General features: G+C 39.5%; 1 protein-coding gene across 2 annotated transcripts; it reads left to right on the top strand.

Annotated features, from left to right (window-relative positions):
* Nucleotides 1–14,059: 14,059 nt before the first annotated feature.
* Nucleotides 14,060–65,795, top strand: LGSN (lengsin, lens protein with glutamine synthetase domain). 2 transcript variants are annotated; one of them, XM_054493268.1, is made up of 5 exons: nt 14,060–14,129; nt 47,457–47,589; nt 56,776–56,942; nt 60,529–60,727; nt 61,149–65,795. In XM_054493268.1, exons 1-5 carry the CDS (start codon nt 14,100–14,102, stop codon nt 61,244–61,246), a joined length of 627 nt encoding a protein of 208 aa, XP_054349243.1. In that variant the 5' UTR covers nt 14,060–14,099; the 3' UTR covers nt 61,247–65,795. The 2 variants fall into 2 exon arrangements, with proteins under 2 accessions (XP_054349243.1, XP_054349242.1); XM_054493267.1 differs by having other exon boundaries at nt 60,529–65,795.
* The last annotated feature ends 6,294 nt before the right edge of the window (nt 65,796–72,089 follow it).

Raw genomic sequence — 72,089 nt, 5'->3', positions numbered from 1 at the left:
AGAATGCATCAGTAAGGATCACTAAATCCGACCTTCCTTGGTCCTCCATGTGGTCTGGGAGGAAAACTAGTGTTTCTTCTGCTGCGTCGGTGAGCGCAACTATTCCAATCAGCAGGGTCCAGGGACTGTTGTGTGTTCTTGGGCAGGGGTTGTTTCTGCTGCTGCATCGGTGACCGCAACTATTCTGATCAGCAGGGTCCAGGGACCGTTGTGGGTTCTTGGGCAGGGGGAGAAACAAAATAAGCCAAAACTGTGGGTGGTTTTGTCTTTCAGATGGGAAACACTCAGGCATCAACAGGCTCACCCTTGAAATGCATCCCAAGCCATTGGGACCAATTTGACCCACAAACCCTGAAAAAGAGGTGGCTCATTTTTTTCTGCACTATGGCTTGGCCCCAATATTCTCTCTCTGATGGGGAAAAATGGCCATCTGAGGGAAGTACAAATTACAATACTATCCTCCAGCTTGATCTTTTCTGTAAGAAGGAAGGCAAATGAAGTGAAATACCTTATGTCCAAGCTTTCTTTTCATTGAGGGAGAATACACAACTATGCAAAGCTTGCAATTTATATCCCAGAGGAGGACCTCTCAGCTTACCCCCATATCCTATCCTCCCTATAGCTCCCCTTCCTATTAATGATAATCCTCCTCTAATATCCCCTGCCCAGAAGGAAATAAGCAAAGAAATCTCCAAAGGACCACAAAACACCCCCCCCGCCCCGGGCTATTGGTTATGTCCCCTTCAAGCTGTGGGGGGTGGGGAATTTGGCCCAACCCAGGTGCCTGTCCCCTTCTCCCTCTCTGATTTAAAACAGATCAAGGCAGACCTGGGGAAGTTTTCAGATGATCCTGATAGGTACATAGATGTCCTACAGGGTCTAGGGCAAACCTTTGACCTCACTTGGAGAGATGTCATGCTATTGTTAGATCAAACCCTGGCCTTTAATGAAAAGAATGCAGCTTTAGCTGCAGCCTGAGAGATTGGAGATACCTGGTATCTTAGTCAAGTAAATGATAGAATGACAGCCGAAGAAAGGGACAAATTCCCTACTGGTCAGCAAGCCATCCCCAGTATGGATCCCCACTGGGACCTTGACTCAGATCATGGGGACTGCAGTCGTAAACATCTATTGACCTGTGTTCCAGAAGGACTAAGGAGAATTAGAAAAAAGCCCATGAATTATTCAATGATGTACACCATAACTCAGGGAAAGGAAGAAAATCCTTCTGCCTTCCTTGAGCGGCTACGAGAGGCCTTAAGAAAATATACTCCCCTGTCACCTGAATCACTCAAGGGTCAATTGATTCTAAAAGATAAGTTTATTACCCAGTCAGCCACAGATATCAGGAGAAAGCTCCAAAAGCAAGCCCTGAGCCCTGAACAAAATCTAGAGGCATTATTAAACCTGGCAACCTCAGTGTTCTATAATAGGGACCAAGAGGAACAGGCCCAAAAGGAAAAATGAGATCAGAGAAAGGCCACAGCCTTGGTCATGGCCCTCAGACAAACAAACCTTGGTGGTTCAGAGAGGACAGAAAATGGAGCAGGCTAATCACCTGGTAAGGCTTGTTATCAGTGTGGTTTACTAGGACACTTTAATAAAGATTGTCCAATGAGAAACAAGCTGCCCCCTCGTCCATGTCCACTATGCCGAGGCAATCACTGGAAGGTGCACAGCCCCAGAGGATGAAGATTCTCTGGGTCAGAAGCCCCAACCAGATGATCCAACAACAGGACTGAGGGTGCCCGGGGCAAGCACCAGCTCATATCATCATCCTCACTGAGCCCCGGGTATGTTTAACTATTGAGGGCCAGGAAATTGACCTCCTCCTGGACACTGGTGCGGCCTTCTCAGTGTTAATCGCTTGTCCTGGATGACTGTCCTCAAGGTCCATTACCATCTGAAGAATCCTGGGACAGCCTGTAACCAGGTATTTCTCCCACCTTCTCAGTTGTAATTGGGAGACTTTGCTCTTTTCACATGCCTTTCTTGTTATGCCTGAAAGTCCCACACCCTTATTAGGGAGGGATATATTAGCCAAGGCTGGAGTTATTATCTGCGTGAATATGCGGAACAAGTTACCCACTTGTTGTCCCCTACTTGAGGGGGAAATCAACCCTGAAGTCTGGGCATTGGAAGGACAATTTGGAAGGGAAAAAAATGCCCACCCAGTCCAAATCAGGTTAAAAGATCCCACCACTTTTCTTTATCAAAGGCAATATCCCTTAAGGCCTGAGGCTCATAAGGGATTACAGAATATTGTTAAAGATTTGAAAGCTCAAGGCTTAGTAAGGAAATGCAGCAGTCCCTGCAACACCCCAATTCTGGGAGTACAAAAACCGAACAGTCAGTGGAGACTACTGCATGATCTTAGACTCATTAATGAGGCAGTAATTCTACTATATCCAGTTGTACCCAACCCCTATATCCTGCTCTCTCAAATACCAGAGGAAGCAGAATGGCTCATGGTTCTGGACCTCAAGGATGCCTTCTGTATTCCCCTGCAATCTGACTCCCAGGATCCCACAGACCACACGTCCCAACTTATGTGGACGGTCTTGCCCCAAGGGTTTAGGGATAGCCCTCATCTGTTTGGTCAGGCACTGGCCCAAGATCTAAGCCACTTCTCAAGTCCAGGCACTCTGGTCCTTCAATATGTGGATGATTTACTTCTGGCTACCAGTTCAGAAGCCTCATGCCAGCAGGCTATTCTAGATCTGTTGAACTTTCTAGCTAATCAAGGGTACAAGGTGTCTAGGTTGAAGGCCCATCTTTGCCTACAGCAGGTTAAATATCTAGGCCTAATCTTAGCCAGAGGGACCAGGGCCCTCAGCAAGGAATGAATACAGCCTATACTGCTTATCCTCACCCTAAGACATTAAAACAGTTGAGGGGTTTCCTTGGAATTACCGGCTTTTGACGACCATGGATCCCCGGATACAGTGAGATAGACAGGCCCCTCTATACTCCAATCAAGGAAACCCAGAGGGCAAATACTCATCTAGTAGAATGGGAATCAGAGGCAGAAACAGCCTTCAAAACCTTCAAGCAGGCCCTAGTAGAAGCTCCAGCTTTAAGACTTCCCACAGGACAGAACTTCTCTTTATATGTCACAGAGAGAGCTGGGATAGCTCTTGGAGTCCTTACTCAGACTCCTGGGACAACCCCACAACCAGTGGCATACCTAAGTAAGGAAATTGATGTAGTAGCAAAAGGCTGGTCTCACTGTTTAAGGGTAGTTGCAGCAGTGGCCGTCTTAGTGTCAGAGGCTATCAAAATAATACAAGGAAAGGATCTCACTGTCTGGACTACTCATGATGTAAATGGCATACTAGGTGCCAAAGGAAGTTTATGGCTATCAGACAACTGCCTACTTAGATACTAGGTGCTACTCCTTGAGGGACCAGTGCTTCAAAATGCATGTGCATGGCCCTCAACCCTGCCACTTTTCTCCCAGAGGATAGGGAACCAATCGAGCATGACTGCCAACAAATTTTAGTCCAGACTTATGCAGCTCAAGATGATCTCTTAGAAGTCCCCTTAACTAATCCTGACCTTAACCTATATACTGATGGAAGTTTATTTGTGGAGAATGGGATATGAAGGGCAGGTTATGCCATAGTTAGTGATGTAACCATACTTGAAAGCAAGCCTCTCCCCCAGGGACCAGTGCCCAGTTAGCAGAACTAGTGGCACTTACCCGAGCCTTAGAACTGGGAAAGGGAAAAAGAATAAAGGTGTATACAGATAGCAAGTATGCTTGCCTAATCCTACATGCCCATGCAGCAATATGGAAAGAATGGGAGTTCCTAACCTCTGGGAACCCCCACTGGATGCCACAGGGAAGTTATGGAGTTATTGCACATGGTGAAGGAACCCAAAGAGGTGGGAGTCTTACACTACCAAAGCCATCAAAATGGGAATGAGAGGGGAGAACAGCAGCATAAGCAGCTGGCAGAGGTAGGGAAAGACCAGCAAGAAGGAAAGAGAAAAAGAGAAAGTCAAAGAAAGAGACAGAGAGAGGAAAAGACAAAGGAGAAGTTGAAGAGAAAGAAAGAGAGATGGAAGTAGTAAAGAAAAAACAGTGTACCCTATTCCTTTAAAAGCCAGGGTAAATATCTATCTACTGAGCCAAGGTGTATTCTACTTATATGGATCTTCAACCCATATCTGCCTCTCAGACAATTTGCAAGAAATAACGAAATCTATCCTTACTATACAATCCCAAATAGACTCTTTGGCAGCAGTGACTCTCCAAAACCTCAGAGGCCTAGACCTCCTCACTGCTGAGAAAGGAGGACTCTGCATCTTCTTAGGGGAAGAGTGTTGTTTCTACACTAACCAGGTGGGGATAGCATGAGATGCTGCCCAGTGTTTATAGGAAAAGGCTTCTGAAATCAGACAATGCTTTTCAAATTCTTATACCAACCTCTGGAGTTGGGCAACATGGCTTCTCCCCTTTCTAGGTCCCATGGCAGCCATCTTGCTGTTACTTGCCTTTGGGGCCTGTATTTTTAACCTTCTTGTCAAATTTGTTTCCTCTAGAATCGAGGCCATCAAGCTACAGATGGTTTTACAAATGGAACCCCAAATGATTTCAACTAACAACTTCTACTGAGGACCCCTGGACTGACCCACTGGCACTTCCCCTGGCCTAGAGAGTTCCCCTCTGAAGGAAACTACAACTGCAGGGCCCCTTCTTCACCCCTATCCAGCAGGAAGTAGCTAGAGCAGTCATCAGCTGAATTCCCAACAGCAGTTGGGGTGTCCTGTTTAGAGCGGGGATTGAGAGGTGACAGCGTGCTGGCAGTCCTCACAGCCCTTGCTCACTCTCGGTGCCTCCTCTGCCTGGGCTCCCACTTTGGTGGCACTTGAGGAGCCCTTCAGCCCACTGCTGCACTGTGGGAGCCCCTTTCTGGGCTGGCCAAGGCCAGAGCTGGCTCCCTCAGCTTGCAGGGAGGTGTAGAGGGAGAGGCGTGAGTGGGAACCGGGGCTGCGCGCAGCACTTGTGGGCCAGCTGGAGTTCTGGGTGGGTGTAGGCTTGGTGGGCCCTGCACTCAGAGCAGCTGGCCGGTCCTGCTGGCCCTGGGCAATGAGGGGCTTAGCACCCAGGCCAGAGGGTGCAGAGGGTGTACTGGGTCCCCCAGCAGTGCCAGCCCACCGGCGCTGCACTCAATTTCTCGCTGGGCCTTAGCTGCCTTCCTGTGGGGAAGGGCTCAGGACCTGCAGCCTGCCATGTCTGAGCCTCCCACCCCCTCTGAGGGCTCCTGTGTGGCGCAAGACTCCTCAATGAGCACCACCCCCTGCTCCACGGTGCCCAGTCCCATCAACCACCCAAGGGCTGAGGAGTGCGGGTGCATGGTGTGGGACTGGCAGGCAGCTCCATCTGCAGCCCTGGTGTGGGATCCACTGGGTGAAGCCAGCTGGGCTCCTGAGTCTGGTGGGGACATGGAGAACCTTTATGTCTAGCTCAGGGATTGTAAATACACCAATCGGCACTCTGTATCTAGCTCAAGGTTTGTAAACACACCAATCGGCACCCTGTGTCTAGCTCAGGGTTTGTGAATGCATCAATCGACACTCTGTATCTAGATACTCTGGTGGGGCCTTCAAGAACCTTTGTGTCAACACTCTGTATCTAGCTAATCTGGTGGGGACGTGGAGAACATTTGTGTCTAGCTCAGGGATTGTAAATGCACCTATCAGCGCCCTGTCAAAACAGACCACTCGGCTCTACCAATCAGCAGGTTGTGGGTGGGGCCAGATAAGAGAATAAAAGCAGGCTGCCCAAGCCAGCAGGGGCAACCTACTCAGGTCCTTCCACACTGTGGAAGCTTTGTTCTTTTGCTCTTTGCAATAAATCTTGCTACTGCTCACTCTTTGGGTCCACACTGCTTTTATGAGCTATAACACTCACTGCAAAGGTCTGCAGCTTCACTCCTGAAGCCAGTGAGACCAGGAACCCACCAGAAGGAAGAAACTCTGAACACATCTGAACATCAGAAGGAACAAACTCCAGACGCACCACCTTAAGAGCTGTAACACTCACCGTGAGGGTCCGCGGCTTCATTCTTGAAGTCAGTGGGACCAAGAACTCACCAATTCTGGACACATTATTACTGATTCTACCTTGCTACTCATTATTGGTTTGTTCAGGTTTTCTATTTATTCCTTATTCAATCTTGGTAGGTTCTATGTTTCTAGGAATTTCTCCTTTTCCTCTAGATTTTCCAGTTTGTTAGTGTACAATTGTTTATAACAGTCTCTGATGATCTTTTGTATTTCTGTGATATCAGTTATAATGTCTTCTTTTCCATTTCTAATTTTGCTTATTTGGATCTTCTCTCTTCCTGGTTAGTCAAGCTAGGGATTTATTAATGTTGTTTATCTTTTCAAAGAACCAATGTGTTTGGTTGAAACTTTGTATTATTTTATTAGTTTCTATCTCATTGAGTTCTGCTCTGATATTTATTATTTCTTTCCTTGCACTAGTTTTGGGTTTGGTTTGTTCTTCTTGTTTGTTTGTTTTGTGTTTTTAAATCAAGTTCCTTAAGGTGCATCATTAGATTATATATTTGAAAATTTTCTCCTTTTTTTTTTTTTTGAGACAAAGTTTCGCTCAGTCGTCTAGGCTGGAGTGCAGTGGTGTGATCTCAGCTCACTGCAACCTCTGCCTCCCGGGTTCAAGAGATCCTCCTGCCTGAGCCCCCTGAATAGCTGGAACTACAGGTGCACAACCACGCCCGGCTAATTTTTGTGTTTTTAGTAGTGATGGGGTTTCACCATGTTGGCCAAGATAGTCTTGATCTCCTGAATTCATGATGTGACTGCCTCAGCCTCCCAGAGTGCTGGGATTACAGGCATGAGCCACCGTGTCCAGCCTCCTTTTTTTTTTTTTTTTTTTAATGTAGGTGTTTATTGCTATCAACTTCCCTCTTAACAGAGCTTTTGCTGTACCCCACACATTTTGGTATGTAGTTTTTCTATTTTCATTTGTTTCAAAAAAAATTTTTTTTTATTTTCTTAATTTCTTCATTGACCCAGTGACCATTCAGGAGCATGTTGTTTAATTTGCATGTATTTGTAGAGTTGCCAAAATTCCTCTTGATATTGATTTTTAGTTTTATTTAATTGGAGTCTGAGAAAACACTTGATATAATTTTAATTTTTAAAAGTTTGTTTAGACTTGTTTTGTGTCCTAATATATAGTCTGTCCTGGAGAATATTACATGTGCTCATGAAAACAATGTGTATTCTGCAGTTGTTTTATAAAATTCATTTAATATCTTACAGAATCACAGAACAGAGTTAAGAGAAACCTGAGATCATCTTGCTCTAAATCACATTTTGCACAAAAGGAAATTGTTATCAAGAAAACTATGTGATAAGTCTTTAAAAAACAGTGTTTCCTATAGAACTCAGGTCTTTAATCTGCTGGTTGTTTCACTACAGCAGCAGTTCTGAAAGTATGGTTCAGGGACCCCTCGGGATTCCAAGAACCTTTGAGGAGACTGTGAGGTCAAAATTATTTTCACAATAATGGTAAGACCCTATTTGCCTTTTCACTCTTATTCTAGCATTAGTGTATAGTGAAGTTTTCCAAAGGTTGCATGACATGGGCTGTATCAAAAGAATGAATGCAAGCTGGGAGAGGTGGCTCATGCCTGTCATCCAGCACTTTGGGGGGCTAAGGCAGGTGGATCACCTGAGGTCAGGAGTTCCAGACCAGCCCGGCAAAACCCTGTCTCTACTAAACCCTGTTTCTACTAAACATGGTGAAACCCTGTCTCTACTAAAAATACTAAAAATTATCTGGGTTTGGTGGTGGGTGCCTGTAATCCCAGCTATCTGGGAGGCTGAGGCAGTAGAATTGCTTGAACCCAGAAGGCGGAGGTTGCAGTGAGCCCAGATCGCACCACTGCACTCCAGTCTGGGCAACAGAGCAGACTGTGTTTCAAAAAAAAAAAAAAAAAAAGAATGCAAACACATATATGAGATTCCAGTGGTTTTTCTCTTAAGCTAGACATTAGAGCAATTTGCGAAAATAAGAAATACATCAATTTTCTATAAAAAATGCTATTTATGTTAATATGTACAATGCCTATTATTATTATATTTTTAAATATGCTAATATTGATTAACATAACCTGTGTATGTGTGTGTGTGTATATATATGAGGTTTTGGTGCTCTCAAGAATTTGTAGGTATTATCACATTAAATAGAATGATGTCATTAAAAGAAGGAAACAAGGACAACACCAGCTACCAATTTTTTAAAATTAATAGTGTTATAAAAATGTCTTCAGTGAATAGACAGTGGAGACTCAAAAGGGTGGAGTGGGATGAGTGATGAGAAATTACTTAACAGGTACAATGTATACTATTCCGGTGATGGCTACACTAAAAGCCGAGACTTCACCACTATGCACTATATTCATGTAACAAAACTGCACTTGGACTCCATAAATCTTACAAATAAAAAGAAATGTATTCTGTGGCACTCTCCTTCTTCTAAAAATAGCTTGGGCTGTTTTGGAATAATTTTTAACTTATATGTGATTGCAAGCTCCTTATGTGCCTTGGAATTCAGAATTTCATGCTTCCACTTTCACAACTGACTTCATTTAACTTTACGAAGCTTGTGCTAAATATATAAATGCTTAAGGATATGTGGAAATCATTGAAAATGCTAAATTGAAATGATTTTAAACTAGTTTTAAATTGTATCAACTTTACAAAAAAATTTTTTTCAGGGAGTTACGCTGTTTTCTACTCATTGCTTACTTAGGTTTATCGAAGGGGCAGATGAGAGGAGAAATTTCCTTTCTGAAACAAATGAAAAGGACACACAAAAATATTCTTCAGTTTCCCTGCCAATGTGTGTTTCCGCTCGGCCCTGAATTCACTGATTTTCTACCTGTCCTCACTCCAATATTTTTAAATCATTGGTTTTAAATCTTTTTTTTGTAGTTGTTTATTTATGAAGTATTTATTGATGATTCTTGGGTGTTTCTCGGAGAGGGGGATATGGGAGGGTCATAGGATAATAGTGGAGAGAAGGTCAGGAGATAAACACATGAACAAAGGTCTCTGGTTTTCCTAGGCAGAGGTCCCTGCGGCCTTCTGCAGTGTTTGTGTCCCTGGGTACTTGAGATTAAGGAGTGGTGATGACTCTTAAAGAGCATGCTGCCTTCAAGCATCTGTTTAACAAAGCACATCTTACACCGCCCTTAATCCATTTAACCCTGAGTTGACACAGCACATGTTTCAGAGAGCACGGGGCTGGGGGAAAGGCCATAGATCTACAGCATCCCAAGGCAGAAGAATTTCTCCTAGTCAGAACAAAATGGAGTCTCCTATGCCACCTCTTTCTACACAGACACAGCAACAATCTGATCTCTCCTTCCTTTCCCCACACTTCCCCCCCTTCTTTTCAACAAAACTGCCATCGTCCTCATGGCCTGCTCCCGATGGTCACTGTCTCTTTGGAGCTGTTGGGTACACCTCCCAGACGGGGTGGCCAGGCAGAGGCGCTCCTCACCTCCCAGACATGGCGGCCAGGCAGAGGCGCTCCTCACTTCCCAGAGGGGGCCGCAGGGCAGAGACGCTCCTCACCTCCCAGATGGAGTGGCTGGGCAGAGGCGCTCCTCACTTCCTCCCAGATGGGGTGGCAGCCAGGCAGAGGCACTCCTCACCTCCCAGATGGGGCGGCCAGGCAGAGGCGCTCCTCACCTCCCAGACGGGGTGGCCAGGCAGAGGTGCTCCTCACTTCCCATATGGGGTGGCGGCCAGGCAGAGGTGCTCCTCACTTCCCAGATGGGGCAGCCGGGCAGAGGCGCTCCTCACTTCCTCCCAGACAGAGTGGCGGCCAGGCAGAGGCACTCCTCACCTCCCAGATGGGGTGGCCAGGCAGAGGTGCTCCTCATCTCCCAGACGGGGTGGCCGGGCAGAGACGCTCCTCACCTCCCAGACGGGGCAGCTGGGCAGAGGCGCTCCTCACTTCCTCCCAGACGGGGTGGCAGCCAGGCAGAGGGGCTCCTTACCTCCCAGATGGGGCAGCCGGGCAGAGACACTCCTCACTTCCTCCCAGATGGGGTGGCGGCCAGGCAGAGGCGCTCCTCACCTCCCAGACAGGGCGGCCAAGCAGAGGTACTCCTCACTTCCCAGACTGGGCGGCCGGGCAGAGGCGCTCTTCACCTCCCAGACGGGGTGGCCAGGCAGAGGCACTCCTCACTTCCCAGATGGTGTGGCAGCTGGGCAGAGGCGCTCCTCACTTCCCAGATGGGGCAACCAGGCAGAGGCGCTCCTCACTTCCTCCTAGATGGGGTGGCAGCCAGGCAGAGGCACTCCTCACTTCCCAGATGGGGTGGCAGGGCAGAGGCGCTCCTCACCTCCCAGATGGGGTGGCCAGGCAAAGGCGCTCCTCACCTCCCATATGGCGTGGCGGCCGGGCAGAGGTGCTCCTCACTTCCCAGATGGGGCAGCCGGGCAGAGGTGCTCCTCACTTCCTCCCAGACGGAGTGGCAGCCAGGCAGAGGCGCTCCTCACCTCCCAGACGGGGCGGCCAGGCAGAGGTGTTCCTCATCTCCCAGACGGGGCAGCTGGGCAGAGGTGCTCCTCACTTCCTCCCAGATGGGGTGGCAGCCAGGCAGAGGTGCTCCTCACATCCCAGATGATGGGCGGCTGGGCAGAGACGTTCCTCACTTCCTATACGGGATGGCGGCCGGGCAGAGGTGCTCCTCACTTCCCAGATGGGGCAGCCAGGGAGAGGGGCTCCTCACATCCCAGACGATGGGTGGCCAGGCAGAGACGCTCCTCACTTCCTAGATGGGGTGGCGGTGGGGTAGAGGCTGTAATCTTAGCACTTTAAGAGGTCAAGGCAGGAGGCTGGTAGGTGGAGGTTGTAGTGAGCCGAGATCACCCCACTTCACTCCAGCCTGAGCACCATTGAGCATTGAGTGAGGGAGACTCCGTCTGCAATCCCAGCACCTTGGGAGGCCGAGGCAGGCAGATCACTTGAGGCCAGGAGCTGGAGACCAGCCCAGTCAACACGGCGAAACCCCGTCTCCACCAAAAACACAAAAACCATTCAGGCGTGGCGGCGCATGCTTGCAATCCCAGGCACTCAGCAGGCCGAGGCAGGAGAGTCACAGGAGCCCGAGGCAGGGAGGTTGCAGCGAGCCGAGATCACGGCAGCACAGTCCAGCTTCGGCAACAGAGGGAGACTGAAAAAAGAAGGAGAGGGAGACCGAAGAAAGGGGAGATGGAGAGGGAGAGCTTAAATCTTAATTCTGTAAACAGATCTACCATTTTCTTAGAAAATGAGGTATTTCTGGGAAGAACTGAAAAGAAGTGGGGACTGGATTCATGAAAGGAACTTTTGGGGGCCTTTGTGAACAGGAGTTCTAGAACCACTAGGGAAGCTCAAATATTACTCCTTATAATTTTTGTATGACGTTCTCTTCAATAAAGGGTGTCAATGTAGTCTTCCAGTTATGTATGTCATAATTAGATGCATATAAAGGAGGAACAAACCCATGCGACTTCTAAAACAACAACAAATCAGGAGAAAGACAGGGTGGAAGTATCCTTCTGTTGTGGTTGTTATGTTCTTATGCTGACCTGAAACCACATTTTTGTGATTGATGAAGGTCATAAGAAAGACTATTTCCTTCACTGAACTTGTCTATTATTCTCACAAGTCAGTTATTCCCTTGGTCTCATTGGGCATGTTTTCACCCTATTTCCTTATCAGTTAGTGCTGGGAAGACAAGAACTTTGTATTTTATACACTGTACTGTAACATATAATATACGTAAACATGAAACGAAAACAGGTTCATTGTGATTTCATTTTCTCCCACAGTGAAAGAATAGATTTAATCCTTTACCTAATTTGCATCCTTTGCTCTTCCAATCTTGTTCAATAATTCATCAGAAGGCAGTAACTTAGTGGTAAACAACATATTATTTCCCCTTGTTGGTACTTAGTAAGCTTTAGCTTCTGCAATCTGTTCTCATGAAATGAATCCCATAATTCCTTTAATCATTTCAGTTACTCTTCTCTGGATCCATTCAATTAGATTACAACTTTTTGGCAGGAGAACTACTTGAGTTGAACAGTCTTTCCATATGTTGTCTCAGAAGAGTGGTAAGAGAAAGGCTTGTATCATTTACATTCATGGCTCAATGGCTACATTCATTTTGACTAAGATAGCTTTCTGGATATAGTACACATTGAACAAATGATTGTGAATGAAAGTGTTTAATATGGACTTATTGACCATTTATTACTTTTCTAATCTATTTGTTAAGCCCTTTACTGACATTTGGTTTCTCCTTTGGAAAAACTGATTCTGAATAATGGTAATACTTTTAAAATATGTATCATGCTAATACCATAAATTAGGTTATATACCATATGTTCAACCAAGATTTAGAACACTTTCTACAAAAATGGGCAAATCAAGGGTTCAGGAAAGGATATTATAAAAAACTCATGGATACACATTGAGAAGAAGAGATTGTCAAAATAAGGTAAGGAAAAGAAGATGAAATGAATCAAATTGCGTATTCAATAACAATAAAATTCCCAGGAGAAAATTTGGGTAAGTAGTACTATAAAGAAATGATTTTTTTAAAACATGTCCCAATATATAACTGAACATGTAAACCAACTTGGAGTTCTTTTCTTTGATATAGGAAAGGGAACATTTCTGAAACAAAAACGAAATTTTTCACAAAACATTTTTTTCCATAGCTCAATGGCACCTGTTTTGCATGGAGACAAGCTCATGCAAGAAAAAGTTGTAAAAGTGGAAGCAAATGTGGTCTCAGAAGAGGATTGAGAAAAACTTAGGTAAGGCTCTGGCACAAGACAATGTGGGAATTAAACACCCTACTAGAGATCTGGGGGAGAACTCCAAGCGCAAGTCAAATACTAGAATAGGAGATAGAATCCCTTTTCTTGGGGAGGTTCAAGAGTCCAAAACAGCCATATTCAGGATGCAGTTTCAGGTGGGCATCAGCATCAGAACTAGGTCCAAATTCAAGATCTGGTTGTAGATCAGGCTACACAGAGCAGAAGCGTTAGAGTCAGTCATGGAACAAGTACCAATGGAATGGAAATAGGAATAGTTAATCACTGTTTTTAGGAAATGGGGCTTTTGAAATGGGCCAAGAGAGTCAGGCAGGATTGAGTGGTTGTAAGTATTGGCTTGGTCTTCCCCAGGCCCAGAAGACCAGGAAGAAGTGATTAGCCTTGGAGACTATACACTTCCACATGGAAAATGCTTAGAGAGAATTTGGTTTGGTTCAGAAGAAACTGCATATCCTCCTTCATCAACTATACTTGAAGCTGAGTTGATAGCAGCAGAAGTGTGATTTCAAACCCCCTTTACTAGTGAAGAGAAAGCATTCCCTATTTCCTCTACTGAGTTAGGATTGTTTATGGGACCCTATGGGGCAGCCTGTAGATGATTCCATGTTCATTGTGCACAGTGGGGATGGTCTGGGATTTGTCACAGACTGACACTGGAGAATTGGAAAGGCTAAAGAAAGATATTTCAGTTTTGTAATGAAGTTCCAGAATTAATTTGGAGGCCAGAGGGACCTAGAAAAGAAAATAAAAATGAGAATTACAAAAGAGTGGATCTGGGTCACTCATAGCTGTATTTTTCCATCTGTGCTTTTGTCTGTGGGCTTTGATAGCATAGTCGTCTAATAAGTGTTTCATCATCTGAATCTGACAATAGATATCGTTCCAGAATACAATTGTTATATAACAAAAATTCTGTATGTTGGAGAAAAAAGTCAATCAACACAATTTTAAGCTTTGTATGTCTTTTGTTTGCAGGGAGTCAGGCATAAACAAGCATTTGTCATTTGATTCTTCTAGTGCATTTCCAGCATAGTGTGCCTTGGGCATGACACATCAGAATCTGATGTTTATTTTTTATTACCTGCCAGACCCCTCTGGAAAAGCCTCCATGGAATTCATCATCTGCAGTCTTTGCTGTAGGTACACATATAAATACATGTTGAATGCATTTGTTGAGGATATTGTGGTTTCTAAAGCTGAACTTAAAAAGTGTTGAGATGAATAAGGAAGAGGACCTTCTGCAGGAGGTATGAAGCTAATCATTAAAATGTTTTTAACCAAAATATTGACAGTAAATCTTTTTAAAAAATGTCAATTATTTGAATGCCAGTAAGAATAAGGGCAGCATAATTATACTTGTTATATGTCCACTTAGGAGAAGTTTATGAAGACTTGCCCTTCTGTACTACACAGTGATTTTATAAAGATAATAAAAACTAAACAATTCAAAATATTCATCTAGGAAAGCTAATTTGGTTTGAATAATCATTTAAGTTCGATAGGCACTGAGTTTCAGAAGCATAAGTATGCTATAAAAAATTTTATTTCTATTTTGGTTGTTATTGAGAGAATAATCTTTGTTTTTCTCAAAGCTTTGGCCTCATTCTAATAAATATGCTTTGAGATTAAATGACTAAAGGTGGAAACCTGTTTTCAAATTATATTTGAAATGCACAGCATGAATAATGATAGCCACTTATAGGGTCTAGCATATATTAAAATAATCAGTTGTCAACATATAACATTTCTCCTCACTTCTTAATGTGTGTGTACCCAACCTTCACTCTTGTATTTCTGACTGACCATTTTGAAAGACTGAAGTGCAGACTTGGAGGCAAGCTGTGGTAAAATTTTGGAAGATGTGAGTTATCTTTAGTAGGTTAAGAAAATATAATGCAAGAAGCATACCTACTATGTGAAGAGTGCAGTGGAAGACCAGTGCATTATGTATGAAATAGTGGCATATAGAGAACAAACCTGGTCCCCACTTATGCATGTAGTGGAGAAGATAGCTAACATCTAAGAATGGGTTCACTGATCTGTATAGTGAATACAAGCAGTTGTTTTGAAATAGAGTCAAGAACAAATGCACTTTCCATAAGGAAACTGGGCAAGGCTATGTGAAGAAGGGACTCCCTGAGGAGGAGCTGTGGCTTATCCTGTACTGTCATGTTACTGTTGTAGGCATCAAATGGTGGACATGTTTATGTTATTATAATGAATTTAGCTAAAAGTAAATTCATAGCTGCAAATGAAGGGTTATAGAAAGAAAGTAAAGGTAATTAGCATATACATCATTAGCTTTTTGGGATTTTGATTTCTAACTATGTAACTTCTTGGACTAGTTTTACTTACTACTTCTGACCCCATGGCAGAACTCTGCTTTCTTCCCCAGCTCCCACAATTTTAGCCCAGGATTCCAGGTGATACAGCTCCCAAGAAAGTCCTTAAAAGCCATGCCCTCCTCAAGACCAGTCTAGATCAAATGTTGATTGTTTACTCTTAGGAGAGCAGAAAAATGAACAACATGATTTTTAAACTGCACAACTCTCACAGCAAGAGACATTGTCTGTCTTTTGAGGAAAAGTTCCTTCAAAGTTGGAATAGAGCATTGTATTTACTAGATGTTATAAAGGTGAATCTTGGCTGGCCACTTGACCCAACTCCGCTGAGTAAGCTCTTTTATACTCTCCTGTATAGGGTCACATTCTCAGGAAGTGAAAGAATATGGAAGGAGGGAGAGAGATGACATGTGACATTCCTTTTCCAGCTAACTGATGTTTGGAAAAGGACAAGATTGTATTCCATGCTAGATGCTCTGGTAATGTGAGCAAGAGCAGCATGAAGTTAACTACAAAACACAGCAGCTGAACAAAAGCTCAGTGGATTCCAAAGGGCAGATTGTGTATATGGAGAAAATCCCTCAGAATACTTACTTCCCCAACCTGAACAAATTCTTTGTCAGAATATTCAGTAAAATGAACAGTTATTAATCTTAGATTTGGTACTTCCCTAAAGAATATTTTACTGAGATTCTCTATTTAAAACAATGCTGTAAAGTCATGCATTCAGCCACATTCTTAGCAATGGCAAACAAAAAATAGATTGAAAACACATTCTTACCTCTTAAAGTAGATCCTATGGGTGTATGAAGTTGTGAAATTGAGTGAAAGAGTAGCATATCATAACAATTAAAATCTGTTTATCAAGAACCTTGTGTGTGGTGCTGAGCTGGGTAATATGTCAAGTGAGTAAGATCTGTTCTCCACTCTGCAGATATTTATAACTCAATACAGAGAACACTGACACAGGTAGACACAGTTCTGACATTTCCATATCACAGAAGGAATGAATGCCATCTGGGGTGAAGTCAGAGACTCATCCTGCTCTGCAGCCTGTATCTGTTGGGGGCATGAAGTGCAGCCCCATGGGAGGCTCTACCTGACCTTCTAGAGGCTTGCTTCAAGAGGCTAGAGATTTACCTACCCTAGCTTTCCCTGCTTTATGCTATTGTCTGTGTGACTCTAGAGACCGCCTGATTCTTGTTTCGTGTTTTCCATTTGTTTTGTCTCTTAGAATTCAGAAGATTTGTCTTCTGAAGATTTCAAGGTTTATAGTTCATTTTATAATTATTTACCTCAAACCTACCTACTTCCAGTATATCAACTAGCTCTCCGTTTAAGAAATCTCAATGGAGAGACAAGACAAAAATTAGATTTGAGTTTCAAGGGCAGTGGGTTAAGCTTGCACTTCCTGAAATCAGAATGCCTGCATTTTAATCTTGGCTCTGCTACTTACTAGCTGTGTGACATAGGGCAAAGTATTGGACTTCTCTGTACCTCACTGGGACATTAATAGTGCCTACAGGCAGGGATTTTGTGGAGATTAAATGAATTAATACATGTAAAGTGCTTAGAACTGTGCTTACAATATAGTGAGAACTCATTAAAAAGGAGTCATTCATTATATATACTTTATTATGTTATGTTGACCTCTAATAGCTCTCCTGTTTTCATTTTTACAGCCTTAAAGAGTTTTACATGTTTTCCTTTACATGATAGAATTTATTTGCTTATGATAGTAATGATAACAATTATATATAATATACCTTTTTACATAAACATATATCCATCGACTTCTAGCCTATTAAGGCTTTCCTAAGGCACAATGACTAGAACTATTTTTAACAATCAGTTACAGGCATATTATAAGTTTTTAAAGGATAGAACACCTTCCCCTCTCATATTTAAAGTATTTTTATATTCATATTTGCAGTATTTTTATATGCTGCAGCAGCCCATTAGCTGATATCTTCACTAACAGTTCCATAACATTCTTGGATCTTTTTTCATACTATATTACAGAGCCCATTATCATAAATATATATTATGTATACATGAATATTTAAATTTTTTCTACATGTCTTTTTACCTTTGAAACATTTTTGTTGCTTTTCTGCTCACCCACAAAGCCTTCACAAGTTATTTTTGTCCTGTTACATGGATAAATATATTTTTAGCCATACGATCTTAATTTCTCTAAAAAATATGGAGAATTCTTTTTTGATTTACTTATGAACATACTAAATAAAAGAAAACTTTTTGCTTCCTTTATTATTTTAGTTTTCTTTATTATTTAGCTTCATATTATCAAAATCACATGGTGTTAGACCTTTGTAAAATTATGTTTTTCCTTCTCTGAAAATGCTTGGTTAGGTATATTTTTCTTGTGTAGAACTTCTATTGTAGATTTTGCATAACTTGCCCACAGAGGTGAGATTTGTTTATGGATTGATGCCACTGTTGACTGTTTGCCAATTTGTTAGGAATAAAAACAGGACTCATAGCTTTTCATATGGGAGCAGCTATATCATTTACATTCTGATACTTCTTTCACACAGAGCTCTCAATAATGATCGTTGCTCTATCATTCTTGGTCACATGTGAATGTTCCACCTAATCTGCCAACTTAGGTCTAGGTTATTATCTTATAAAAGTGGTGAGGATTAAACAGTTAGAAAGTGAAAATTTGATCGTAGAAGTGGAAATTAACCAGGTTGACCCTGACATTTGGCTAATCTCCCCACAAATGTGCTTGGAGATGAGAAACTCAACACTTTAACAAATAACCCATTCCATTTTGGGCCCATTATATTAAGTAAAATTATGATTCCTTGCAAATTCCAAGAAATTTATCTCGATTTTCCTTCTGTGCTTTGTTTTACTTCAAAAGATAGAGATACTATTGAACTCTCACTTGAAATGTGGAGTTGTTTTTTTTTTTTTAAAAGACTTTGATTTCCTTAGTTTTCAGTATTTTGTCACATATAAAGTTTGTAAGTAGCATGAAGAAGTGAAATAAGAGTTGTAAACCACACATATTTGAATTCTGCTATGTTCTAGGTATGAAGCCAGGCAAGTTGCTGCATTTATCAGATCCTCAGTTGCCTCACTGAAATATATATATATATATAGATATATAGAGAGTCAGAGCATGCATACACAGAGAGAGAGAGAGAGAACACTTTAGCTATGCTTCAGAAAAGCATGAGAAATAATGTTTTCTCAGTATCTTAAGTGGGGTAATCATAACCACGGGGAAAAGGCCTGATATTGAGGATAACTACTGTGAAAAAACCCTAAAGAAAAGGTAAAATTTATAGAGTAAAGCTACAGAGGCATTGTAGAGCAGCCTTTCACCAGCACAAGCCCATCTAAGTAAAGAAACACAGGTCCAAGCCCTTCTAGAGAAAACTTTGAAGAAGTCCATGCCATATTTTATCTAGGAAAACTGTTTTGACTGAATCATCCAACTGGGTTACCATCAGGTCTTGTTGACATCCAAAGAAGTCTCATGTAGAATCTTTTATAAAGGAGAAGTCTGAGTCAAATGTCCTTTCTGGCCTTATACTTCAACATGGTGGGTCTTGGTTGTAATTAATTAATTAGAAATTATTTACTCGATTAATACTTTATGCTAGGCAATATGTTAGGCACAAGGATACATCTAAATGCCACCTTCTAAGAATCTTCAGTCTTTGACATGTTCTTCTTGTCATCCTTTCCTGACTTGACTTCCTATCCCATCTGTCTTGGATTCCGTATCTCATTATTTTAGCATCTTCCTTGCCCAAATCCTCAACTTATTTTTGTTATTGTCCTTCTGAGTTTGTGACCTCATGAAACCTTAAACCATGGTATGTTCACATTTCCAGCTGAGCTTTGCTAGAGAAAATAATTACCTGTGCAGATTGGTGTCACTTTAAACTTTAAAACCTCCAATTCTTTCTGGGCCCTTGATATTTTTCTTTCCTGACTCGGCTCTTTCTCAGTTTTCACTATAACTATGTCAAACAATTTCCATTCTCCTTAAGCCTTTAGTCTTCCATATTCCTACTCTATCTGAACACTTCTTACCCTAAAGAGAAAATTGGAAGCGCCACAACTCTCCACCTTTTCTTATCCAGAATGGATGAGATAGATTAAGGTTTAAAATCAGTTTTAGATTGAAATTCTGCCATTTGTTGGGTGAAAATCTTCCTGAGGCTCAGTTATCTCATCTGAAAGGCACTCATGAAATGTTAACAATTCTTTGCTTTCTGTCTTTCTCCTCCTAATAGTCCTCTTCCTCCTCCTCATGTTTTCTCTTCCTTCCTTGTCTCAGTCAGTTTGGGCTGCTATAACAAATTGCCATAGGTTGGCTGGCTTAAATTACAAACATATATTTCTCACAGTTCTGGAGGCTGTAAGTCCAAGTTAAAGCCTCTGGCAGATCTAGTATGTAGTGAGGCCTCACTTTCTGGCTGGTAGATGTACATATTCTTGTATCCTATATATGGAGAGCAGAGAGAGAGGAAGTAAGCACTCTTCTATTTTTTTTTCTCCATAAGGGCACTAATTGTATCTTGAAGGCTGTAGCCTCATGACCTAATCACCTCTCAAAGGCTCTACCTCCTAACATCATCACATTAGGTGTTAGGGTTTACTGTATGGTTTGTGGGGGACACAAACATGCCGTTCTTAACTCTGCTCTTTCTTCTAATGATCTACCCCTTTTCCTTCCTCTGATAGAAGAAAATGTATTAAAGTTAATTCCTTTACTTCAATCCCAGATTCCATCTTTTCTGTCCTCCCAGGGACCTCCCTTTATTTTTTTTTCTACTCTCTCCTACATCTCCTTTTTTCTTTCCTTTCATTAAGCATGTATTTATATATGTATATATGTATGTATGTATGTATGTATGTATTTATTTATTTTTGAGACAGGGTCTCACTCTGTCACCCAGGCTGGAGGGCAGTGGTGCAATCTTGGCTCACTGCAACCTCCACCTCCCGGATTCAAGTGACTCTTGTGCCTCAGTCTCCTGAGTAGCTGGGATTACAGGCATGCACCACCATGTCCGGCTAATTTTTATATTTTTAGTAGAGATGGGGGTCTTGTTATGTTGGCCAGGCTGGTCTCAAACTCCTGGCCTCAAGTGATTTGTCCACCTTGGCCTCCCAAAGTGCTGAGATTACAGGTGTAAGCCACTGTGACTGGCTGTCTTAGCATTTAAATATATGCAAGTCTTCTCCATCTAAAAGCAACGTAAACTTTTCTTGAGCCTCTATGTACTCCCCTGGTAGACATCTTTTCTGTCTTCTTTACTTCATACTTTTGAGTTGTATTTCATACTTTCATTTGATAATATATCTTGTGTGCTTACTGGGTGTAGATCCTGGGCTAAACAACTCACATTCCTCTTCAACTCACTGGATCTAGCTGCTGCTCACATGCTTCCACCGTGACTGTCCTTACCAAGGCCTCCAGGGACTTGGGCTGCAAAATACAATGGGCAAGTATTAATACCAACCTTATTTATCATTTCAGCAGCATGGTCCATTGGCACTTCCTTTTTATGTTTACTCATTAACTATGGTGGGTTTTCAGTTCTATTTATTTATTTATTTAATTTTACTGTGCACCATTTAAATGACCATCTCACTTCTCTTTTACATCTCTTATTTTCTCAGTCCCTGTTCTTTCCCTTAATAATTCCAACCACTGTCAGGGCTATTTTTTCCTTCCATTTTGTCTTTTACATTTTGACCCTTATGGTCAATGCTTGCTGGACACCTCCAGATGACACAATCGCCTTAGATTCCATATGCTCAAAACAGAACTCATAATTTCCCTCTCAAGTCTTTGCTTTTTGGGTTTCCTAGTCAGAAATGTGGTTGTCATTTTTCAGTCCTCTGTCTCTGCTAGTTACCAGCCTGTGAAATCCACTTCCCAAGTATGTCTGCACTATGCTCATTTTGCCCCCTACTCCAGAGCTATTCTCCTAGTTCAGATCAATGTAATCTCTACTCTAGATTACCCAAGTGGGTATTAGAGATATAAATAGTTCCTTGTTTTATAATATCCTGACCTAGCTGTAGTGTTTCTCAATTCTACAAGGGACACTTAAATGTATACTTGGCACTTAAGAGATCATAATGCCTGGGACTAAAGTAATTAATGCCTTTTAGTTTGAAGAAAAAAAACTTATACATGGATGAAAGCTCTACTTTAATGATACTGAAAGTTATTTAATGAAGCATTAGGTGAGATCTCCAAAGGGATACTATGTAATTTACCAATTATAATGAAGACAACATAACTATGAGTTATTTGAAAAGGACAGAAAGTTTAATAAGGATTCTACTTTCATTGGAGACTTAAGAACATCAATCATTCATTAAAAATAGAGCTACCATATATGATTCAGCAATCCACTACTGGATATATATCCAAAAGGTGTGGAATCAGTATGTTGAAGAGATACCTACACTCCCATGTTTATTACAGCATTATGCACCATAGCTAAGATATAGAATTGACCTAAGCATCTGGCAATAGATGAATGGATAAAGAAAAAGTGATATATATACACAATGGGATAGTATTCAGCCTCTAAAAGGAAGGAAGCCTTAAACAGGCAATAATTAGCTTAGCCCAGGCATTATGATCCCTTAAGTGCCAAATAAAATTTTCTGTCATTTGTTAAAACATGAATGAACCTAGAGGACATTATGTTAAGCGAAATAAGCCAGACATAGAAAGACAAATACTTCATGATCTCACTTATATGTGATGTGTAAAAAGGTTGAACTCAGAGAAGCAGAGAGTAGAATGTGGTTAACAGAGGGTAGGTGGTGGAGGGATTGAGGAGATGTTGGTCAAAGAATAAAAAATTTTATTTAGAAAGAGTAGTAGTTTCAAGAGATCTACTGTACCATATGGTGACTAAAATTAATAATAATATATAAGGGGACCTCAAAAAATTCATGGAAAATGTGTATTATAAAAACTGTGCGTGGATTTTAAAATCTTTTTAAACCAAAGTAAATTCATGCTAACTTGTTATGACATGTCTGAACAGGATATAGTTTGAGGCACTAAGCATAGGATATGAGTTTGAATAGAGCATCTATCAAGCAGCATGAATTCTGCTAAAATCAAAGCAAGAATGAACATCAAATTTATGGTGAAGCTGGGGTGGAAGAATGGTGAAATCCTTGATGCTTTATAAAAAGTTTGTGGGGACAATGCTCCAAATAAATCAGCAGTTTGAAATGGGTGACTCTTTTTGAGAAGAGATTAAACAATGTTGAAGATGAAGGCTGAAGTGGCAGATCATCCACATCAGTTTGCCCTAGTTGTTCATACCTTGATTGAAGATGGCTGGCGATTAACAGCAGAAACAATAGCCAACACCATAGTCATCTCAATTAGTTAAGTTTACACAATTCTGACTGAAAACTTAAAGTACGGCAAAGTTTCTACTTGATGTGTGCCAAAACCATTGTACCCAGATCAACTGGAGATAAGAGCAGAGCTTTCAGTGGAAATTTTAAACCAGTATGATCAAGATTCTGAAGCATTTCTTCAAAGAATTGTAACAGGAGATAAACATGGCTTTACCAGTATGGTCCTGAAGATACTGCACAATTACAGCAATGGCTAGCAAGAGGTAGAAGTGGTCCAGTCAAAGCAAAAGTGGACCAGTCAAGAGCAAATGTCATGGCAATTGTTTTTTGAGATGCTCAAGGCATTTTGCTTGTTGACTTTCTAGAGGGCCAAAGAATGAGACCTACTTATTAGGAAAGTGTTTTGAGAAAGTTAGCCAACGCTTTAGCTGAAAAATGCCCAGGAAAACTTCACCAGAGAGTTCTACTTCACCACGATGATGCTCCTGCTCATGCCTTTCATCGAACAAGGGCAATTTTGTGAGCATTTTGATGGGAGATCATAAGCATCCAGTTTACAGCACTGATTTGGCTCCTTCTGTCTTCCTTTTGTTTCCTAATCTTACAAAAATCTGTAAAGGGGATTCACTTTTCTTTAGTTAATAATGTAAAAAAGACTGCATTAATATGTTTACATTCCAGGATGCTCATTTTTAAAGGGATGCACTAAATGGCTGCTATGATTGCTTACAAAAGTATATTAACCTTGATAGAGCTTATGTTGAGAAATAAAGTTTATATTTTATGTTTTTATCTTTTAATTCCATTTCCATGAACTTTTTGACATACCTTCATATTGTATATATAAAAATTGCTGAGAGAATAGATTTTAAGTGTTTTCACCACAAAAAATGGGAGATAATATATATCCTAATAGCTTGATTTAGCCATTCCACAATGTATATATATATCAAAAGATTATATTGTATACCATAAATATATATAATTTTTACTTGTCAATTAAAATTAATAAACATTTTAAAAGGAAAGGAGATCTAGATCACCTTTTGTAACCCTTCTGTCCCCAAATAAGAACATTAATCATTTTGTAGTGGATGGCTACATCAAACCACCCTGCAGGTTAATTTTTGATTGTGGCCAGAAAAGTAGGTAACTGTCTTATCAGGACAGGCTAGATAATCAACAGGAGCCTAGGAAAGAAGGAAACAGTGTGACCCCAAGAAATGATAAAACTAGTTTTGTGCAGATGGAGATAGGGTTTGTATGTGAAAATTCCCAGCTGCGAAGGCTGGAGAGATTGTTGAGAGGCTGGATTATGCAGAGCCTTAGAGAATACCAATTTGAGTTTTCCCTGAAGGTAAAGGGAGAATTGTGGAGGTATTTTCGGCAAAGAAATAACAAAACCAAAACTGTGCTATAGAAAAATAACATGGCAGTAGTATGAAGGTTGAATAGAAGAAGGGTAACATTGGATGCACAGAGAATGGTTAGAAATTGTGGAGTTGGTCAAAGAATACAAAATTACAGTTAAATAGGAAGAATAAGTTCAGGACATCTAATACACAGCATTGTGGCTATAGCTAATAATATACCTTCTTGAAAATTCTAAGAAAGCAGATGTTAAGTGTTCTCATCACCAAATGATAACTATGTGAGATAATGCATATTTAATTAGCTAGATGTAACAATTCCATAATGTATACATACTTTAAAACATTATGTGGTATACCATACATAAAATTTTATCTGTCAGTTTAAAAAATTAAAGGAAAATGCCCCAAAAAACCCCATCAGACAATCCTACAAAAATGGGCAGTTTTAAAAAGCCACTTCAAAAAAGAAGATACTAAAAAAAATTGTGTCAATCCAGGTGACAAAAGATGGAAAATGGAAGCGCTTTATTTTTTTCTTTTTGAGACAAGAGTCTTGCCCTGTTGCCCAGGCTGGAGTGCAATGGCGCGATCTCGGCTCACTGCGACCTCTGCCTCCTGAATTCAAGCGATTCTCCTACTTCAGCCTCTGGAGTAGCTGGGATTACAGGCACCCGCCACCACACCCAGCTAATTTTTGTATTTTTACTAGAGGTGGGGTTTCGCCATGTTGGCCAGGCTGGTCTCAAACTCCTGACCTCAGCTGATCTACCTGCCTCGGCCTCCAAAGTGCTGGGATTACAGATGTGAGCCACTGCGCCCAGCCAGAAGCACTTATTTTTAAATGGTAAATCACTTGAAAAGAATTGCCACGTGTATTTAACTCTTTCTATTTTCCCGTATGCTACTTTCACATTTTTACTATTATAATGAAGGTGGCACTGAATATACATGACATATCTTGGATTATTTTCTTAAAACAAGTTGCTAGGAGTAGGAATACAAGGTTAATAGGTATGGATTTTTTAAAGTAATTAATACAAGTTTGTGATGTAGTCTTTGAAATAACACTTCTGTAAATATTTTAAGCACATTTTCTTTCTTTTTTCTTTGAAGAACACACTTAAAGGTAACTGAAGGCACATTCTTTCCTCTTTGACATATTCTTTTAAGTTTGATAATTATTGATCCCTTTTTCCACTATTCCTTTTTTTCTTTGCCCTTTTTTAAATTAATTAATTTATTATTATTATACTTTAGGTTTTAGGGTACATGTGCGCAATGTGCAGGTTAGTTAAAATTTGGTGAAATTTTGTTTTGCTTGTTTGCATTTTCATGCACCTCTCTCATTTAAAAAATCAGATGTTTGGTAAATGCATTAATGGCTACACCTCAGACTATAACTATTATACGGGGTCAAAAAAAGTTTTTTTTTTTGTATTGACATTAAAAAGGTAACTGTTAGAGAAAATTAAAAGTAAATCAATAAAATCAGTGATATTTAGAACCTAAATAACACATTATTATATTGGAAAGAAATTTATTAGGTCAAATTAGGGTCTACATTTAATGCTTGGCAGTATTCCTTTAGGTTAAGCATTTTTTAGTTAATTTGATCAAGTCACTGAGTTGAAATGCAAAATGATAAACTTATATTAAACCATATAAACACCATTTCAAAAGAATCACCATGGTGAGAAAAACATGAATTATGAAAATGTCTTGTAATGAACTTGAATGTAAGAAGGAAACATTTTTTATGGCCATTCCCATGTATGAGACAAAAAGCCATCTGACAAAACGATAGTGGAAACATTTTGGAATTGTGAAAAGCTGCTCTGGTGAAAATATCAAAAGAATGAAAATCGACCTGTTGTAGTAGAAATTGGGGATTGTCCAAATTAAGCATGAATTAAATGTGTATATTTATGCCATGCAATCAAAATGAAACTGCGTATCTACTTATGCTCATGATTCTTCCAGCCTGGTTTACCTCACTCCCTATCTTCAGCTGAAATGCGCCCTCTTCTGTTTAAGGTTGGCCTATCTGAAGACTGAAATACTCTGCCTGTGTAGTAATAGCATTACTGTAGAGTCCAAGCCAGGCTATTTGGGTCACACTGCCCCACTCTGAGAATCCTCGGACTGCTTGATATGCCTTCATGATTCTGAGAGGTTCCCGTATTTTATTGTGTTTAGAATCTGGAGCTTCTTAGATAAGGGAATAGTGCCTGACCCAATGAAAGTCACCTCTAGGCTGGCCAGGGCCTGTGAGGTAATCTAGAATGAGTTATCTTTCCACCAGAAATCCTCAGTAATGCATGGTGGCCAGGTAATAATTGTGGCTGACCTCTGTTTAGTACTTACTATGCATCAGGCATTGCTTTTCCAACATAATGGTGCAACCAGGGAGAGCTGCATCACTGAGTACTTGATGCTTCTTAATGGTCCACATTAAGTACACAGAGCTTCTTAATGGTCCACTCTACCCAAACTTTTCTACCTGTCCTAGTATTGCCCTGGGGCTCTTGGACCTGTCCACAGCCCATCAATTAAAGAGTTAAAGAACTAGTACCTGGCCCTACAGGCCCTCCAGGACCTTGCTACAGCTTCCTAGCACCCCAGCAATGGTTGGGAGGATATCCTGCTGACAGTGTTCATTAAGAGTGTGCCAATTTTCACGATATTGATTCTTCCTACCCATGAGCATGGAATGTTCTTCCATTTGTTTGTATCCTCTTTTATTTCATTGAGCAGTGATTTGTAGTTCTCCTTGAAGAGGTCCTTCACGTCCCTTGTCAGTTGGATTCCTAAGTATTTTATTCTCTTTGAAGCAATTGTGAATGGGAGTTCACTCATGATTTGGCTCTCTGTTTGTCTGTTATTGGTGTATAAGAATGCTTGTGATTTTTGTACATTGATTTTGTATCCTGAGACTTTGCTGAAGTTACTTATCAGCTTAAGGAGATTTTGGGCTGAGACAATGGGGTTTTCTACATATAAAATCATGTCATCTGCAAACAGGGACAATTTGACTTCCTCTTTTCCTAATTGAATACCCTTTATTTCCTTCTCCTGCCTAATTTCCCTGGCCAGAACTTCCAACACTATGTTGAATAGGAGTGGTGAGAGAGGGCATCCCTGTCTTGTGCCAGTTTTCAAAGGGAATGCTTCCAGTTTTTGCCCATTCAGTATGATATTGGCTGTGAGTTTGTCATAGATAGCTCTTATTATTTTGAGATACATCCCATCAATACCTAATTTATTGAGAGTTTTTAGCATGAAGGGTTGTTGAATTTTGTCAAAGGCCTTTTCTGCATCTATTGAGATAATCATGTGGTTTTTGTCTTTGGTTCTGTTTATATGCTGGATTACATTTATTGATTTGTGTATATTAAACCAGCCTTGCATCCCGGGGATGAAGCCCACTTGATCAGAGTGGATAAGCTTTTTGATGTGCTGCTGGATTTGGTTTGCCAGTATTTTATTGAGGATTTTTGCATCAATGTTCATCAAGGATATTGGTCTAAAATTCTCTTTTTTGGCCATACTGCCCAAGGTAATTTATAGATTCAATGCCATCCCCATCAAGCTACCAATGACTTTCTTCACAAAATTGGAAAAAACTACTTTAAAGTTCATATGGAACCAAAAAAGAGCCCGCATCACCAAGTCAATCCTAAGCCAAAGGAACAAAGATGGAGGCATCACACTACCTGACTTCAAACTATACTACAAGGCTACAGTAACCAAAACAGCATGGTACTGGTACCAAAACAGTTATATAGAGACCAATGGAACAGAACAGAGCCCTCAGAAATAATGCCACATATCTACAATTATCTTATTTTTGACAAACCTGACAAAAACAAGCAATGGGGAAAGGATTCCCTATTTAATAAATGGTGCTGGGAAAACTGGCTAGCCATATGTAGAAAGCTGAAACTGGATCCCTTCCTTACACCTTATACAAAAATTAATTCAAGATGGATGAAAGACTTAAACGTTAGACCTAAAACCATAAAAACTCTAGAAGAAAACCTAGGCATTATCCTTCAGGACATAGGCATGGGCAAAGACTTCATGTCTAAAACACCAAAAGCAATGGCAACAAAAGCCAAAATTGAAAAATGGGATCTAATTAAACTCAAGAGCTTCTGCACAGCAAAAGAAACTACCATCAGAGTGAACAGGCAACCTACAAAATGGGAGAAAATTTTCACAACCTACTTATCTGACAAAGTGCTAATATCCAAAATCTACAATGAACTCAAACAAATTTACAAGAAAAAAACAAACAACCCCATCAAAAAGTGGGCAAAGGATATGAACAGACACTTCTCAAAAGAAGACATTTATGCAGCCAAAAAACACATGAAAAAATGCTCACCATCACTGGCCATCAGAGAAATGCAAATCAAAACCACAACGAGATACCATCACACACCAGTTAGAATGGCGATCATTAAAAAGTCAGGAAACAACAGGTGCTGGAGAGGATGTGGAGAAATAGGAACACTTTTACACTGTTGGTGGGACTGTAAACTAGTTCAACCATTGTGGAAGTCAGTGTGGCGATTCCTCAGGGATCTAGAACTAGAAATACCATTTGACCCAGTCATCCCATTACTGGGTAAATACCCAAAGGACTGTAAATCATGCTGCTATAAAGACACATGCACACATATGTTTATTGCAGCACTATTCACAATAGCAAAGACTTGGAACCAAGCCAAATGTCCAACAATGATAGACTGGATTAAGAAAATGTGGCACATATACACCATAGAATACTATGCAGCCATAAAAAATAATGAGTTCATGTCCTTTGTAGGGACATGGATGAAATTGGAAATCATCATTCTCAGTAAACTATCGCAAGGACAAAAAACCAAACACCGCATGTTCTCACTCATAGATGGGAATTGAACAATGAGAACACATGGACACAGGAAAGGGAACATCACACTCTGGGGACTGTTGTGAGGTGGGGGGAGGGGGGAGGGATATCATTAGGAGATATACCTAAAGCTAAATGATGAGTTAATGGGTGCAGCACACCGGCATGGCACATGTATACATATGTAACTAACCTGCACATTGTGCACATGTACCCTAAAACTTAAATTATAATAATAATAAAAAAAGAGTGTGCCAAGTACTTGGTGCTCTGGAGCCAACTTGCTGGGTTCAAATCTGAGCTTTTTCACTTATGAGACTTGTGAGCTTGGGTGAGTTGATTAGTCTTTCTTTGACTCAATTTTTCTCATCTCTGAAATAGGATGGTAATGTATTTATCATGTGGGATATTTTTCAGACTAAATAAATTAAGACATGTAAAGCATTTAGAAGAGATCTAGCACATAATAGGCATAATATAAGTGTTGGTTATTTTTATTAGATGTGCTAATGGCTAAATATTTTCAACATCACCCTTTAGTACCACACTAGATACCACTGTTGGGGAAAAGGCAGGTGGTCACTGCTGATATAGTTTTGTCTCATATCTCTAGAGCTGCTGCATATTCTGAACAGCATTCTGGTAGTTTTGAGACCTAGTTGTGTGGTAGTTGAGAAAGTTTATTTTTTTACTTCTTACCTTATATTTTAAATCAATTGACAGTATTTAACAATCATGAAATTTCAAATAAAAATCCAGATTTCTGGCATTTTTTGAAAATTTGTAAAACTGGCAACATGAGGGCCACGTTTTAATATGGCAACAATTGTCTGGACTCCTGTGTTGGCTCCTTCCTGGGAAGGGGTATCAACTACTGTGTTCGCCCTCCAGCCCATTGTGTTTTTTTGTAATCTGTCTGGTATGTGAGTTTGCTCTCCTTGAACTAGGCTAACCTAAGCATATCTCTTTCTTTACAACATGGAGGCCCTTAACTGCCACAACAACACTTTATTGCCTCTACTAGATTGTAATATTCTTTGTGAATCATGTTTTATGTTTTGTTTATTTTTATGTGTTTGATTTTGCCTTATCCATAGTAGGTTACATCCTCACTCTTGGGACTAATGAAGTTTAAACTGGTGGTGATGTGAATTAAGACGGGTTTTACTTTTATACAGAAAACAGTTATAAAAATACAATTGAAAAAGAATATATAATTGAAGAACAAGTTTTATGAGTTACACAGATCACATTATATAATAAAAACAGAATTCCATTTAAGTCAATTATCAAGCTATGGTGATGTAGAAAGCACCTCAAATAAAATACTTAGATTTGAATTCCTATTCTTCTTCAGATATGACCTTGAACAAATTACCTAACCCTTGTGGGTTATTTCTGCTTTGGAAAAAATGTAGGTAATAATAAATATTCCCTGTATGTTGTGGGTATTAGATTAAATATAAAATATTGTCTGGATATGGCAATGCTTTTAAAATATTAATATTTTTATAGGTATTGTTTTAAAGACTTTATTTTTTTGTTGTTGAGACAGAGTCTCACTCTGTTGCCCAGGGTGGGGTGCAGTGGTGCAATCTTGGCTCACAGTAACCTCCACCTCCTGGGTTTAAGTGATTCTTATGCCTCAGCCTCACAAGTAGCTGGGACTACGGACATGTGCCACCAAATCTGGCTAATTTTTTGTATTTTTTGTAGAGATGGAGTTTTGCCATGTTGCCCAGGCTGGTCTTGAACTCCTGGCCTCAAGTGATCCACCCACCTCAGCCTCCCAAAGTTCTGGGATTACAGGTGTGAGCCACCCCACCTTGCTGGATATTATTTAAAAGTCTTCAGGCAGATAATTTAACAGAGTTTAATTGAGCAAAGAATGATTTGAGAATTGGGCCTCCCCGAGAACCAAAATAGGTTCAGAGCGACTCTGGAGCTGCCACATTGTTGGATAACATTTATGGACAGAACAAGAAAAGTGATGTACAGAAGACAGAAATGAGTCACAGAAACAGCTGAATTACTTACAGCTGGGAGTTTCCCTTATTTGAACATGGTTTGAACAGTTGGCTGCCTGTGATTGGCAGACATCTGAAATTCTAATTGGTACAGGAGTAGGTTATAGTCTGTTTATAAAGTTGTAGGCCAAACTTAAGATATGTAAGGAGGTAGCTTTATGTAAACAATTCCTCCCTTTGGGTCAACCTCTTTAAGATTGAGAGGTTGACTGAAACCTTAGGCATTGACGTCACTCTCACACCATCGTAAATGGACTTATTTGGTCTCAAATTCCACTGGGAAATAGCAGTACAGTGGATTTTGTAAGGTGGGAATATGGAAACAGAATGAGAGAAAAATAACCTGATTGTTTACTTTAGGTTAATTTTTTGTAAGGGTTAGAGCAGACGGGACTTCTTTATTATGCTGGTATCTCCTGTTTTCAGAAGAAAAAAAAAACTGTTCTGTTTTGGAATCTATCTTCTTCCTTAAAGTTTCACTGTGATTATGTTGTATTAGCATGAGTGATTTTGTTTTGATTTGGTCTGTTCTGTTGGGGCCTAATGCAAGAGTTCAGTCCAGAACAATGGTCTTCCATAATTTTGTTTAAAAATTCTCTTCTTTTGGTCAGGTTCTCACCTAGATGAGAGTGTGACCAAAACTTAGGGCTTTGGTGCTACTTCCTATTACCATCATTTTGGGTTTTCTGTCTTAGCACATTATTGATACGTTATAGTGTCTTCACGATCAGGCATTTTCTTTGAGATTTTGTCATTCCAGTCAAAGAGACCATCTGACATTCTACACATGGCTGTCTGCAAACATTTAAAACTTTGGAGAGAATATAGCATACCAGGGAGAATACTATTGTGACTGTCAGAATGATAATGATAATGACTACTATAGTGACTGGCAGGAGCATACCAAGAATTTGGAGTATGCTCCTTAGCTAAGGTTCCTATTAGTTCCTATTAATCAACTAAAATTAAATAGATCAGAGAATAAGCCAGATGAAAAAAGTCTACATGTTTTAATTAAGCAGCCTCTTCATTAATCTCTTGTAACTGAATCTCTACAAAACCCAGTGTATTTATTCATGTACAATAAGAAGTATAAGCCACCGCACAGATTTCTTCCTGTTCAGCCTGTAGGTAATCTAGAGCAATTTTATTATCTAGCACAACTTTAGCAAGAGAATTTAAAGAAGTCTGCTGAACAGCCAAAAGTTTTGCAGTAAAATCTGCTATAGAGACTACTGTAAGGGATACATTTCTAATCATTACCTCATTTACTCCAAGCCATAGAAAAAGGGAACTAACAAATGATGCCCATCTAGAAAGGTGAAGGCCTCCTGGCAATGTTTTATTTAACCTAGGTTGTACGTTAAGAGAAGTGGACTGATGTTCTGTTTCTGACTGATTATGAAGTAACAAAGGTGTCATTAAAATTCCTAGCCTACACTGGCCCTTCATCTTGCATCCATCAAGAGATAAGGTTGCTCATGTATAAGGTTGTCTGTGAAATCTAACACAAATAAAAATATACTCCACACACACAGGCCCCTTTTCCCACTGTGTTGTTCCAAGAGACACAAGCAAGGCAAAAGTTAAGAAAGGTTAAGAATCTTATGGTAGGAGAGAAGTCTTGTTCCATGATCTTGGGAAAGCTTTCTATGTCTAGGATGCCATCTGCTTCAAGGGAGAAAGTTCTCCCTTGAACTTTACCTTAAGGTCTCTAACAAGTGTTTGGTTTCAAGAGGCTGGATGGGCCTTCTAAGCTGTAATATTACAGACTCAAGGTTCAAGGTACCAGCATTTTACTGCAGTGTGAGTGGCAAGGGAAGTCTTTCTCTGATGGTGTTTCCAGAAGGCCCAGTCTCTAAGTTTTAGACCATGAAGGGTTTGACTGTACCTGGTCAGTGGATCATAAAAAGCTCTTTTTACCTAATGAGAATACACTTTGGCACAATGCATTAAAGCCTGCATTGTAGCATTTAGTCATATAAGAATTTAGGTGCAGAAGATACATAAGGTTCTATTATTAGAGGCCTTACAATGACTATTTCATAAGTGGTCAACTCTTGTTTTGATTGGAAGAGGAACTGATTGTCATCAGTCTGCAGTACCTTCGACCAAGACAATTCAGTCCATTCAGTTAGATTTGCCTAATGCTATTATAGCTGTAACACCTTATGTTTTACAACTTGTCCAGTGAAACAAGTACCTTTATTGTTGGAGATTTCTCTAGGAATGTTCCATGAGGGACACACATTTCTTGATAACCATTAAGCTATTTTAGCTATTGTTATTGCATTAGGCTTCTTGCATGAGAAAGCTTGTATATAACTAGAAAACATGCATTACAAATGACAATTGAATAGAAGCCATCTGTAAATGTTCAAATGGCCCATCAAGTAGCAAAAATGTATCTGAAGTTTTTTTTGTCTTCCTAGGATTATGGATTTGACAAAACAAAATAAACCACTTTGGCAACTTAGAATAGTCACGACACCAGTGTATTTTTAAAAATATAATTTGGATGCAATCTCGGCTCACTTCAACCTCTGCCTCCTGGGTTCAAGTGATTCTCCTGCCTCAGCCTCCTGAGTAGCTGGGATTACAGGTGTGCACCACCATGCCTGAATATTTTTTGCATTTTTAGTAGAGATGGGGGTCTCACTATATTGGCCAGGCTGGACTCGAACTCCTGACCTTGATTGATCCACCTACCTCGGCATCCCAAAGTGCTGAGATTACAGGCGAAAGCCACCATGCCTGGCCGAGTGTAGAGCTTTCAGTGATGGAAGTTTTAACTACTCGAGAAGGACCAGGCAGCTCTCCAGACTCTCCATGAGTCCACACTCGACACTGAATTCATATTATCTGAAATACAAATTTTGTTTCTTCAATTTAGGTGCATAGCACTGCTTATTAAATGGGTTATTGTAGGCAATTTGACTTGAACCATGAACCTCATTCAAACTGCATATTTTAACATCAGTACTGGCTGATCTAGCATGGAAATCTGCCAAAGTATTTCCTTGGTATTCAATTAGTTCTTGTGCTACTTAAGTTGGCAATTTTATAAACTGGTCAACTTCTTCATTAGAGTTTTTAGTATTCCTATCCCATCCAAATGTTTATCATTCTAGAGTTATCAGAAACCTGTATTCAAGAGTGTTTATGAGCATTCTTTCAAACCTTTCCATGAACCTCCTTGAGGATACAACATTTTAGGATTTTACTTGATTGTAATGAGCTTTCAGAAAGTTCATCAGAATTAATAAACTGTGAATAAGACTTAAAATGGTTATGGTTAAAGATGCAATTGACAAGGAAATTTGGCTGTTTCTGTATCCTATAATAATTTAACATAAATAAACATAATTATTACTGATAACATATACTAAGATATATCAGAATATTAGGGGTCACATATAATTTTGAAACACATATTCATAATATATTCATAAAATATAACTCAGAGAATGTTAAGTACCATTTATTTTATGATGCTTTCAATTTTATTTAACATATCAAATAAGCGTATTTATTGTCTCTTTTTTGGATGCTTCAGGGACCTTTTGGAACATCCTAAAGTTAGTTTGAAGGAAAAAAGACTTAATTTTAGAATTTGAAATTTGATTTTAGGAAGCCTATCAAATATGCCAAAGGTTTTAAACAGTATCAAAATAGAATAGCAGATTACGGCAAAATAATAGTAATTAATTTAGCCTAACTGATAGTTAAAAGGTTTTCAAAAGCAAAAATCCTTATTCGTTGATGAAGAGGAGACTCAGTTTTCCAAATAATCAAAAGACACAATAAAGACAGCATAAAACAAAATCTGTCCCTCCTCTATTTTTCTTTGCATTTTACTCAAAAGGTGGATGAAAATCTTTCACTCTTATTAATACTACAATAAATTCTTATTCAAAGGAGAAAACAGAATTTTACTTTTTTCCCCTGTGAACTCTGCAGAGAAATATGAATTTTACTTTTGTGTTAGTATATAATCAATACTACTGCTAATTTTAAGAAAACCTTATAAACAAATACATTGACCTTCAATCAGCTTTTGAACACACAAGATTTCCATAATCCTTTTTATAGCCTCTTACATTTTTTTCTATTTTCCCGCAACTTTGAATATCCATCTAATTTTATTTATATAATTTTTTCATTTTGAAAGAAACTTTAAATAACCTCTAAACTAGACAAAATTATTTTTTCTCAACAAACACACATTTTAATTTTCTCATCAAAAACAATCTTGCTTTTCTTGTAACTTTACATATAGAATTATTTATTTTATTGTATTTATTTATTTTTAAGACAGAGTCTCATTCTGTCACCCAGGCTGAAGTGCAGTGGCGCAATCTTGGCTCACTGCAACCTCCACCTCCCAGGTTCAAGCCATTCTCCTGCCTCAGTCTCCCTACTAGCTGTGGTTACAGGTGTGTGTCACCATGCCTGGCTAATTTTTGCATTTTTAGTAGAGACGGGGTTTCACTATGTTGGCCAGGCTGGTCTCCAACTCCTGACCTCAAGTGATCCTCCTAGCTCGGCCTCCGAAAGTGCTAGGATTACAGGCATGAGACATTGTGGCCAGCCAAATTATTTACTTTAGTAGTTATAATTACATATATTAACTTAAATTTTAACTCTTAGTAGTTCTAACTTCCAGTGTAAAACCTAGGAAGTAAATGATTTTGAAGTGTTTTATATCAGTATCTGCAGATAAAAACCATTTCATAACTGTGTAGAAAGATGTTTCCTCAATTATTTTTAATAGATCTAAGTATATTTACATTTTCAATATCATACAAAAATAAGATGCTAAAGTATAAATTTATGTTAATAATTAATACTTCAGTATTTTAACTTCTTAGAAATGACTCAGATATTTAATGAGTATTTATTTCTGAATTTATTCTTATTTTTTATTTTTATTTTTTGAGATAGATCTTGCTTTGTCACCCAGATTGGAGTACAGTGGCATGATATTGGCTCACTGCAATTTTTGCCTCCCATGCTCAAGTCATTCTCCCACCTCAGCCTCCCGAGTAGCTGGGACTACAGGCACACACCACCATGCCTAGCTAATTTTTATATATTTTGTAGAGTTGCGTCTCACCATGTTGCCTAGGCTGGTCTCAAATTCCTGGGCTCAAGTGATGCTCCCACCTCAGTCTCCCAAAGTGCTTGGATTATAGGAATGAGCCACTGCTCCTTTCCCTATTTCTGAATTTAATACAGCTTTAAGATTTTAAGTTTCTGAAAATAATTTTGAAAAAATAACATAGGTATTCTCCCTAATGTCCTGAGTGGCACCTAGGATGGCTAGGAAGGCCAGGGCCCATCTGGGTCCCTAATTTTTACACCAGGTGTAGAGTCAAGGACTGAGGACAGAGCTATGAAAAGGATGTCTGGAGGATCCAACCCCTCTCAGCATGGCCAGCAGGCAAAGCTGGAGGAGGAAGGGCAGGGCCATATTGGGCTTGGCTGTGCCCTGCTGCTGGTGGCCCAGGTACAGTGGACATACATGTCTCCAGGCCTCACCATGACCACCTCTCCAGGCCTCAGAATTCAAAGGCTCAAAATCAAAGACATAAGCTCACAGTAAGATGTGTGAAAGGCTTCAGGGGAACCCAGTAGCCAGCGTTTTCAGTGTCAGCTTAGACAATCAAGCACATATCAAAATTTGACAGAAGCAGCAATTTTATGACCGTAAAACATATAGCAAAAACAGCATAAACCTTTCTGCCAGTAGACCCAGAAAAAAAGTCTGAATTGTATTTAGTATTGACAATTCTGAAGACATTCCTATTTTATTTTGCCAACAATGTAAAAACTTGCTTCATTTGACAAATATTATATAAGATCAGAAAGAAATATCTGATACACATAACACTTATAGACATATAGACAGACAGAGACAAGAGCAAAAGTTAAAATTTTCAGAAAAATTTTTCATTTGCTAGTTTCCAAACAGTTTTTCTTTCCCCCAGTTCAGACTATCAATATTCCAATTACCTGTTTCATTGTTCTAAGCAATTGTTAGCTAGAAAACCCTAAAATTTCACTTCTAAAGGGATGACTTTTAGGTAAAACAAGGTAGAAATTTTCTCTCTCAAATGCATACAGCTGAGACTTTAGACCTAAATATTGTACCATCTTTTGCCCAAATCAAGGAGGGAGGATGTGGATAAAGTTAAGACAGGATGGATAGGAAAAGGTACTTTAGAGGTGAGACTTGTTACATAAATGTAAGTCAATGATAAGAGTCTCTAGTAACTTAGTCCTTCCTCTCTTCCTGCTGCACAGAGGCAGACCCTTAAAAATGGAGGTTTCCTTTATAGATGTAAATTTCCTTTACAAATATGTTTCAAAATAGCCAGCTAAATGCCAGAAAGGTGAATTTGGAGACCAATTTAGTGCAATAGGCAGTCTTTTTAAGTTAGCCACTATTTTTTAGCTAAAATTACTGAGTTCAGGTTGGAGCCCATTAATTAATAAGGCCAGGAAATAATTCTCTATTTGTGGACTCAGCATGGATAGCTCTGAAAAAGAAAAAAGCCTACTTTACTTGAGGGCCTACCTTTCATGAACACTTTATACAATTCTCTTTTTATCTTTGGGGCAGGATAGCAACTAAGCCAAAATATTAGCAGATTCAATTTTTCTTATCAATTAGTTGCTTAAGCTTTTTGTTTACCTTTTGAAAGGCTTTTAAAAGAGGCAATAGAAGTATTAACATTTTTTTAGAAGGTTCTGCACATCAATAGGTGTCCCTGGATATACCTAATTTGGGAGGCTTCATTTTTAAATGCACTTCTTAAAGTGTGGTGTTAGTCTTGTTTATTTGGAACATTCCACTATAATTTTAAATTATCTTTACAAGATTTTGCCATTTTTGTAAGTATTTGCAGCTTGTGGGACCTAATAATTATACATGTAGAGGTATGGGGTAGACAAAAGTGGAGCACTCAGTTCATCAGAAATTAAGGATTCCATTTTTATATTGAATATTGGTTTTGGCTCTCACACCTTGGAAGATTTTTCCCTACCTAATGCATTAGAAAAAGAAACAAAAGGGATAGAACACAAAATCCTGGTTAATTTCTGAAAGCCAGAGTTCACACCTTCTGCAGTATTGCCATTTACTGCCAGTTTGTCTAACCAGTCAGCCATCTAAGAATTCTAACTGGATATAATCCAATTAGTTATTGAGTCTAACCCAGTCCAGTGTCTGTCATGACTTCTGAACCCAGTTAAGACAAAAAATGTGCCCATACAAATTCAGATAATCAAAACACAAATGCATGGATCTCCATAATCTGAGAGACAACTTACCCATGATCCCCAGTTGATTCGAGAGAGCAACAGATACAATGGAGCTGGTGGGTACCTTGCTTAATCACTCAGTGCTCCTGGGGGTTGCTGGAAGCTCTACTTCAAATCCACCTCTGAGGCCATCTGTTAAAAGAAAACTTTTAGAAAAATTAAATTTTAAACTCAGTTAAGGAGCAATTCAAGAGTCAGGCAGTCCTCAGAACCAGAATATGTTCAGAGCGACTCTTAGGCTGTCACATGGTCGGATGACATTTATGGACAGGAAAAGAAAAGTGATGTACAGAAGATTTCCATCTTGGTACAGAAGATGGGAATGAGATACAGAAACAGTGTTTGAACATGTTTTGAACAATTGGCCACCTGTGATTGGCTGAAACACTGTGATTGGTAGAAGAGTAGTTTCTGGTCTGCTTAGAAATTTTTAAGTCAAACTTAAAATATATAAGGAGGTAGCTCTAGGCTCAATTTAATTTGACAATATGATTTTATTTATATTAGTGTTTATAGATGAGAATGCCAAGGCCCTAGAAGGACTTGCTACTTTGTGGAAAGGTCAGAATTACAACCCAAACCTCAATCATCTGGGCTAGTAAGTTTTTTACTGAAGCATCATTCACATTGCACCTAAGTGTAATTAAAAGATCAAGGATTAAGGAGAATAAAAATACTCGAATGGAGGTGGGATAAATGAAGGATCCAATAAATTTGTTTTATTATAGCTATGTTTATATGCTGATCACCCTAGTATGTAAAAGAAAACCAAAGGACTGAATGAAATGTATTCTTCATTTGAATCCCCTACTCCCTTTTTTGAGGATTTTTATGGAGTAAAAGGTATGTACTGTGCCTTAGTTTTTGGGCTTTTTTTTTTTTGATATTGAGTCTCACTCTTCTCTCAATCTTCTTGCCCAGGCTAGAATGCAATGGCACCATCTTGGCTCACTGCAACCTCCGCCTCTTGGGTTCAAGCAATTCTCCTGCCTCAGCCTCCCAAGTAGCTGGGATTACAGGCACGTGCAACCACGCCTGGCTAATTTTTGTATTTTTAGTAGAGATGGGGTTTCACCATGCTGACCAGGCTGGTCTCGATCTTCTGACCTCGTGATCCACCCGCCTTGGCCTCCCAAAGTGCTGGGATTACAGGTGTGAGCCACTGCGCCTGGCCAGTTTTTGGGCTCTTATTGGTGAAATTCTCAGTTAGTAACTAGGTAAATTGTTTTTTTTTTCTTAAGAAACTTTCTCTTTTGATCTGGTTTATATGAGAGCAGGTGAATGTTTTTAAAATGACCTTTCTTTTGTCTTGGATCTCTGGCTTTTAGGAAGCAGAATGGCATGTTGAAAAACAAGGTATTTTTAGAAACTGCAACTTTCATTCACTCTTGTGGCCTGGGGGAAGTTATTCTGAGTCTCATTTTTCTTATTTGTAAAATGGTGAGATTTTATCAACTTAAGGGGTACCAGGAGAAAACATGCTTGACAATGTGCTTAATTTTAACACATTGTTATTTAATTGTTTATTCAGTTGCAGGTTAGAGTTTGAAACTGAAAGAGATGTTAAAGTTTATCTCACCTGATTCCTTCAATTTGTATATGAAAATATTATATATGAGCAAAGGGTCAAGCTAAGACAAATTTAGTCTGCTCATATTGCATTGATAATTATACACCTGGCTAAGTATTTCATTTTCTAAACAATACTTCTTTAAAAGACTATATAAATAAATAAATAAATAAATAAAAATATATACATATGCATTTAACAAAAGTAAAATTTTAGACTATGCATTTCTAGCAAAATAATTTTAGATATGGTGAATATGTACAATAAAGCTTTATATTTCTGCCAGATTCTATCAGAAGTGTGTTGGGAAAATTTATGCAAGTATTGAAATTAAATCCTAAACTACTTACAAAATTAATTATTATATATTAAGTATCATATTATCCAAATATAAGGTTATTTGGAGTGAAAAAGACCACAGTTTTCTAATAAGTGAAACTTTAAAATTACAGAAAAGCCTTTGCTCTAGGAAATATAACTTTGTTAATATAACAATAATAACAATGCATCATAATTACATATAAACAAGCAAAAAATGAAAATCTTTCTTTTTCTATTTTAGCGTTGGGAGAATGAATTGGTTTTATAGATGAAGTGATATAGCTGCTCCCCAGCAACTACTCAACATATATTTATATAACTTGCCCACAGATGTGAAACCTCTCGGAGCCTGCTTTTCAAAAAGATACTAAGCTCAAAGTGTTTACAACATACTTTTTGACCCTGACCCTGTCACTTTCCTGTCTCCTCAAACCACTATGAGGGGTTTGTAAAAAACCTTAAAAATACCAGTGTCAGCTTTTTCAAAATTTTTCATATTTTTTTCAGTGACAGCTTTTGTGTCTTGGGACAGCAGGGGTGACTCTGTGCACTGTTAGTGCTGAGATTCCTGAGCTCCCCAGCACCAGCCTGTGCCTCACTACCCAGGTCCCTGCTGGGCATATCCTGTCATGTCAAGGATTATAACTAGATTGTGAAAGTTAGGTTATTTTGTTTTGAATGCATTTCCTTAGATTTTCTTTTTTTTTCTTTTATTATTATTATTATTATTATCATTATTATACTTTAGGTTTTATGGTACATGTGCGCAATGTGCAGGTAACTTACATATGTATACATGTGCCATGCTGGTGCGCTGCACCCACCAACTCATCATCTAGCATTAGGTATATCTCCCAATGCTATCCCTCCCCCCTCCCCCCACCCCACAACAGTCCCCGAAGTGTGATGTTCCCCTTCCTGTGTCCATGTGTTCTCATTGTTCAATTCCCACCTATGAGTGAGAATATGCGGTGTTTGGTTTTTTGTTCTTGCGATAGTTTACTGAGAATGATGATTTCCAGTTTCATCCATGTCCCTACAAAGGACGTGAACTCATCATTTTTTATGGCTGCATAGTATTCCATGGTGTATATGTGCCACATTTTCTTAATCCAGTCTATCATTGTTGGACATTTGGGTTGGTTCCAAGTCTTTGCTATTGTGAATAATGCTGCAATAAACATACGTGTGCATGTGTCTTTATAGCAGCATGATTTATAGTCCTTTGGGTATATACCCAGTAATGGGATGGCTGGGTCGAATGGAATTTCTAGTTGTAGATCCCTGAGGAATCGCCACACTGACTTCCACAATGGTTGAACTAGTTTACAGTCCCACCAACAGTGTAAAAGTGTTCCTATTTCTCCACATCCTCTCCAGCACCTGTTGTTTCCTGACTTTTTAATGATTGCCATTCTAACTGGTGTGAGATGGTATCTCATTGTGGTTTTGATTTGCATTTCTCTGATGGCCATTGATGGTGAGCATTTTTTCATGTGTTTTTTGGCTGCATAAATGTCTTCTTTTGAGAAGTGTCTGTTCATGTCCTTCACCCACTTTTTGATGGGGTTGTTTGTTTTTTTCTTGTAAATTTGTTGGAGTTCATTGTAGATTCTGGATATTAGCCCTTTGTCAGATGAGTAGACTGCAAAAATTTTCTCCCATTTTGTAGGTTGCCTGTTCACTCTGATGGTAGTTTCCTTTGCTGTGCAGAAGCTCTTTAGTTTAATTAGATCCCATTTGTCAATTTTGGCTTTTGTTGCCATTGCTTTTGGTGTTTTAGACATGAAGTCCTTGCCCATGCCTATGTCCTGAATGGTAATGCCTAGGTTTTCTTCTAGGGTTTTTATGGTTTTCGGTCTAACATTTAAGTCTTTAATCCATCTTGAATTGATTTTTGTATAAGGTGTAAGGAAGGGATCCAGTTTCAGCTTTCTACATATGGCTAGCCATTTTTCCCAGCACCATTTATTAAATAGAGAATCCTTTCCCCATTTCTTGTTTTTGTCAGGTTTGTCAAAAATCAGATAGTTGTAGATATGTGGCATTATTTCTGAGGGCTCTGTTCTGTTCCATTGATCTATATCTCTGTTTTGGTACCAGTACCATGCTGTTTTGGTTACTGTAGCCTTGTAGTATAGTTTGAAGTCAGGTAGTGTGATGCCTCCAGCTTTGTTCTTTTGGCTTAGGATTGACTTGGCGATGCGGGCTCTTTTTTGGTTCCATATGAACTGTAAAGTAGTTTTTTCCAATTCTGTGAAGAAAGTCATTGGTAGCTTGATGGGGATGGCATTGAATCTGTAAATTACATTGGGAAGGATGGCCATTTTCATGATATTGATTCTTCCTACCCATGAGCATGGAATGTTCTTCCATTTGTTTGTATCCTCTTTTATTTCCTTGAGCAGTGGTTTGTAGTTCTCCTTGAAGAGGTCTTTCACATCCCTTGTAAGTTGGATTCCTAGGTATTTTATTCTCTTTGAAGCAGTTGTGAATGGGAGTTCACTCATGATTTGGCTCTCTGTTTGTCTGTTATTGATGTATAAGAATGCTTGTGATTTTTGCACATTGATTTTGTATCCTGACACTTTGCTGAAGTTGCTTATCAGCTTAAGGAGATTTTGGGCTGAGACAATGGGGTTTTCTAGATATACTATCATGTCATCTGCAAACAAGGACAATTTGACTTCCTCTTTTCCTAATTGAATACCCTTGATTTCCTTCTCCTGCCTAATTGCCCTGGCCAGAACTTCCAACACTATGTTGAATAGAAGTGGCGAGAGAGGGCATCCCTGTCTTGTGCCAGTTTTCAAAGGGAATGCTTCCAGTTTTTGCCCATTCAGTACGATATTGGCTGTGGGTTTGTCATAAATAGCTCTTATTATTTTGAGATACATCCCATCAATTCCTAATTTATTGAGAGTTTTTAGCATGAAGTGTTGTTGAATTTTGTCAAAGGCCTTTTCTGCATCTATTGAGATAATCATGTGGTTTTTGTCTTTGGTTCTGTTTATATGCTGGATTACATTTATTGATTTGCGTATATTGAACCAGCCTTGCATCCCAGGGATGAAGCCCACTTGATCATGGTGGATAAGCTTTTTGATGTGCTGCTGGATTCTGTTTGCCAGTATCTTATTGAGGATTTTTGCATCAATGTTCATCAAGGATATTGGTCTAAAATTCTCTTTTTTGGTTGTGTCTCTGCCAGGCTTTGGTATCAGGATGATGCTGGCCTCATAAAATGAGTTAGGGAGGATTCCCTCTTTTTCTATTGATTGGAATAGTTTCAGAAGGAATGGTACCAGCTCCTCCTTGTACCTCTGGTAGAATTCGGCTGTGAACCCATCTGGTCCTGGACTTTTTTTGGTTGGTAAGCTATTGGTTATTGCCACAATTTCAGCTCCTGTTATTGGTCTATTCAGAGATTCAACTTCTTCCTGGTTTAGTCTTGGGAGGGTGTATGTGTTGAGGAATTTATCCATTTCTTCTAGATTTTCTAGTTTATTTGCATAGAGGTGTTTGTAATATTCTCTGATGGTAGTTTGTATTTCTGTGGGATCGGTGGTGATATCCCCTTTATCCTTTTTTATTGCATCTATTTGATTCTTCTCTCTTTTTTTCTTTATTAGTCTTGCTAGCGGTCTATCAATTTTGTTGATCCTTTCAAAAAACCAGCTCCTGGATTCATTAATTTTTTGAAGGGTTTTTTGTGTCTCTATTTCCTTCAGTTCTGCTCTGATTTTAGTTATTTCTTGCCTTCTGCTAGCTTTTGAATGTGTTTGCTCTTGCTTTTCTAGTTCTTTTAATTGTGATGTTAGGGTGTCAATTTTGGATCTTTCCTGCTTTCTCTTGTGGGCATTTAGTGCTATAAATTTCCCTCTACACACTGCTTTGAATGCATCCCAGAGATTCTGGTATGTTGTGTCTTTGTTCTCGTTGGTTTCAAAGAACATCTTTATTTCTGCCTTCATTTCGTTATGTACCCAGTAGTCATTCAGGAGCAGGTTGTTCAGTTTCCACGTAGTTGAGCGGTTTTGAGTGAGATTCTTAATCCTGAGTTCTAGCTTGATTGCACTGTGATCTGAGAGACAGTTTGTTACAATTTCTGTTCTTTTACATTTATTGAGGAGAGCTTTACTTCCAAGTATATGGTCAATTTTGGAATAGGTGTGGTGTGGTGCTGAAAAAAATGTATATTCTGTTGATTTGGGGTGGAGAGTTCTGTAGATGTCTATTAGGTCCGCTTGGTGAAGAGCTGAGTTCAATTCCTGGGTATCCTTGTTGACTTTCTGTCTCGTTGATCTGTCTAATGTTGACAGTGGGGTGTTAAAGTCTCCCATTATTAATGTGTGGGAGTCTAAGTCTCTTTGTAGGTCACTCAGGACTTGCTTTATGAATCTGGGTGCTCCTGTATTGGGTGCATATATATTTAGGATAGTTAGCTCTTCTTGTTGAATTAATCCCTTTACCATTATGTAATGGCCTTCTTTGTCTCTTTTGATCTTTGTTGGTTTAAAGTCTGTTTTATCAGAGACTAGGATTGCAACCCCTGCCTTTTGTTGTTTTCCATTTGCTTGGTAGATCTTCCTCCATCCTTTTATTTTGAGCCTATGTGTGTCTCTGCACGTGAGATGGGTTTCCTGAATACAGCACACTGATGGGTCTTGAGTCTTTATCCAATTTGCCAGTCTGTGTCTTTTAATTGGAGCATTTAGTCCATTTACATTTAAAGTTAATATTGTTATGTGTGAATCTGATCCTGTCATTGTGATGTTAGCTGGATATTTTTCTCGTTAGTTGATGCAGTCTCTTCCTAGTCTCGATGGTCTTTACATTTCGGTATGATTTTGCAGTGGCTGGTACCGGTTGTGCCTTTCCATGTTTAGCGCTTCCTTCAGGAGCTCTTTTAGGGCAGGCCTGGTGGTGACAAAATCTCTCAGCATTTGCTTGTCTGTAAAGTATTTTATTTCTCCTTCACTTATGAAGCTTAGTTTGGCAGGATATGAAATTCTGGGTTGAAAATTCTTTTCTTTAAGAATGTTGAATATTGGCCCCCACTCTCTTCTGGCTTGTAAGGTTTCTGCCAAGAGATCCGCTGTTAGTCTGATGGGCTTCCCTTTGATGGTAACCCAACCTTTCTCTCTGGCTGCCCTTAACATTTTTTCCTTCATTTCAACTTTGGTGAATCTGACAATTATGTGTCTTGGAGTTGCTCTTCTCAAGGAGTATCTTTGTGGCGTTCTCTGTATTTCCTGAATCTGAATGTTGGCCTGCCTTGCTAAATTGGGGAAGTTCTCCTGGATAATATCCTGCAGAGTGTTTTCCAACTTGTTTCCATTCTCCCCGTCACTTTCAGGTACACCAATCAGACGTAGATTTGGTCTTTTCACATAGTCCCACATTTCTTGGAGGCTTTGCTCGTTTCTTTTTATTCTTTTTTCTCTAAACTTCCCTTCTCGCTTCATTTCATTCATTTCATCTTCCAGGCCTGATACCCTTTCTTCCATTTGATCGCATCGGCTCCTGAGGCTTCTGCATGCTTCACGTAGTTCTCGAGCCTTGGTTTTCAGCTCCATCAGCTCCTTTAAGCACTTCTCTGTATTGGTTATTCTAGTTATACAGTCTTCTAAATTTTTTTCAAAGTTTTCAACTTCTTTGCCTTTGGTTTGAATATCCTCCCGTAGCTTGGAGTAATTTGATCGTCTGAAGCCTTCTTCTCTCAGCTCGTCAAAGTCATTCTCCGTCCAGCTTTGTTCCGTTGCTGGTGAGGAACTGCGTTCCTTTGGAGGAGGAGAGGTACTCTGGTTTTTAGAGTTTCTAGTTTTTCTGCTCTGTTTTTTCCCCATCTTTGTGGTTTTATCTAGTTTTGGTCTTTGATGATGGTGATGTACAGATGGGTTTTTGGTGTGGATGTCCTTTCTGTTAGTTTTCCTTCTAACAGACAGAACTCTCAGCTGCAGGTCTGTTGGAGTACCTGGCCAGCCGTGTGAGGTGTCAGTCTGCTCCTGCTGGGGGGTGCCTCCCAGTTAGGCTGCTCAGGGATCAGGGGTCAGGAACCCACTTGAGGAGGCAGTCTGCCGGTTCTCAGATCTCCAGCTGGGTGCTGGGAGAACCACTGCTCTCCTCACAGCTGTCAGACAGGGACATTTAAGTCTGCAGAGGTTACTGCTGTCTTTTTGTTTGTCTGTGCCCTGCCCCCAGAGGTGGAGCCTACAGAGGCAGGCAGGCCTCCTTGAGCTGTGGTGGGCTCCACCCAGTTCAAGCTTCCAGGCTGCTTTGTTTACCTAAGTGAGCCTGGGCAATGGCGGGCGCCCCTCCCCCAGCCTCGCTGCCGACTTGCTGTTTGATCTCAGACTGCTGTGCTAGCAATCAGCGAGACAGGTGCGGGCTATACTCTCCTGGGGCACCGGTTCCTAAGCCCGTCGGAAAAGCACAGTATTCGGGTGGGAGTGGCCCGATTTTCCAGGTGCCGTCTGTCACCCCTGGAAGGGGAACTCCCTGACCCCTTGGGCTTCCCGAGTGAGGCAATGCCTCACCCCTGCTTTGGCTGGCGCACAGTGCGCTCACCCACTGACCTGCGCCCACTGTCTGGCACTCCCTAGTGAGATGAACACGGTACCTCGGATGGAAATGCAGAAATCACCCGTCTTCTGCGTCGCTCGCGCTGGGAGCTGTAGACCGGAGCTGTTCCTATTCGGCCATCTTGGCTCCTCCCCCCTTCCTTAGATTTTCTTAAGCTATGAAATGGTTTGGATCTGATGTTTGTCTTACACATATAAAATACAGTCACAAAATAGCACTTTATGAATTCAAGTACTTTTTTGAAGTGAATATTGATGCAATTATTAATTGCATTATTAATTTTTTCCTTTTTCATAAGGAAAAAGAGAGCAGAGAATACAATTCTTCAGATGCTTATGCCTTCAGACAAAAAGGTTAGAAATCCTAAAAAATAGAAATCATAAAAAGTAAACTTTTTAGTTAAAATAGGTTTTGCAAAATTATTTAGGAATAAATAATATAAAATTCTCAAAGTAAAAAATAAACATAGAAATCTTGAGTAATTAGACAAGATTTTAATTTACTTAATGATATTTTCTGTATCACATATAAAAGGAGATAGAGAATATCTGGCCTATCAGCACAACGTTGGGCTTTTAAATTGTGAGTTATTCAGGTGAGTGTGGAAGTGACAAAATTTTCATCATTATTAAAGTCTTCTATGCTCATTAAAAAATCGAGCTACTCAAATATACTCTTTTGACATCCAAATATCATTGTTTGAATAATCTGTTATTTGGCTTTTTGTTTATTAATTATCACCAGGACTCAACAAGAGATGAAGGCAATGAGACTGAAGCCAACAGCATGAATACATTAAGAAGGACAAGAAAGAAAGTCACTAAACCACATGTTTGTTCAACTGAAGTGGGAGACATGGATATGTCCAATTCAAACGGTATCTAACTACTCTGAGCCCTCAAAAATGGTGTGGTCAGTGGCAATCTCCATTTGGTCTTTCTTTTCGTAAAACATCTTCATTTCTTTTTTGGGAGAAGCAAAAGGACAAATAAAATTTATTCCTACATAAGTGTCATAAAAGATGGCAAATATAAGCTTACAACGTAAATATATAAAAATAACCAATCAAAATATTTACAATGTAAAGAGGGTTAGAATTAGGATGATATTATCCTAATTGTAGAAAAAAAAAGAACAAACAGAGGAATGTACGAGTAGGAAGAGAAACAGTTTTCTGCTCTGAAAATGAATACAAAAATCATTACAGAGGATTTGAGGCGCCATAAGAAAGGTATGGAAGGTGTTTTCATAACACATTTTGGAACTCCAACTAGATTTCAACAGATCTGAGACACTGCTAAAACTAGAAGTTAATTTGGGCAACAGGCTCAATCCTAGGAATCATTGTGTCCTAAGGCAGGACAGTAGGAATTCCCAGCATATGGTTACAATAAAAAGCAGTCAGATTTTAGTAGATTTTATTATTTATTTATTTTTTTTAAATTTTTTATTTATTTCTTTGAGACAGAGTCTCACTCTGTCACCCAGGCTGGAGTGCAGTGGCATGATCTTGGCTCACTGCAATCTCTGCCTCCTGGGCTCAAGTGATCCTCCTGCCTCAGCCTCCTGAGTAGCTGGGTTTACAGGGCGTGCCACCCTGCCAGGCTAATTTTTTGTATTTCTAGTAGAGATGGGGTTTCACCATGTTGGCCGGTCTGGTCTCAAACTCCTGACCTCAAATGATCCACCTGCTTCAGCCTCCCAAAGTGCTGGGATTACAGGCTACAGACATTAGCCACCGCACCTGGCCTGTTTTTAAATTCTCTATAAACAATGCACTTTCTTGGCCAGCGACTAGGGTAGACCACTCCCATTGCCCCTCATTTAATATGTCACTGCTAGGAATATACTATTTTCTCAAGTATTCCTCTCCATATTATATTAAGAGACAGTTGAAAACAATGGAAACATATTTTAACATTTTTCCTTATTACTACAGAGAGGATCAGAAACCAAATGGTGTGCCACAAATTAGGGAACACAAGCAAACCCGTCATGGGACCTGGCTCTGCTGAGTCTCATCTGTCATTTGATGGCAAAGACTCTCAGGATGAGACAACAGTGATAAAACCTTTGCCCCCCAGAACAACAACCAATGTTCCTGGAGGTGAATTTAACCCAAACTCTGGTAAGGATTTACTGGTAAGGATTCTGGAACAAACTGGTATGTGGTTCTAGCCACTAACCCTAAGTTTGTATTTGAATTAGAGAGAATGTAATGTTGGTTGAGGAATACTAGCCTGGGAGTCAGAACACTTACAAAGATTTTTATACCTATCTTTTATAAAATACTTTGTAGTTTTCTTTACCCTTTAGACTGTTCATCTGGAAAATAGAGGGGTTGCAATGGAAGATGTCTGGCCTTTTCTAAAAGTAAAATCCTATTATTCTAAGTTTTGGGCTTATTGATAGTGATGTAACTATTTTGGTTCATGAGTGTATTGGTTAAAACTCACTTGAATGAAAATGCTGGAAATTAGTTACAAAAGCAAATCTAAAAGCCAGGCACAGTGGCTTACACCTGTAATCCCAGCACTTTGGGAGGCTGAGGAGGGGAGATCACTTGAGGCCTGGAATTCGAGACCAGCCTGGGCAACATAGGCAGACCCCATTTCTACACAATAAAAAGATTAGCTGTGTGTGGTGGCAGATGCCTGTGGTCCTAGCTACTTAGGGGAATGAGGTGGGAGGATCACTTGAGCCCAGGAGGTTGAGGTGAGTTGTGATTGTGCTACTGCATTCCAGCCAGGGTAACAGAGAGAGACCCTACCCCCTACCCCCCTCTGAAAAAAGGAAATCTATAATGACAGGGTTAAACATACAAGATTTGGAAAGATAAGAATATACCAGAGTGGAAAGTTAGAAGGATAGTGTCTACCACATTACTCTCACTTCTGACACCAATTACAAGTTTTGGAATCCCCCAAGTTAACCTTAGTTTTGATAATTTGCTGCAAGGACTTACTGAATTCACTGAAAGCTGTTATATTCAAGGTTATGGTTTATTACACTAAAAGGATATAGATTAAAATCAGCCATGGGCAGTCCAGGCAAGTTCTAAGCACAGAATGTTCACTTGTCCTTTCTTAGTGGAGTCATTGACAGACAGCACTCTATTCTCTTGGCAATAACGTGAGGAATATTGCCAACCAAGGAAGCTCACTTGAGTCTTGGTGTCCAGAGTCTTTACTGGGGCTTCATGGTTAACTGGGCATTTGGCTGACCTCACTCTCCAGCCCCTTTGGGGATCAAGCAGTTACTGCATGACTTGAAGTCACCACTATAAATAACATTGTTAGAGTTTCTGGCATGGCCTAGAACCCCTTGGTAAACAAAGACACTCTTCTCAGGCAAGACATTCTAAATGCTTGGAGATTATCTCCCAGGGACCAAGGGCAAAGACCAAAGCTCTCTTTGGGCAAGGTTAAATCCTTTAGTACACGCAGGGCCTAAGGAAGAGCTAGAGCCTGGAAAGTAAACACTCTCAGAATTCTATATGTATTAGTCTTCTATTGCCACCGTAACCAATTACCACAAACTTATTATCTTTTTAAAAATACAAGTGTACTATCTCACAGTTTTGTATGTTAGAAGTCTAGGTTGGCTCATCTGGTTTCCTCGTTTCAGGTTTTCCAAGGCTGAAGTCAAGGTATTGCCATCTGGTTTCTTATCTAGAGACTCCAGGCAACAGTACATTTACAAGTTCATTCAGATTGTTGAGAGAATCCAGTTCTTTGTGACTGTAGAAGTGAGGTTCTTGTGTCCTGACTGGCTGTCAGCTGGGGTGGCCCTTATCTCCCAGAATCCTCTCTGTGGTTTTATATCTCAGAGATAGCAATGCCTCAAATCCTTCTCATATTTAGAGCTTTTCTGAATTCCCCTTCTTCCACATCCCTTTTCTGCCTTCAGCTGGAGAAAGCCATCTAATTTCAAGGGCTTAGATGGATAATCCAAGATAATATCCCTATTTTAAGGTCCATAACCTTAATTACATTTGCAAAATCCCTTTTGCCATGCAGTTTAACATATTCACATATTCCAGAGATCAGGTATGGTAGAAATTTTCGAGGGGTTATTCTGCCTACTGATACCGAAAGGAGGCAGGGAAATACTGCATAGAAGAGGGCAGCTCCCTGGCAAAGGCCCCACCCTCAAGCCTGGAAACCCATGGCCCTGAATAGGAACAGACATTTCTGTTTTTGTTCTAAAATGTTGCCTTTTCCAAGACCACTCTGGCCCACCATGTCCCTATCCTATGCCCATATAAACCCCAAGCTCCACTGACAGAGCAGGAGAACAGCATGGCAGAGAAGGAGGAAAGGAGCATCTGAAGGTGGGGAGGAGTTCAGCTGGGGATTGTCGGAGAGGAGATCCATCGCGGGACAGCCGAACTCCAGGGGAAAATCATATTCCCACTCCATCCCATTTCCTGCTCCCCAACCATCCCACTGAGAGCCACCTCCATCACTCAATAAAATCCCCACATTCACCACCCTTCTAGTCCATGTGACCCGATTCTTCCTGGACTCCGGACAAGGAGCCAGGTACCTAGAGAATAGGGTGTAAAAGGCCGTTACCCGGACTCTCCACTGAGCTGGTTAACACTTAGCCGTCCGTGGATGGCAAAACTAAAAGAGCATGGTAACACCTCTAAACACTGCTGTAGGGCCGCAACCCGAAAGTGCTCACCTTGGCTCACCTGCATGTTCCCCCTCCCATAAGTGGTTTGAGTGCGTGGCCGAGTAAATGAGTCACGTCCCTGTTGCAAGCTCCGCGAGGAGGTCAGGAAACTCTACCATCTCACTACCACACCGTCTCTCACAACTGAATTTCTCTCTACTTTGGCTTTATGAATTTCTCCAAAGTGAAGAGCATGAGCACTAACAACCTCTGAACATCAGGCGGCTGTTGATACAAATGCCCACAGGGGCCAGACAGTTAATACAAAAGATGGGCCGGTGTAACCACTCCACATAGGGAGTGGTTCTGGTCATGAGAAAACTGGAGCAGAGAGCAAAAGACTGTGGCCAAAAGGCTAAATTCAGCTTGCTGGTCAGTTTTTCTAAGTAATGTTTACAAATTGTTTATAGCTGCTTTTGTGATAAAATGACATTGTGCTAAATGAGTAGCTGCAACGAATACCATATGGCCTACACGGTTGCAAATATTTACTATCTGGTCCTTTACAGAAAATGCTTGCCACCCGGTGAAGTAGAGGTTGCCGGCCCATCTAGACTACCTCAGAGTTCCAACCAGTTGTTGCTATGGAGAAATACCTACCCAGGGTTGCCAGATCTAGTTTCAAAATAAATTTGAATTCAAGATTTTTACATAAAATTTTCTAATAGTGAAGTGCTATCCACTATTTCAAAAAAGTTTCTAAACACTGGGAAGACTAATCAGATAATATCTGCTGGCCACACTGGCTCCTCCACAGTTTGTGGTCATTGTTTTATATATTCTAGTTTTAGCTACAAAAGAGAGATGGATTGACCATTTCTTTGTCTTAAGCCAGAAATCTGGAGAAAGATCTTGTGTCATGAGCTCTCTTTGCACTGTCAATTGTGACTTACAGCATGGGTACCGTTACTAACTCAACTTCTTTAGCTCAGAAGCTCCCTTTTTGGCCCAGAGTGTATTAAGTTCTCTATAGGCCCTCAGTACTAAAAATTTAAACCACAAACCAATACATATACATAATTTAAAAATAAACTCCCAAAATCAGTATAAGGAATTTTGATATGGTATTTCTTCTTTGGAATAACTTCTCTGAGTTTTTCCAAAACTAATACTTTTTTTTTTTTTTTCAAAGAAAAGCCCCCTTTCCCTCCCACTTTTTATTGTGTTGCTTTTTTTCCCTGCTTTGTACCTGGTTATTCTGCCACCTGGGCTTTCCAACAATGTCTGCGCTAATATGATGTGGCCAGAAGGTAGCACAAACAGGGTGGCTCTCACCATAGCCACAATGATGAAAGATGGCAGGACCTTGAAAGAGCATGATACATTACGCTAGATGTGCAATAAGCTGAATGTATTCCAGAGTTTTCTCTCAAGTGAACTTTTCCCTTTCTTTGAATTGGTATTTCTGAAAGCCCAAACATCTCTTCAATCTCCCTTTTATAAGTGACCATGGCTTGTTCTCTATATATAACTGATATATGTCCTCGTTGTCACTGAACACAGACGAAATTTCTCCAAGGCCTCCTAGTTGCTATAGAGCTTTGAGGTTTTTTTTTAAAAAAAGTTTTCTTATTTTTTCCCTAAACATTCACAGCACTAAAACATCTTCTATAAAAACACATTAATTTATTAATCCTCTGAGGGAATAGAAAAGAAGAAAATCTCCCAGGAACCACACTGTAGGAAAAACAAATGAGCTCCTGAACTGGCAATTATCTGCCTGCTATTCATCATGTGCAACTGGGAAAGGCTGACCAAAAGGTTTAATTGTAAATAACAAGTATGATTTATTGGAGAAAAGAAATTCAGACAATGGTGCAGCAAGATCAGTTGATGCCTTGAAAATGAAATGGGATTGGATAGGGTTCTCATATTTGGTGAAAGAATTGAAATTTTAAATGAAAAATCGATGCTTAGGATATGTACTAAAATATATGATGACAACTTTTACTTATTAATTAGACAAAGTCAAATCACACAGGATGTATTCATTCATTCACTCACTTATTTAAAAAATATTTGTTGAGTGACTGTGAGATGCCTATACTGCTACAAGTACCAAGAAAACAGCAGCAGGTAAAACTGAGCCTTGGCTCTCAAGGAGCTGATAGGCAATGGGGAATGACAGGAACATGTGAGTATAAAGTGTGGCAGGTGCCAATAAGGACACTGAAGAAAATAGAAACAGAATGATACACTGTTATGTGTTGAATGGTGTTCCTCCAAAATTGTTAAAATGAAATCCTAACCTTCAGTAACTGATAACGTGGCTGAATTTGGAGATACGTTCTTTAAAGAGGTCATTAAGGTTAACTTAGGTCAGTAGGGTGGCCCCTAATCCATTATGATTCATGTCCTCATAACAAGAAGAGTTTAGGTCACAGACATGCACAGAGAAAAGAACATGTGAAGGTGCTGGAAGAAGATGGCTGTCTAGAAGCCAAGGGGAGAGAGACCTTAGAAGAAACAATCCTGCTGACACCTTTGGTCTCGGACCTGTAGCCTTCAGAACTATGAGAAAATAAATTTCTGTGTAAGCCGCCTGTCTGGGGCATTTGTCATAGTAGCTTTAGCAAACTAATACACGTACCCTACTCACTGTCCAGTCACAGGGCAACTTGGAGACTTCAAAATGAATCAAGGGTTAGAGCTGTCCATGTTGTGATCAAGTTTCATACAATTAATAGTTTAGGTGATTATAGTTTTTTTTTTTTTTCCAGCCCTTTCACTGTGTGAACTTATCCCGCCCTTGTATTTGATGGCATGTTTATTATCTATACTTGCCCCACATGATAATATAAAGTTCTATGAGGGTAGGGCTCTTTCTGGCTGATTCCTAGATACACTTTCAGTATGAATAGTATGTGATGATGAAAAATATCTATGTTGAGTGAATGAAATTATTATTATTTATTTATTTATTTATTTTTTTTGAGATGGAGTCTCACTCTGTCACCCAGGCTGGAGTACAATGGCACCATCTTGGCTCACTGCAACTTGCACCTCCCAGGCTCAAGAGTTTCTCCTGCCTCAGCCTCCTGAGTTGCTGGGATTACAGGTGAATGCCACCATGCCTGGCTAATTTTTTAAAAAATATTTTTGTAGAGATGGGGTTTCACCATGTAGGTCAGGCTGGTCTTGAACTCCTGACCTCGTGATCCACCCGCCTCGGCCTCCCAAAGTGCTGAGATTACAGGCTTGAGCCACTGCACCCAGCTGAATATTATTCTTCTTTTAAAATAATATGTATTCATTGTAGAAAGTTTAGGAGACACAGATAAAGCAAAAAACTAGTAAGACTAACTGTTATCCTATTACTAGTGAACCAATAAAATTACCCTTTCTCCTTTTATAGGAGATGTCTTCTTTATAGCCTATGTATAATTGCTTATGATGTTTAGAATACTCATTATCTAAAAATTTCCATATTATTATTATTATTTGTTAAGACAGTCTCTCTTTGTGGCATAGGCTGGAGTGCAGTGGCACGATCTTAGTTCACTGCAACCTCCATCTCCCAGGCTCAAGCGATTCTTGTGTTTCAGCCTCCTTAGTAGGTGGGACTATGGGTACATGACACCACACCCAGCAAATTTTTGTATTTTTAGTAGAGATGGGGTTTTGCTGTGTTGCCCAGGCTGGTCTTGAACTCCTGGCCCCGAGTGGTCTGCCCACCTCACTCCTGCTGGTATTACAGGAGTGAGCCACCACGCCTGACCCAAATTTCCATATTTTAAAATGCCTATACATTTTGTTTTAAGGAGCATTATTCATCTTGGGCTGAACACCCAATATTTCAGTGTAGGTTGGGAATACAGCAAGTGTTAATTTAGCATGAAATACTTTAATTGCTACAGTTTAATTGTTTGTTTTAAATGGAAGGTAGTTATAAAGCCTCCAGAGTTTCAGAGTAGCCAAATATATCAGTGATAGCACATTATCACTAATATATTTGCATATGTGGAACCAGTAATTTGTTTTTCCCATGCTTCACGTACTTAAAATCGACTTAATCTATGTTTCTAAACTGTCAATCTTTATGCTTAGTTTTAAAGCCTAATTATATCTTTCAAAAGAATACTCAGGTATCACTTTAAAATTATAGCTGCTCAGCATCAATGATGTGACAGATTGATGGGTGTTTGGATGCAGACTTGATCATGATAACATTTACTTGGGCTAGAGTAATTGTACTCACTTTATGCATTTAAGTAGCACTTACATGGTGCTTACTGTCTGCCAGTAACTGTTAATAACTTGTTAATCCTCATAACAAGCCTATGAAGTAGGTCATATGTTATTGATGAGAAAGTCAAGGCATAAAGAGGATAAAATTATTGCTAGGGCAAAGGCAGGATTGGAAGGGAGGTGGATGGGCTTCAGTGTTTTGTGCTAACCCAAACTACACTCTGCTGCCTCTCCTAAAAGTTCTGACAGCAACTAACATTTATAATGTGTACTATTAGCCTGACCATTCTATGTGCTATAGACATATTAATTTAATTTGTGGTAATAAGCCACCCAGCATGAATCAAAAGTCTGCATTCTAGTTTCAATTCTGCAGTGGACTGATGGTGTGGTTTGGAGTAACTCATTGTACCATTTTGGGACTCAAGCTAACGAGTTGGTTAGATTAGAAGATTTATCTCCAAAGTTCTCTTCTAGCTCTACAGTTAGAATTTTCAAACTATCTTAAAAGTCTTGAAAAGAACGTTTTTTATGTTTCTAATTTTAAATTGAGTATGCAGTCCAGATTTTTCATCTCCTACACTCTCATTCTTAAAAAAAAAACCACACTTTTGTTTGCTTATTTAAGCAAGTTTTAAATTTGACAGAAATATGTACATTTCTTAGAGTTAGATGCCATTAAAAAGATATAAAGCCCTTTGGGCAAAAAAACTCCCAGAATGAGACAAAACCCCTGAAAATAAAACCAAATTCACTTTTAATCATATAGAAATTTAAATTTAGAAATTAACAGTTAGTTCAAGAAGCCCAAATATGTTCAATAATAGCCACCTACAGACAGGCTTTTATGGTCCCTTTTTTGCTGTGAACTTATGCGAATATGTTCTAATTTCCATAAGCAAAGGGATTTTCAGTAAGTATCTACATATGATATCGATATATCCTTATGCAAATAATGTCAATTTTGACCTCGTCCTAACTGATAAATGATCTCTCAGGTTGTTTAGACACAATGTTCTTGGGAAGACGGTAAAGGCAGAATAAGAAAGGTAAGATATCCAACTCTAAGCCAGTGACATGATGAATATATAATGTTTTTGTTAATAATATTGACTAATTCACTAGTCTCCAGTCTCCTTTTGCTTCTCAGTCTATCATGATCTTGTGAGTTAGAACCTATTTTTTTATTTTGCAGATTGCATGAGGGACAGCAGTCAAATTTTGACCCCACCTCAACTCTCTTCTAGAATGAAACACATTAGACAAGCCATGGCCAAAAATCGCCTCCAGTTTGTACGATTTGAAGCAACAGACCTCCACGGCGTGTCCAGGTCTAAGACTATCCCTGCACACTTTTTTCAAGTGAGTTTTACACACAGCTGTGACTAAATGTAATTTCATGACCATTAGCAAGCAAACGGTTCTTATTACTCTTTCTTATTTTCTTGTAATCTATACAGCAATTCAAGCTGAAAATCAATAACTTATTTTGTTTCTTCCCTTGTTCCTCCCAAACACATTATTGCTCCCCAAGGAGCTAAACATGTACTCTCAGCTCCCAAACAGCAATTTCTTTACCCAATAGAAATACAAAACTAATTGAGACTGGTAATTTTAGTCCTTCTGCCTTGAATAATTTTGCTCTACAGAATTATTTTTTCCCCCTTACTGCAATTATGAAGATTATATTTTATTTGACATAAGAAAATTGCAACAGAAGACCCGAGAGCAAACATAAAAAGGAAAAAATGATTAAATAGAAAATATTTGCTAGATAAAAACCATATTCCTTTCAGCTCCAAATTCTGATAAGAAAATATTCCATTGTTGGATAACTTAATGAATATTATTAAATTCCCAAAAATGATGATATCAAGAAATATTGTGTTTTTGTTGTTTTGAGACTTCCTTAATTTTTTGTATCAGTTTTTGTCATGTGTTTATTTTGATGACTGAGTTGTTGTGTTAATTAAATTTCAAATTTCTTAGCAAGGGACATCAGGTCGGTACTATTTAAGAAAGTGTGAAAGTTAAGCATCCTCTAGGTTTATTTAAAAATATTATACTTTTATCACGTTAACATCAGATTCTAATTTTTAAATTTGCTTCATGTTGGGGAAAACTGGACATCTTCAAAAACACTTTTTAAATAATTCTAACAGATTCAAACTTGTTTCTTAAGGAATTATTTGGACCTGCTTGCAGATATTGTTTCCTCGTCATCCAGGCAAGAATACATGTTGTTTAATTTTTATAAAAAATGCAGATTTTCTTGTGGACAGGCCCAGAATATAATTCAAATGAGTCTCTTTCAATCATAAGGAAAAGTAACTGGCACTTTAAGTACTTGCCAGAGACCTCAATGTAAAACTGTTTGCTATTCAGTTTTCGTCAAATTTTAATCATATATTTTACTAATGGCACCTAAAAGTCCATATATAGGACATTACTCTAGTTTCTCAGTGGAATCCTTTTACAAAAATAAAACAGTATGCTGCTTATACTTGCTAAGGATTCATATAATTGACATAAAGAGAAAAACTCTGCATACTTTTTTAATCCAACTGCTACTGAAAATATTTTTCATTATTTTGTTCAATATCCCACATACAAAAAACACTTTTTTTCCTTGAGTTTAGCTAGAGAAAAAGTTTGTTTATCATGAGAATTTTAATGTAACTCATTATACACCTTCTCAATGGCTATATTTATTCTTAGTCCCAGTTTCCTAATAACTAACTTCCCTATTTCATTACCTAGTTATTATTATTTTGTTCTCATTTAATGATCATAGAGTATCTATATTTTTTTAAGAAGCCACTTTAAATTTATTTTTGAAACTTGTGAAGGTATAAATAATGAGTATTAGCACAATGAATATTTGTAATTTAAGAGAAAATAATTTATTTTGAAAAATTTGCTGTGAATAGACATTAAAAATAGGTTTAGGAGGCTGGGCGCAGTGGCTCATGCCCGTAATCCCAGCACTTTAGGAGGCTGAGGCTGACGGATCACCTGAGGTCAGGAATTTGAGACCAGCCTGGCCAACATGGTGAAACCCCATCTCTACTAATGACTTTTTACTATGTTTTGCATTCATATAGGACTATTGGAGTGAAATGGCAACCAGCTGTTCTCTACTATTCACAGCCAAGTGAATACAAACACAGATTTAAATTGCAGGAACTCATAGAAGTCTCATGAATAAAATATATTATTTCTCATTTTAGATATGTAAAGAACTAATATACGGAATTTCAAACTAAAAAACTGACATGCAGGGAAATGACATTATTGCTTATAGTGAAAATATGAATTAAAGGATTCCATGCTATAATATTCTAATATCCCACAGTATGCATTGTGTGTGTGTGTGTGTGTGTGTATAAAATTTACATGTACAGGTCCATGAGTGAGTTGGAAAATTAGGCAGGCACCAAATGGTGTTTGGCTCACTCAACTTTATTATTGGTTAAAGTAGAGTTGGATCAGTTCAGTCAAATAGCATTCGAAAATATGTGTAGAGATGGTGGAAAGTGGAGGCAGTGGTTCATGGGCAAATGCGGAAGAGTGAACCAGTAAATTTACTTTGGCTAATACCAGCCCCTCTTTGATAGCCATGCTTCTTGGGGTCTGGAGGTAGCATAAGAAATAGTCTGGCTTCCTTCCACCACATGAGGATACACAAGAAGAAGCCATATACGAACCAGAAAGCAGCCCTCACCAGACACCAAATCTGCTGTTGCCTTTATCTCGCACTTCTCAGTATCCAGAACTAAAGAGGAATAAGTTTCTGTTGTTTATAAGGGGAAAAAAAGAGAAAGAAAGAAAAGGTAAGCATCTGGCTTGCAGATTGTTAGGGTGTTTTATTAACCTCATGATCTTCACTGACTTCACGGGAACCAACCTTTTATACTCAGTGATTTTTCTCCATCTATTAACGTAACCTTCAACCTTGTTGATATTTCTAATACATAATTTCCAGAAATTGTTTTATGTGTCTGTTCAACTTAATAACCTTATCGCTTCCCTGTTGACTGGCACAGAGCAAAAGTTAAATAAATGACCAAATTCACTGAACCCTAGAGATAGATGGCTAGAAAGTACCTTAGCAGTCATCTAGTCTAACACTTGTTTTACTGATGTGGAAGCTGAGGCACATAATCCAATGACTTGCTGAAATTCACAAAAGCAATTAACGAAAGAGCTAGGATGAGGAGGCAGATCTGTTGACACCCAGTTCATGCTGACTTGAAGGCTACAACCTTTTGGAAGCTATAACTTTGGAGTTATAGGTCCACATTCACGGACAAGGGTTCTGAGACTCTGAGACAGTGAGGTTTTTAATTCTTAAATGGGTTGTAAAAGTGAATAAAGAGAGGAATGCAGATGTCAGCGTCCTGGCTCCCCTGGTGTTAGGACAAATGTGCTGTGTGCCACAGTACTGACCATAGTCTGCAATTTGAGAAGGATTGAGAATTGTTTACTGTAGACTTTTGAGGGTCAGTTAACTCAGGATTACAATAAAATAAGCAAAAATAAAGCCTTATCTGAAGAATTAACAACTGTACTATAAAATAAAAAGTGCTTCAGGAAGCACTTTTGATGATGATAATTTCAAATAATTCCATAAGGCTTTACCTTTGTTTTTTGCTGTAACGGATTTTCTTTATCATTATACCTTTTATTTATAACTGCTATTTTCAGATCTAAGAGCATATAAGGCCTTCAAGGCTTAAAACAATGCATTGTTTATAAAGTTGCCTTTGGGGGTTTTATTTTAAAATATTTAACATTTATCTGATATCAAGTTAGTGTTAACCAACAAATGTTAAACATATATATATAGATATATATATATATTTTTTTTCATTAGCAGGGCTTTCTTTTCCCCCGACCCTTTTGTTTGTTTTCAAAACCTAATTTCTTCATTTTTTTCCTTTTTTAGGAGAAAGTGAGCCATGGTGTTTGCATGCCCCGAGGTTATCTTGAAGTGATACCAAATCCTAAGGACAATGAAATGAATCACATAAGAGCCACATGTTTTAATAGTGACATAGTCCTAATGCCAGAGTTATCAACCTTTAGAGTTTTGCCATGGGCTGACAGAACTGCAAGAGTGATATGTGATACCTTCACTGTGACTGGTGAGCCTCTTTTGACTTCTCCAAGGTACATTGCAAAGAGGCAGCTGAGCCAGCTGCAGGCCTCTGGCTTTTCCCTGCTTTCTGCTTTCATCTATGATTTTTGCATTTTTGGTGTGCCCGAAATTTTAAATTCAAAGATTATATCTTTTCCTGCTTCAACATTTTTAAATAACCATGATCAGCCCTTCATGCAGGAACTTGTTGATGGCTTGTATCACACTGGAGCCAATGTCGAGAGTTTTTCCTCCTCTACCAGGCCTGGTCAGATGGAAATCTCTTTCCTGCCTGAATTTGGCATTAGCTCAGCTGATAATGCATTTACCCTCAGAACAGGTGTCAAAGAAGTGGCAAGGAAATATAATTACATTTCCAGCTTCTTCATTGAGACTGGATTTTGTAATTCAGGGATTTTGTCTCATAGTCTCTGGGATGTCGATAGGAAGCAAAACATGTTCTGCAGCACTTCTGGAAGTGAGCAGCTCACGATCACTGGGAAAAAATGGTTGGCAGGACTCTTGAAGCACTCTGCTGCACTCAGCTGCCTGATGGCACCTTCTGTTAGCTGCCGAAAGCGTTATTCCAAGGACAGGAAAGACCTGAAGGAGAGTGTGCCTACAACATGGGGATACAATGACAACAGCTGTATATTTAATATCAAATGTCATGGAGAGAAAGGCACCCGGATAGAAAATAAACTAGGCTCAGCAACAGCAAACCCTTATTTGGTGCTGGCTGCAACTGTTGCTGCAGGCTTAGATGGACTTCATAGCAGTAATGAGGTCTTGGCTGGTCCAGATGAGAGCACAGACTTGTACCAAGTGGAACCTTCTGAGATCCCTTTAAAACTAGAAGATGCCCTTGTGGCACTGGAAGAAGATCAATGCCTGAAACAGGCTCTAGGAGAAACCTTTATTCGATATTTTGTTGCCATGAAGAAATATGAGTTGGAGAATGAAGAAATAGCTGCAGAGAGAAATAAATTCTTAGAGTATTTTATTTAGAATAGAGCTCACAACTACTCCTTTAGAGATGTAACTGTTACTTAAAGCTAATCTACCAAAACAAAAAGACTGAACTTTTGTAATTAACAACAGCAACAATAACAAGATTATGAATGCTTTTGACTTTTTTTTTTTGTCCATGGAATATTTGACAGATGAAGTAGGACTGCTGAGAAGATTCTGATAACAGAAACAAACAACAAAGTTGTGGTGAAGCGATAATATGCAAACTTATCAGATCTTGTCAGTTAGTCATTTCCTATGTGTATGTTGACCTGGATAAGAATATCCAATTTTGGGGGGCAATAAATACATTTGCACATTAAGAAAAAAAAGACTTAAGCATTAGAAAGCAAAATTTAAATGACTAAAAAAGAAAGAAAGAAAAGGAGAAAAAATTTTAATGGTACACATATGATTTCCAGGGAGACAAATATACGAATATAGTCTCGCTAATCAAATAATATTGTGAATCCAGGTTGTATGCACCATTATGGTCTTTCTAAACAAGTTAAATAAACTTTTGCCAAAATATAATGACAGGTAGGCAGTTTTCCCCTAAGTCTCTTCTCTTTTCACCCTTTTCCACCAGCTCCTGAAAAGCTTATGAACTTCAAGGTTATAATGTCCTCAAGAAACAAATACCTAAGGAATAGAATTGGAGCTGGGAACAACGAGGTCAGATTTTAAAAGTAGTTAAAGCCTTTCTTTTAACAATGCCTCATATAGAAGTTCAATACACAAAGTATAGATAGAAAGAAGTTTGTGTGTGAGGGTAGGTGGGCTCTGTCTACTCTGCTTCATTCTTTGAAACTATATGTCCCCCTGAAACCTCTAGTGCTCTGTGGAGTGTGAGAACAACTGCCTGGCTAGCCAGGGCTATGTTTGGAATTTAAGTTTGTTATTCAAATTACTGAATCTGCTGCTCACATAGGTTGGTACCTCCCCAGAGAATATTACGTGTTCCAGGCCTTTGTTTGAATGAGATAATATTGTAACTATCACAAAAGTTTAGCTTCTTTTGAGAAGAAGTCCAAAATCCACTTACTAGCAAATGAAACATTATTCCACTGCTTAGGATCAAACAGCAGATTTTATGTTCAATTAAAACTGACTGTGGTCTCAATTTAGATAGCAAACACACAAGCAGAGGATTAGAATTTGGCTCAGATCCTCTTATTAAAATTCATAGTACTCAGTAGCTTAAATAGTGAAAGTCAGTCTATCCTTCACTAATTACTCCTTTCTTTTCTCCTTTGAGCAGGAGAAGTGTGTTTAGATACATAAGAAGAAAGTTCCCAGCACTTTGGGAGGCCAAGGCAGGAGGATTGCTTGAGGCCAGGAGTTTGAGTCCAGTCTGGACCACATAGTGAGACCGCTGTGTCTACAAAAAAAAAAAAAAAAAAAAAAATGCCTGGCATGGTGGCACATGCCTGTAGTCCCAGCTACGTGGAAGGCTGAGAAGGGAGGATCGCTTGAGCCTGGGAGTTTGAGGCTGCAGTGAGCCATGATCCCACCACTGCACTCCAGCTTGGGTGGCAGAGTGAGACACTGTCTTGAAAAAAAGAAAAGAATAAAATTCATGGATGCATATGGGGTAGAGAGAAAGATAGTGTAGGGTAGGTGGGGGAAGGAAGGGAATCTGTCCAGAAACCTCCAGAATGAAATCCCACACATTACATCATGGGAGGGATAAGGAAGACTCTCATGCCAATTTTCTAGCTGTCTGCTAGAAAATTCCCCTCTGTTCATTTTCCCCTCTGTTCTCAGTAATAAAACCTCAATATGTTCTTTGAAAGCAATGAAAAATGAAATGATATTTCTGAGCCTTCATTAAGGTTGGATGTGGTCATGTTATTAGGTTCAGTGCAAAGATGTGAAAGTAGAAGTGTTTCATGTAAGTTCTTTAGGACATTTTCTTTTCTTGTATTTTTTTTTTTTTTCCGAGATAGAGTCTCGCTTTGTCACCCAGGCTGAAGTGCAATGGCGGGGTCTTGGCTCACTGCAACCTCTGCCCCCTGGGTTCAAGCAATTCTCCTGCCTCAGCCTTCCAAGTAGCTGGGATCACAGGTGCCTGCTACCATGCCTGGCCTTTTAGTAGAGATGGGGTTTCACCATGTTGGCCAGTCTGGTCTTGAACTCCTGAACTCAGGTGATCAGCCTGCCTTGGCCTCCCAAAGTGCTAGGATTACAGGCGTGAGCCACCATGCCCTACCACACTTCAGGACATTTTTTTAAATGACGGATGCTGTGTACTCTGCCCTTTCTCTCTCTTGCTGCCTTCACCCTTCCTGCTGACTGGCCTACAGATAATGTGGCTAGGATAATGTCCTTGGGAAGGGAGGTTTGCTCCACAGGGTGCAGTAATAAGGTGGAACCTCTGCTTTGTAGAGCAGTTTGACTTGCCTACATCCAGATGTTTACCTGAGAGAGAACCAAACTTCTATCTTCTTTAAGCCACAATGATTTTGATTCTTTGTTAGTTGCAATGAAATTTATTTTCTCTTTTCCATGTGTGTGTTGTATGTGTGTTTGTGTGTGTGTGTGTGTGCATATGAGTGGAGAATTTGAAGGATTTGGGGATGAAAGAATAAAGGTATAAGAACCAGTGAAAGACCACTTCCTCAATATTCCCACTTCTAGAGAGGATAATCTGAGTTAATCAAAGGGATCCACACATGAAAAAAATGGGATTGGCTCTAACCCATCCCTATAAAGTGGCATATCCCTTTAGAGTCCACAGGCCTTAATGAAACATGTCTAATGCATTGACTTCATTTTACCATAATGAGTAAAGATGCTGTAAAAAGTCTGATAATCACAGTGTTTGAAGCCCTTTTTTCTCCTTTCACATTATTAGCATAACTTAAAAACACAGTACTCAGGATGCCATGTGAAGGAATTATATAATTAGGAATATTATCTTCAGTATTAAGTGTACAGTAGTGAGTCAAAGAAAATATTCAGCCATAGATTACAAATCAGTTGATAACGTAAGTTGGTGTAGCAGTCTCCATCAAGATTTCAGTTAGGTGTGTGATGATGTATATTCTTGTTCTTTAAGGCAACCCAAAAAGAGGCATTGGCCAGCAGAGTTCAGGGCCAAAGACAAATTGGGGTAGGTACATGTAAAAATCAGTTATCTATTTTTGTATTTCTTTCATCTGTTCATAGGCTTTCTATTGTTGAAGGGACTTTCTGCTGATGCTTCTACCTTCTTGGTCTGGGTTAAGAGGGTCAGACATTCATTCAGCAGCACTTATTGGGCACCATTTGTGTGCTAAGCCTTCTTCTGGGAGCCATCATACTAGGGGAGACCAAAACAAAGATGAGCAGACAATGAAAGAGTTTTGGATCTGTGTATCTTAAGCAGAACATAAATAATTTTTTTGTAGGCCTAATGCTGAAAAAAACTATTTGGAAAGCTTCTTTATGGCTCGAAAAGGGTGCTTTATAAATAGCTTTACAAAAATTACTTTCTTATTTTCATTTACTATAATTGTTCTAATCAAAGCTTAGGGGAAAATGTGATTACTGAATTTAAAGTTTGTTATTAAATGAGTATACATAAGAAATGTAAATTAAAAGCGATAATGTTTTAAGACTAGAAACTAAAACATTAGTATTGTAGTAATAAGTTTCTATTTTCAAGGACATTCTATAATATAAAATTTCATTTTACAGTGTGTGAATAACAACAACGCTTGAAATGATTATTTGAAGGCAATGAAAGATCAAAAAACTTTAATCTGAATAAAAATTGAAAGCATACAGTGAAGTCTGAGCTTATCAGTAAAACAGAACAGTCTATTGACATATCTCCGTCACCTGTTTGACAAAATAAGCTTACCAATATGTTTATGATATAGGTATGACTGGACAATACCTTTAACCTTGGGTTTTCTATTACAGGGGTAAGAATTTGTGTCTTTAAACATTACCTATGTGCACAGTGCCTTCCCTGTTAAAGCTCTTCTCATGCTGCCTATAATTAGCGGTTTACATGATACTTCCTAATTGCTAATTAGGATGTGAATTCTCAGAATAAAAGGTACAGATCTTACTTACATTTGCATTAATACTTCTTGTTCCTTGCATGTGTTCTGGAATTCAATTAATGTTTAATCAATCAATCAATCAATCAATGCATATGTTATTAGCATAGTACAATACTATGCTTGTCCAGTATAAAACACACAAATTCACCTACCCAGAGAGAGAGAGGAATAGAGACAGTGGAGAAGACCAACAGTTTGTGTTTTTTTATTGATCCTACAATTTCTGCCATTAGAACTTCTTCAGGTTTTCTGCTTCTAGAAACTCCTGAGTAAACATCATTTGATTAGCTTGATGGGGATCAAAAGAACAACAATAAAAACAAAAACAAAAAAGAGCAAGGTGAAGTTGTCATGCTTTTTAGCCATGTGGAACCTTTCAATAGCTCTCTTAGATTTGTGGAATCCCTCTTCTTTGGGCTCTTGTCTCAGAAAGTAGAAGTCAGAACCTCACCTTCCCAATTTTTCTTGCTGCCATTGAGAGGTGACAGCGTGCTGGCAGTCCTCACAGCCCTCGCTCGCTCTGGGCGCCTCCTCTGCCTGGGCTCCCACTTTGGCGGCACTTGAGGAGCCCTTCAGCCCACCGCTGCACTGTGGGAGTCCCTTTCCGGGCTGGCCAAGGCCGGAGCCGGCTCCCTCAGCTTGCAGGGAGGTGTGGAGGGAGGGGCGCTGGAGGGAGGGGCGCTGGCGGGAACCCGCGCTGCGCGCGGTGCTTGCGGGCAAGCGCCAGTTCTGGGTGGGCATGGGCTTGGCGGACCCCGCACTCACAGCCGCGGGCTGGCCCCACCGGCCTGGGCAGTGAGGGGCTTAGCACCTGGGCCAGCAGCTGCTGTGCTCAATTTCTCGCCTGGCCTTAGCTGCCTTGCCCCGGGGCAGGGCTCCAGACCTGCAGCCCGCCATGCTCGAGCCTCCCCGGACTCCGTGGGCTCCTGTGTGGCTGGAGCCTCCCCGAGGAGGCCGCCCCCTGCTCCAAGGCGCCCAGTCCCATTGACCACCCAAGGGCTGAGGAGTGCCAGTGGGCGGGGCAGGACTGGCAGACAGCTCCACCTGCAGCCCCTGGTGTGGGATCCACTGGGTGAAACCAGCTGGGCTCCTGAGTCTGGTGGGGACGTGGAGAACCTTTATGTCTAGCTAAGGGATTGTAAATTCACCAATCGGCACTCTGTATCTAGCTCAAGGTTTGTAAACACACCAATCAGCACCCTGTGTCTAGCTCAGGGTTTGTGAATACACCAATGGACACTCTATATCTAGCTACTCTGGTGGGGACTTGGAAAACCTTTGTGTGGACACTCTGTATCTAGCTAATCTGGTGGGGAGGTGGAGAACCTTTGTGTCTAGCTCAGGGATTGTAAATACACCAATCGGCACTCTGTATCTAGCTCAAGGTTTGTAAACATACCAATCAGCACCCTGTGTCTAGCTCAGGGTTTGTGAATGCACCAATTGACACTCTGTATCTAGCTAATCTAGTGGGGAGGTGGAGAACCTTTGTGTCTAGCTCAGGGATTATAAATGCACCAATCAGCGCCCTGTCAAAACAGACCACTGGGCTCTACCAATCATTAGGATGTGGGTGGGGCCAGATAAGAGAATAAAATCAGCTGCCTGAGGCAGCAGTGGCAACCCTCTGGGGTCCCCTTCCACACTGTGGAAGGTTTGTTCTTTCGCTTTTTGCAAATAAATCTTGCTGCTGCTCACTCTTTGGGTCCACACTGCCTTTATGAGCTGTAACACTCACCACGAAGGTCTGCAGCTTCACTCCTGAAGTCAACGAGACCACGAACCCACCGGGAGGAACGAACAACTCCAGACGTGCCGCCTTAAGAGCTGTAACACTCACCGCGAAGGTCCGCAGCTTCACTCCTGAGCCAGTGAGACCACGAACCCACCAGAAGGAAGAAACTCCGAACACATCCGAACATCAGAAGGAACAAACTCCAGACACACCGCCTTTAAGAACTGTAACACTCACCGCGAGGGTCCGCGGCTTCATTCTTGAAGTCAGTGAGACCAAGAACCCACCAATTCCGGACACACCATGGTACAAGGACTCTGCCAATCAGATGCAGTCATAAAACACTCATGGACTCCACTCTGCTGAGCTTAAGGGAGGCAGCAGCGACAGGCATCCATGGGTGCCATCCTGGGGTGGCATTGTGGGGGGGCATTGGTGGTGCTATTGCCAGTGCCAGTGGCTGTCGGGTCTCTGGAACAGTCAAGCGTAGCTTCTGAACCTGATTTTCTGGCCCTCCGAGATTCTATTAAATATCTAATATTTTTAAAATAAATTTCTTTTTTTCTTAAAGTAGCTAGAATTTTTTAAAAAGAAGCCTGACTGAAAAACAGTGTATAAAAAGACATGCAAAGAGCAAGAAAACTGATAGGGGAGAAGAAGAAAGAAAGGCAGAGAATTACCCTTATCAGAAGACTAGGAACAATTGAATGTTTATATTAGATACGGATTAAACAAAGGTTTATTAAGCTCCTAGTACATAACATACATCATGTGGGTACTTTCTCATTCATTTCCTTATTTCATGCTGTCTACAATTTTATGAGAAAGGTAGACTTATTATTTTTAAAAACAAGAGATTTAAGACCCTAAAAAGTTGTTTTGTTGAAAGAACTAGGAATCAAATCCAGGTTTCTACTTTCAGTCTCATGGTCTCTGTGCTACACCAGAATGCCCTTCACTACACAGTCTCAGCTGAGTACAATACTGAAAATTACGCTGAACATTACATTTTAGTTTTAAGGCTTCTAGGCATTAAAATGAAGAGAAGTAGGTAGTAGATAGATGCTTGATAACTCTATCCAGGCCAGAAGATCTTATCACAAAGGAGTATGATGCCATAACATTATTTCAGAACTTTGGTCAGATAACAGTAATTCAAGCCTTAAGTAGTTTCATAATTTGTTTGAACACAAAAAACACCTGGCTGAAATTTCTGACCATCCTTAGAATTTGAAATAGTGCCAATCAATTTATTTTGTTTCATTTTTAGAAATATTCTTTGACAAGAACTCAGCATTCATTGAGAGCATAAAAGATTTGATACTTCTCTCTGGCTGCTTAAGAAATAAAAGATAAGAAAACACATTCATTTTTGAAAATAGCCAACCTACATGGAGGGGAAATGTGTAAATTAAGGGAAAAAGAAATTGGCTGAGAACCTGCTACACAATGACATAACAAAGTTTTTCTTGTCTCTTCAAGATGTTTCCTAAGAATAATAAGATCAGTTTTACCTGGAAAGAAAAATAACACTTTAATAACTATAAAAATTTAATGCTTATAAAACCGCTAATATAGGATTCATTAAATACAAATGAATATCAATGTGTTGGGCATATCCAAGAGACTACTGGATAAATTGTTACATTATAGAAAACTTTTCAAACATAAGCTAGAGGGCAGCAACGTACCATTAAACAATGTTGGTGGCTCAGAATTCAGAGCAAAGCTGAATATTAAACATAAAAGTAACTGGATTTTCAATCTAGTTACTTTGAATAAATGAAAATTGAAAAAATGTATTAGAAATACTAACAGCAGAAAGGCATTCCCAATCAGATTTGAATTGCATTTGAATATTTTTAGGTTAATAGATATTAAATAAGGGCTCAATATCAGGGGCGGGGGAAAGGAGTGTTGACAGGATACGATATTACCAATATCTAAGGGTATATTCAAGAGACGTAGAAATATGAAACCATAGAAACATTAGCTGCATTCTGTGATGTCTAAAATTAATCTAAATGTCTTAAATTTTGGATGACTCTACAAAAGATTTGAAATAAATAGGTCTGAATAGAACTAAGGAAGAAATCTTTAATAAACTATGAAAAAAAGAGAATCCAGTAATTTGTTACTTATTTGGAGGTTCATTAAAATGAATCACATTATAAGAGCTTCTACAATATCTACAAATTAAATGCTACAAAGTGCTTGTCTTCTTTCTGTGATCACTAGAAAACATACATATCAATTCACTTTTTATGAGGTAAACAGAAATTATGATACTTTAGTGTTTGAAGTGAAAAAGGATTGTTAGATAGATAATGAATTGTTGTTTAAGTTAGACACTAGGTAGTATTTTTATTCAATTTTTGAAATAATTGCTTTTGAAAGCCATTTGTAGGTAAATTATGGAGGGGAAGATACAAAACTGGACAATACATGTTTTTCTCCCACAAAGAGCTTTTAACTTTAAGTGAGAGAATAAATGTTTCTAAATGTCTATGGATGGAGGATAGAATTTATGTGGTGAGGAGAGAACAAAACAGCATAGAGGAGGATGACATTGATCAAGCAATGCGAAGTCTTGGGCTGGATCACAGATTTCTTTGGCTCCAACCACCTTTCTCACTGGATGGCAAGGGTTATAAGGTCCCATGTCCCCAGCACTTGAAGAAGGAAAAGAAATGTGGTTAGGAAGAGGCAGATACAACTAACTCTAATAGTGCTGTGTCCCGTGGCCACACTTCCTTAATTCCCTGACAAAGAACAGGCGTCTTATCTCAGACTTAGCACCTTTCTTCCTTCTCTTAACTTTCAGTGCAAGGGGTGCTTCTCACTGTTGTCAGGATCCCACCCCTCTGGCCTTCTCATACCAGTACCCAATCTCTACTGTATCTCCAGTATGTTCCTCTCCTGGTGCTTCTTTCCCATCAGAATTTAAGCACATTGACATGGTTGCAAGGTGCATAATGCACACGCGTGCGCACGCACACACGCACCCACACACACATTCACACGGAAAAAAATCTATTAATCTCAAGTACCCTTCTCACTTCTGTCCTTGTCTTTAAAATCAAATTTATTGGTTAGGTTACATGTCCTTGCTCTTTCTACTTCCTCTATTTACTCCTCATAGCTTCCCGTCACTGCCCCCAAATATTTTCGTTTCTAACTCCACCAATCCCCTTCAACTGTTCTCACCAAGGTTAATCATAACCTCCCACTTGTTAAATACAGGGGACATTTCTCATTCATGTTTTATGATAGTAAACAGAATTTGAAATTGCTGACCTCTACCTCTTTGTCAAAATTGTTTTCTGTTGACTTGAAAGGCCCTAGAGGTTCTAGATGTTCTTTCTCTGGCCACTTCTCAGCTTTTCAATGTCTTGTGAATTCCTCTTTTCTGCCTGAAATTCGATGTTGAATATTATTCAAGATCCTTCCATTCTTGGTCCTTTCTTCCCTCTAAAAATTGTCTCCACATCTTATTTATTATTACTATTATTTTCCATGGATTAAGCATTTATTTATTTGTTTATTTATTTACTTATTTTTGAGACACAGTCTCATTCTGTCACCCAGGCTGACACGATCTTGGCTCACTGCAATCTCTGCCTCCCAGGTTCAAATGAATCTCCTGCCTCAGCCTACCAAGTAGCTGGGATGGCAGGCACGCGCCACCATGCCTGGCTAATTTTTGTATTTTTAGTAGAGACGGGGTTTCATCATGTTGGCCAGTCTGGTCTTGAACTCCTGGCCTCAAGTGATCCACCTGCCTCAGCTTCCCAAAGTGCTGGGATTACAGGCATGAGCCACTGTGCCTGGCCAAGACTATTGGTTTAAAGTAATGGAAATCAAATTGAACTTGATTAAACAAAATAAGGAATTTTTTTGGTTGAGATAGAAGAGTGCCTCATGGACCCTAAGACCTTCAATGCGTCTAGGTGTTAGGAATGAATCTAACCTGAAACTGAAGCACTGTAGATAACCCAGGACATCTTTTCTATCTGTTCTTACCTCTGTTGTGTTTCTCCTCATGCCAGCGTCATCCTTTCATTCCTGCTTTAGACTGGCTTTCTCTGTTTCTTTCTCTATATGATGGCAAATGGCTGCTGAAACAACTTTCCAAATTTACATCTTTTATGTTGAACAAACAACCCGTTTGAAGCTAGTCTATTCTAGTTCAAACTCTAAATTCATTAGTTTAATGTGGGCAATGTACTGACTCCTCATCCAGTGAACTGTGGCCTGGAAGGGAGATGTCACATTGTGTGAACATGGCTTTTCCATTATAACACGGATGGGTGAGGCAAAGGAAGTCCTAGTGGGATGGCATAAAAACCCAATGATGCTGATAGTAAAGCCTATACCTTCAATTTTTACTTATAAGCAAATGATTGTCAAGTTAGTTTCTCAAAGTGTACATCCACTCAAATGTCCCACAGGTATTTCAAAGTCAACACATTGGTGTTTAATTTATCACCTCTTCCTCACTCTGTTGGCCTAAAAATCTACATATTGGTTCTTTACTATTTTTAGAGTCTTCACTGGCCTCCCTCTAG

This window comes from Pongo pygmaeus, chromosome 5 (assembly GCF_028885625.2).
Source record: "Pongo pygmaeus isolate AG05252 chromosome 5, NHGRI_mPonPyg2-v2.0_pri, whole genome shotgun sequence".
Taxonomy (NCBI): Eukaryota; Metazoa; Chordata; class Mammalia; order Primates; family Hominidae; genus Pongo; species Pongo pygmaeus.
This window is presented reverse-complemented; position numbering and strand designations above follow the sequence as displayed.

Excerpts from the sequence above, each read along its gene's own strand:
- LGSN (XM_054493267.1), top strand. The coding sequence starts at position 14,100 with ATGAATAAGGAAGAGGACCTTCTGCAGGAG. Across the intron at positions 47,590-56,775 it reads GGATATGTCCAATTCAAACG|ATTGCATGAGGGACAGCAGT; the intron begins GTATCTAACTAC and ends TTTATTTTGCAG. Across the intron at positions 56,943-60,528 it reads TCCCTGCACACTTTTTTCAA|GAGAAAGTGAGCCATGGTGT; the intron begins GTGAGTTTTACA and ends TTCCTTTTTTAG.